The sequence below is a fragment of the Panthera tigris genome, chromosome D1 (assembly GCF_018350195.1).
Source record: "Panthera tigris isolate Pti1 chromosome D1, P.tigris_Pti1_mat1.1, whole genome shotgun sequence".
NCBI lineage: Eukaryota > Metazoa > Chordata > Mammalia > Carnivora > Felidae > Panthera > Panthera tigris.
Window position 1 is genome coordinate 19998667 of NC_056669.1, and position 64777 is coordinate 20063443.

The following is a 64777-nucleotide window of genomic DNA, read 5'->3' on the forward strand; positions in this document are numbered from 1 at the left end:
AGAATCACCCAGTACTAGAAATTGATTGCCTCTGTAGTAAAGAAAACAGGGAAGGGGTCAGGGGACTGCTGCTTCTTTAAACAACCCTTGTAGAACCATTTGACTCTAGAAACAATGAGCATGGGTAAATGAGGAAACTCAAATCTTTACTAACTTCGGAGAACTTGGGAATTGAAAAAGAAAAATACACGGGGAAAAGAGAACAAGCTTAAAGTACTCGTACTTTGTTTTTAGCTTATAAATGATCTCCATTTGAAATTCAGGATAAAAAGCCACCCTGCCACCCTGATTTCCATTGCTTTCTACAGTCTATTTCCCATTCAATGTCAAGCTCGGAGGAAGAATAAAGACTATTTGGCCATTCTTTAACTTCTGGCTAGAATATTGACAAGTGCACCGAGTTATACCATTATCTGTAGCCATGGAGGCAGGGAGAGAATGGAGGTTACAAATATTCAGATAATACCCAAGAATTTTACTAGTCAACATTTTTAAGCAACTCTTAGTTATTCCTGTCACAGAGACACATTCATAAGGCAGGTCTTTTTTAAACTAAAAAAGAGAACAGGTCTTAAAGGCTTTGGGGGGAAAAAAAGCTTGGATTTCCCTGGTATATAGCTTTTACTGGAAACAGGCAACTCAATCTCTTACCAGGGCTCCCATAGATTCGAATTATACCGTCCTTCTCTCCCTATATAGCATTTATGTCTTCCAGGAAGAATAGAAACCCTGGGGCGGGATGGGGGTGGGATAGGAAAGGGGGAGAGAAGGAACATTCTAAATGAAGGATCCTCAACGCAACTGGGTGGCCCTGTGTGGCCCTATTTCATCCAGGGCAACCATGATCCTTAGTCCACACACGACAAAGAAAGAAGTGATTTTAAAAATTCCTTAGAAATGGACAGAATAACTCCTCATAATGATAGTGATGGCACACACCTTTTAATTAACCATGTCACTACTGCAGTTTTTAAGTTTTTTTTAATGTTTATTTATTTTTGAGAGAGAGAGAGAGAGAGAGAGAGAGAGAGACAGACAGACAGACAGAGTATGAGCAGGGAAGGGGCAGAAAGAAAGAGAAGGAGAGACAGAGAATGGGAAGCAGCTCCAGGCTCTGAGCTGTCAGCACAGAGCCCGACGCGGGGCTCGAGCCCATAAACCGTGAGATCATCACCTGAGCCAAAGTCGGACGCTTGACCGACTGAGCCACCCAGGGGCCCCATTACTACTGCAGTCTTATACAGACCTACCTACAGTGTGACATCGAGAACCAACCTGGTATGTTCAGATCCGTACTGTAATTCATTGTCTTCCCCTAGCACTTTTCATCCAAGATCTCACAGTAGGTACTTTTTTTCATTTTTTAAATATTGATTTTTGAGAGGGAGAAAGAGTGCCAGCAGGGGAGGTGCAGAGAGCGAGGGAGACACAGGATCCGAAGCCGGCTCCAGGCTCTGAGCTGTCAGCACAGAGCTCAACACGGGGCTCGAACCCACGAATCATGAAATCATGACCTGAGCTGAAGTTGGACACTCAACCGACTGAGTCACTCAGGCACCCCTCAGAGTAGTCGTTTCATACGTCTTATATCACATCTTCTCGCCATTTGTAACTTATAAGACACTCTCGTGTTTCTGAGGTCATGTAAGGGAAGTAACGTAATTCTTGCAAAAGGAAGATTAGAATTTAAGTCTCCGAGCCAAGCCATCTAGCCAGTGGCCATGATGCCAGATCCAAATGCAGCTACACAATCTTGTAAAGAGGGTAAGAAGGCCCACAGAATTATAAATGAAATCGTGGAGGAAAGGTTAACTGGTATATACACAGAGAATTCTAAGAGGGAAGGAGTAAATAAAAAAGAATCTTTGGGAGGGGGAATTAAAACCAGAAAATACAAGCGAGAGAATCGGGACAGAAAACGGAAGCATCATACCCATTTTTTTTTTTTAACCTCACTCTAAATATTTATTGGACTGCTCTCTGAACTCTACATGTATTAATTCTGTAACCTGCCAGATTAATCGGCTATAAGACCCTGAACACGTCAATCTCTTTCTCAGTCACCTTATCCATAAGGATGAGGGCAAAATTTTTAGTTTCATCTTTCATCCTACTCGATGTGTCAACCTCTCCGAAAACATTCCAGCAAGTTGAGTAACAACTTTGGCTTGAATGTAAAGGGCTAAGGAGTTCAGTCCCTCCTCGGAAAGCCAAATTTAAATTTCAGATTGCCGTTAATCAAATATTTTCCATACATTGATCTAAGATCTTACTAGATAATTCCCAGCTAGGTTTTTAAATTTTTTTAATTAAAATTTTAATTTTTAAGTTTAAGTTTTTTAAGTTTAAGTTTTTTAAGTTTTTTAAGTTTTTTAAAAGTTTTTTAAAAATTTAATGTGCCTGGGTGGCACAGCTGGTTAAGCATCTGGCTTCGGCCCAGGTCATGTTGTTGAAGTTTGTGGGTTTGAGCCCTGCATCGGGCTCTGTGCTGACAGCTCAGAGCCTGGAGCCTGGTTGGGATTCTGTGTCACCCTCCCTCTCTGCCCCTCCCCTGCTCACGCTCTCTCTCTCTCTCAAAAATAAATAAACATTAAAAAATTAAATATAATTTTTACATCCAAAAATCACTATGGGAGATCCTTCTACATAAATACAATGACATCAACCCCCTGACACTTTAAAGTGGGATCACTGGGGCGCCTGGGTGGCTCAGTCGGTTAAGCGTCCGACTTCAGCTCAGGTCACGATCTCACGGTCTGGTCCGTGAGTTCAAGCCCCGCGCCGGGCTCTGGGCTGATGGCTCAGAGCCTGGAGCCTGCTTCCGATTCTGTGTCTCCCTCTCTCTCTGCCCCTCTCCTGTTCAGGCTCTGTCTTTGTCTCAAAAATAAATAAACGTTAAAAATTAAAAAAAAATAAAGTGGGATCATTAAAACTGGCTTCTAGTCTTAATTCTGCCACCGTCTACTTAACATTGACAATACATTCATTATAGCTGGATCCCAATTTCTTCACTTCTAAAATGAAGGGCTTAGATTTTGTCAGACGTCTCTAACACGGACACTTCTTTCCTGAATATACATTTGTCCTTAATTGCATGGATCATCACCTTATTTTTGCTTCCTTTCTCAAATGAGGTGTTGGGGACTTCTTCAATGAATAAAAGATCTTTTCCTTCTTTTTCCTGTTTCTTTTAATTCTTCTAATTGTTATGGATATATTTAGAGTACATGAACTGAAATCTTAGTGAGAGGACAATAACTTTAATAAGCTGGAATTTATAGTTCCTCGCCTACCAAAAAAAAAAAAAAAAAAAAAAGATAGGATACTAGGTCCTTAAGCGTTAGAAAGAACCAACCAGGTTCGACTTCCCACTAACGAAGAACCAAAACAGAGCCTTCCAGCTTCTGCTCTGACTTTTCTAGAGAAAGGTGCTTAGTGTCTTCTGGACTTAGCCTGTCCTGTTAACGGACAGCACGGTACCTGGCCCATAGGAGGTACGCGAATGCTGTTCCCAAATCTGTTTCCCTGGAAACCACCCACGGGTTCTGGTTCTGCCTTCTTCAGCATAGCCCCATAGATATAGCCCTTGATACGAAAAGCCCTGCAACCATCCAAACTACCATAGCTAATCCCCTCTCCTGCCCCCCTCCACGACTCTGCTCCTCCAAGCCCTAAAGCTCACACTCCTTTATTCGTGGTTTTCCACACCTTGACGATCCACGTGGCTGTATACCGGATGGATTTTTAGCTTGTCAACACCCTCTTTAAAATGTGACGCTAAGGACATAAATATTGCAGTCGCCTCATTAGGTCTGCACCGAGCCCAGCTCGAGACGACCAGAGAGTCACGGCTGCGACTAAACAGGTTTACGGCAGGATTCTCTTAGCACCAAGAGGCATTCTGCTTGCTCTGTGCCCTCACAGATCTTTATCTCTAGTCCTCAAACACTCGGAGCCCGTCTTCTACCTTCTGAAGTGGGGTCATGAATTCCAACTAATTCTTAGTGGAGCACGCTCAGCCAGTACTGGGCAGAATGGGCTGCTGTCCATTTCCTGGGTCACGTGAGCAGAAATAGCGTCAAGAGTCCATCTCTGAGAATCTACGAAGTCCGTCGCCAACAGCATTGAGAACAAACCTGGCACAAAGTATTTACTACACTTGGGATTCCCGGTAGGCCACCTCGGCTAGGTTAAGAGGTTTTTGCCCCTTCAGAACCAGCCCTGGGTCTTTAATCCACCCTAAGGAATGTGGTTTTGTCAGATCTTCACCACCAAGGGAAACGGCGTTGAGGCAAAAGCTAGGTAATTCAGACAAAATACCTCTTCAGCCTATGGAGGCTTCGATCGGTCTTGAAAGCCAGAACCAGTGCCATCGTGTTACATTAAACTGAAACTTAACTGGGTCTGTCCTCTACTATCCTCGCCCCTGTGTGTGGAAAAAGGAAAGAAAAACCAGGAGAACTGTGCTGTTGGATTGTTGGCCATCAATTTCAGGGAACGCTGCCTGATGAGAAAACCGCGCCTCAGTCAGTGCGGCAGGTGCTACAGAGGTGAGCTCTTCCCTTCCCACTTACTCTAGGCAGAAACAGCCACATAAGGTGGCCACGATAAGGCAGAACAAACTTCTTTCCGCATGCAATGCTCATGGATCAAAGACAAGGCCATTCCCTGGCTCCGGGATTCACTCTTCCTCTCTGATCAGGCAGAACGGTGCCCACACTAACAATGTTTCCTATCTACTTGCCTTTCCAAAAGTTCAGGAGACATGCCTCACCTGCTTCTGTCAGAGCCAAAATAGACCCTAGCATCTTCCTGTGAAGACAGGAGGAGAAAGATCTAAATGTCTGGGGCTTTGGGGTTTGTGTTAACCATCTGATTCAAAAATTTTTTTAATGTCTTTCCAAAATATAGTATTTCTGGGTGCCTGGGTGGCTCAGTCTTTTAAGCATTCGACTCTTGGATTCAGCTCAGGTCATGAGCTTCCTGTTCTGGAGATGGAGCCTCGCATTGGGCTCTGCACTGACAGCACAGAGCCTTGCTTGGGATTCTCTCCCCACTCTCTGCCCCTCCCTGGCTCATGCTCTCGCTTTCAAAATAAACTTAAAAAAAAAAAAAAAAGTATTTCTACTCACTTTAAAGATTCTCCCCAAATTCCTTTTGGTAGCTCTTCTTTCTAGTATTCAAAGAATCTGATATTCTCCGGAGCGCCTGGGTGGTTCAGTCAGTTAACGTCCGTCTTCGGCTCAGGTCATGATCTTGTGGTTCATGGGTTCAAGCCCAGCATCAGGCTCTGTGCCGACAGCTCAGAGCCTGGAGCCTGCTTTGGATTCTGTGTCTCCCTCTCCCCCTCTTGTGCTCAGTCTGTCTCTCTCTCTCAAAAATAAACATTAAAAGAAGAAGAAGAAGAATCTGAGATTCTCCCCCTTGTGGAATAGTATCTACTTTACCTTCCAAGTTACTGGGAACATTCTTATTCACAAATCACTTCCCCTCTCCCCACTTCCCCCCCCCCCATAACCAAGCCTTTTGTCTTTAATTGTAGACCACTTGCCAAAAAAACCCCGCCTTAAAAAGGTATTGTCATCATCTGAACAGGGAGAGAGGAAAAATCTGAGTGTAAATTTGTTTTTAATAGCGCACATCCACACATTCTAACTCAAGGAGAGAGGTGTTCACATAAAGTGATAGAGGCAAAATGCCAACCGGTATGTTGTTACCAGAAACCAATGTACTGAACAAAGACATGAACAAGGAATCAGAAGAGAGATTTTTTTGGTCCTGCTTTGGCTGTTAGCTAGTCCTGATTTCATGGGTAGATCCTTCCATCCTGCCAAGCCTCAATTTTCTTAACTCTGGAAGGGAAAACTAATCCTTGTCATGACTCACAAGATCTTGATTGATAAATAGCACTTTGGATTTCCCAAACACGTATACAACCCTTACGTTTTTAAAGCAATAGCTTTGCCTCCTAAATGATGCAGATTGGATAGGTCTCACCCTGACACTTATCTTTGCTTAAACTGAGGTTTCCTGGAACAAACCTGTTAGAGAGAGAGAGAGAGAGAGAGAGAGAGAGAGAGAGAGAGAGAAAAGAAAGGAGAGAAAAGAAAGGAGAGAAAAGAAAGGAGAGAAAAGAAAGGAGAGAAAAGAAAGGAGAGAAAAGAAAGGAGAGAAAAGAAAGGAGAGAAAAGAAAGGAGAGAAAAGAAAGGAGAGAAAAAGGAGAGAAAAGAAAGGAGAGAAAAGAAAGGAGAGAAAAGAAAGGAGAGAAAAGAAAGGAGAGAAAGGGAAAAGAAAAAGAATTCGTATGGCTACATTCACAGAATCATAGAACTTAGACCTACAAGGATATTTAGGATTGTCCTCTTATTAGCGAAACAAGGAAACACAAAGATTTAAATGTAACCCAAGCTCACACCGCCATGGTGTATAGAATTATTATTCATCCTTAGAACCCAAGGGTCAGGATTCCACGTAGCCACACGCCCTTTTCCAGCCTTTCTGGGCTCCCTACCTAACTACACAACCAGGGCCAAAGGAAGATCGCAAGCTGAGGTCACCTCTAGCGGGCCGCTGCATTTCTAAGTGTACTGGGGGCGTAGCATCGACATACCATTTGGTAGAATTTCAAACTCCAAATACCGAGTAATCTCTGTCCCTTCGGTGTTTCAGAGTCAGAGTCAAAAAAAATTCCATCTGCGGTGACCTTTTCCGTGCAGGTGAAACTCACGACTATACCAAACGAGTAAAAACAGGAAAATCGGGGTGGCTGTGAGGGGGTCGGCCACGGAAAGGTTTTTAGCCCCGTTCACTCCGGTCGAGCACAGGAAACCACCCAGAGCCGAGGGGAGGGGGCGTGCTCGGAGGAGGACGCGGTAAAAAAACGATTCCCGGAAACTCGTGTTCGTTCCCAGTTTTGCCCGGCGAGCCCTTTATTATCTAAAGAGACTGCAAGCCCGGGGAGAGAATAGGAGACCTCGGAGGGGAAAAGGAGAGGGGAGAGGGGCGACGCGCTGGGCCGGACTCCCGCCCCACCTCGATAGTCCACAAACAGGCGCCCGCCCCCCAGGAGATGCGTCTCCCCCTTGAGCTTTAATCTCGCTAAAACTCCGCATCCCTAAAATGCAAGGAGAATGGGCATTTCCACACGCAAGCCAAGGAACGCTCATTTTCAAAGTATCTGGAGCCCATGGGACGTGTAAGAGTTGCGGGGCAGGTGCGGCAAGGTCAGGAGGCAGACGTCGCCCGGGGGTGTTTTCTCCGCCCAAGTTTCTCGCCGCGGGTGGGCGCGCCGCTCTGGACGGGGGCGAGGCGGCGTCAAGAGCAGGGGTACCCGGGGGCCACAAACCAGGGGTGCGGGGGTTGCGAACCGCAAGCTCGGGAGGGAACCGCGACGGGAGAGGATGGGAAGCGCCGCCCGGAGGAGGGGGCGTCGCTTTCGCTTTTGAGTTAGAGACGGGGGACCCGAGTGCGAGGTCAGTGGCAAGCAGCGCGCGAGTCGGTCGGGCACCGGCGTCTTAAGCATCTGGTTGTGGCTCAACCTGGCTCCCCGCAGAGCGGAAGGCGCCCACCCGGTCCCTTACCTGCGGCCAATCGGTCTACCCAAGGAAGGGCAAAGGGTCCCGGTGGAGAGGTCGCGGAGCCTGGACAACGGAGCTGGGGGCAGGTGGCGGAGAGGTGAGGGCCGAGAGGGTCTTCGATCGCGGCGGAGTTAAGAGAACCGCCAGCCCGGGGTCCAGCTTGCGCCACTTAAGACGCGGGGCGCGGGAATGAGCTAACGCAGGTGCGCGCTCGCCCGGCAGGGTCTCGGCGGGCCGGCCGCAGGGGGAGGAGGGCGCGAGCACGGGGCCCCGCACCAGTTCGAGGGTTGACAGGTGTGTTTTGTTTGTCTCCGAGGCCCGCCCCCCGGCCCCGAGTCCGAGTGTCCCGGATCCCGGAGGGCCCCGCGCCCCGCCCCGCCGCGTCCTCCCCGCCTCCCCCGCCACGCGGCTCAGAGCACGTGCGGCCCCGAGCCGAGCTCCCCCTCGTCCCCGATGTCCACCTCGTCCTCGGGCTCGGTCAGCACGAAGGGGCCGGCGGGCAGGCCCAGCCGAGCCTCGGCGGATGCGGCCTCTGGGCCGCGAGGGCTGCCCTCGGGGCTCTCGAGCCCATCGGGCGCTTTGGGCTCATCCTGACTTTTCCTCAGCTGCTTTTTATGCTTCATCCGCCGGTTCTGGAACCACGTTTTCACCTGATTGCAGGGAGGAAAAAAAAATATACAACCGCGTCATCCCTTCAGACCCATAGTTACTAAGATCTCAGAGACTGCTGGGGGCTAGGAAAATGGACCGCGACCCATTCACGAATTACCCAGGAGCTGTGACCATCTCTTCCTTGGGTTAAGTCACACCTGAACTGCTCGCAAGTTACCGTCTTAGGCTGAATGAGAACCAGACATCCTAAGTCTCCTGGAAGTCATTATCCAAAACAATAGTAAAGGTCAAACGGGTGTGGTTAGTTAATACTGGTTAATACTAATATCTAATTAACGTTACTAATTAGAATGGCCAGTAGTAAGCGCTACGTGGGCGAATCTCCTTCGTGTTTACCTTACGGTCTCCTGATTATGACCTCTAAACACCCGGTCCAGCAAGACTCCTGGACGGGAGGGGGAGAATCAATCTTGCTGGTTCTCATCAGAAAGAAAAACCATTGGCGCCTGGCGGGGCTCCCGGGTACAGAGAATAGAAGAGAGAGAGAGGCAGTGGAGGAAGGAGTTTGAAGGTTGCAGGTGAACAGCATCTGGGAGATGGAAAAAAAAAAAAAAAAAAAACCAGTTCTTCCACTCAGGACAGGGCAGTAAGGAGGAGGGGAGTGGGAAGGCTGGATTCGCAGGCGGGAGAGAGATTAAAATAGTAAGGAAAGAATTTTCCTCCGTGCGCGCTTCTCTCGGGGCAAGAGCCGGCCTAGTCTCTGATTTTTACGTCCGACCAGGGTTACCGCCCGGCTCGGAGAGGAGTGGGGGCGGCACAGGAATGAGCGGTCCTCGGACACACAGTGGACATCAGGATCACCAAAGGTGTTTCTCTTCCAGGTCTAGCGCTCGAGAGAGAGATGAGATGAGGTCTCGGGAAGTCTGGCCCGAGGTTGGAGGTGTGGGTACCTTTACTAAGGATCTTTGGAGAAGCCTAGAATAACGGGGAGAGGGGCCACTCCCACTCCAGAACGCCGCGGCGGCGGGAGCTACCGGGAGAGGAAAGCGGGGCGGGGATCGGATCTGCCCCTCCCCGGCCCACCTGCGTCTCGGACAGGCTGAGGGCCGTGGCCAGCTCCACCCGCTCTGGCGTGGACAGGTAGCGCTGGATCTCGAATCTCTTCTCCAGGCCGGAAAGCTGCGAGTCCGAGAAAACCGTGCGAGCTTTGCGGCGGCGGCAGTGCTTCCCCGGCAGCTCGCTGTGCTGGGGGTGCGGGAACAGCGCCGGCACCGGCACCCCTGCAAGAGAGAAAAGCAACCGAGTGGGTCGAGCCCTGACACCCGGGAGCCGCCGCCGCCGCCGCGCTCCCCTGGTCCCCAGCGCTTCCCGCCGCCTCGGGCGTGCCTCCTCCGCTGGTCCCCTCGCCGCCCCAGACCTTCTCCAGCCCTTCTCCCAGGAACCTCAGGGCAGGGGAAAGAACACATCACAAGAATAGAGCTGGAAGGTCTTTACCGGGAAGGCTATCTAGACACGCAAACAATCAACGGTGAAGTAAAACGGGAAAGAAATTGTTTTTAATCGGGGGCCTTAAAAAATGTCTCTTGAAAGACTTCCATAACGTCTGCCAGCTCCCAGTCCTCTGTGGCGCCTCCCGAAGTTTTCTTGCGATCGCCCGCTGGTCCAGTAGCCGTTCTGACCACCCGCCGCCCTTCTCCACCCCTGACGACATTCAGCATTGCTCTTGGGCTACTAGTGGCCTCGCCTCCCCACCTCACTAAAAAAAACACCTTTCTCTTTCCCGGGCTGCCCCCATTCTCCCGCCTGCGGCCAAAGGAAACAGATGAAAACTCATCAGGAGAAGCTCAAGGGCCAGAAGGGAGGGGCAGTGCCCGCCTTGCACGTTCCGGAAGGAGGAGGCCCGCTGGGGACCCGGACCTGTAATCCGGCCCTCATTCTTTCTCTCGGACCCTAAGCAGAAGGACTGAAGTGCTTTCCCCACGCCCTCCACGTCTGGGGAGACTTATCTTGTCTTTCCTGACCTTCACAGGCATTACAGTGTCTGAGATGCCCCAAGTAAACCGCCACAGACATCCGTTTCTGCCAATCCCAGGGAAAAACCAAAAACAAAACAAGCAGTTCTGTCATCACGGGCTTTGGCCACTGCTGTTTGGGGGAAACCCAGAAGAGACTGTCATTGGCCAGGCAGTGAAGACAATACCAAAATGCAGGCTTCCACATAGCTTTTGTAATTGCCCTGCCGACCTCGTGCCTCAGAATCGGGGTTTTACCGCGTCACAAAAACTTCTAGCTCTCGCCGTAGAGCCCAGAGCCCACATTTCGCAAACTGCCTCATGTGTTTCCACGGCTCTCCCCCAGACCAGGGTTGTTTTTTCGGCCAGCGAACTGTTATGTTTTAACTGGAATGAAAATGCCACAGAAGAAAGCGTGAATGTGGCCTTTCGGAGAGCAGGAAAAAAAAAAAAAATCTGGGTATTTCCTCACCTCTCCCTGTCCCAACCACACTTTGCTGCCCCTCCCCCCAGTCCTTGTCATTCACGGAAAATCAAGATGCTTTGGCGTAGGGCTCCAGCTCAGCCAGCAACCAGGGCAGAGGAGGGCAGCCAAGCCCAAGATTGTGAGTTAGACTTCTGGAGTAAGGAGAGTTCAAGAGGAGCAGCGTCCCTCCTCCTGTGCCCCGGTTCATTATTCCCCTATTCCGGCCACGTCAAACCTTCAGTCCTCCGACTATCCCAAACCTTCTTTCACTTCTAAGCCCTTTCAGCATCCGTGAATGCTCAGTGCCTGAGAGGAGAGAGCTGGCCCGCCCGGAGCCTTTGGAACTAATGAGCTGGAAAGTTGAGCTGTGTTCCATGGGGTGGTCAGGAGTCTCCTTTAGCATGAGGAGAGGCAGAGAATCAGGATTGAGAGCTGGACCAAAGTGGCCAGGAAGACCACAAGGAAGGAGACTGAGCATGGTCTACCAAGACTATCATCAAAACCCTCCAGTCGCCTCTTGGATAGGAACGTTTCCTCCATTGCAAAGAATGCAGAGTGACCATGAGTGCTCCCCATGGGTTGGCATGCCTCAAGGGAGCTCAGCCATATCCCCAACCTTCCACTGTCACTTAGGGAAGGAAGCCGCCAAGCCAGGCCGAACCAGCTCTGGCCTTTCCTCAGCTCCATCACAGACTTAGGGCCCATAGTGGGAGACCTGCTCTTCCGCTCCCCAAACCTTGAGGCCCCTGTTACTTACCCGAGGTGGTGAGGAAATAAGGGTGGTGGTGGTCTCCCTTATGCAGAGGGTGATGAGGGTGAGGAGCCAGGAGGGTGGGTGTGGGCATGAGGGGGTAGCCATAGTCTAGGAGAGGCACCCGGGAGGCCAGAGAGCTGGCGAAGTGATCAGGGGCCATCTCCCTTAGTGGCTTGGGCTTGTGCAGCAGGATGTCCTCAATGAAGAAGGACGTGGGCCTCTGAGAAGACGCCGGGTGCAGAGGGGAGGTGAAGTTGAGATTCATCTTGAGCCAAGCGCCTGCCACAGGGCGAGGGCCGGAGACGAAGTGTAGGAAGCAGGCAGCGACTCAGCAAGCCTAGTCGAGAGCCGACAACCACCCTCCGAGGCTCAGAAACCCTCGAGGCTCTCTCCCCGGCCTGGGCTACCCCGGGCGCTGGAGAGGCGAGAAGACAAGCTCCTGGGTAGGTTGGGTCTATGTGTAGAATCGGCAGCTTCGAGGAGGGGAGGTGGGAGAGCCAATGGCAAAGCTGCCAGCCGCGGAGGGGAGGGTGCGGTGGGCTCGGGGCGGGGCGGGGAGCTGTCCGCGGTGCTGAATACAACCGGCCAGGCCCGGGGGGGAGCGGAGCGGACAGGGTTGTCGCTTCTCTACCAGGTTGGTTTCTCGATCTCAATTTGAGCTGCTTTGCTTTCAGCCATTTAAAAAGAAAGCTATAAATAAAAGGTCTCTGTCTTTCGACAGACTCCTCTTTAGAGAGCAAAAGGCATTTAAACGACCCCAAAGCAATAGGGATAAGGCACTTACTTTGGCAGTTGGGCCTAGGTTTTAAAACTTTAGAGAGATGATAGCAAAGGAGAAAGGGAGACGTGAGGAGAAAAAGTCTATATCCGCTACACCGAACTTAAACTGATGGCTGAGGCGTGGAAGGACTGTCGAGGTAAATAAGTAAAATGTTGATGATCATAACATTCTTTCCCTCAGTTATAGAGAGTGGTGTGACTTTTATCTACATTAGTCAAGTAATTTGGTCTGCGTAAGTATGTCCAGACCTACTTCTTAATGCCAGTCTCCATCTCTTCTCAGATTTCCATTACTTCCTCCTCATTCCACTCACACAGCTTCCTAGTTCTGCTATTCTACCCCTTTCCATGCTAGCCCCCCCCCCCAAATAATTGTCCTAGGTTTTTGTGTCCTGTTCTATTTCCCAGCCTTTCTTTTCATTTCCCTCACTCCCAATCCTTCTGGTTTTGGTTTTTTAAAATTTTTTTGTTTTGTTTTGTTTTGCTGTTTGTCTCTTTCTAATCTGTCCCATTTATTTCCCTGGAGTCAATTTGCTAAAATTAAGGTGATCATCTACAGCACAGCAGGGGTAATTTCAGCTCGCATCTCCGAAAATTGCTCTAATTATTGATGTTAAACTCGGGGAAATTAAAAGAAGCCACTTCTCTTCCATCTCCCCATTTTTAAGCTCTAATTTGTTGAAATATAGTCGTCCTCACAATTCCAATCACCACCGCTAATAGTAAAAGTGTTTTAATAGAGACTGAGTCCTCACAACCCATGCTATTAGATAATTAGAGGAGGTGTTAGAAAGCCAAGTGCTAATCCTTGGGCGCGCGGGTAGGATTTCCATCTGATCCAGCAGGTAGAACAAATTAATTACCAGAATCAATTAGGCCCCAAACTACGGTGCTCCACGAAGTGGGAGCGTCGTATTCCATACGGATGAACTGGTAAATGGTAAATAGATGAGGAGTGAGAAGAAGGGGGGAAGAGGGGGAGAAATAACTTTAAGATCTCGGCAAGTAGGCCATCCAAACAAAATCAGAATGTTTTGTCCTGGAGTCTGAACTGTGATTCATTTTCTTTCTTTCTTTCTTTCTTTCTTTCAACTGATTATACTGATAACTGAAAACTCAAGAGCAGGCATCCACAGAGAAGGAAAAGAGTGGACTTTCAGGAGTCCTTCCTCATCTGTAGCCCTGGTCTGTTTATCTTCCACAGGGCTAGAGGGAAACCGAAACCGAGGAGACTTGGGGAGTGGCGCTGGGGGTGACAGTCCACACTTTACCGATGCTCACTTCTCTCAGTGAGACCCTACACAGCAAGTGAAAGCCAAGCCATCCTGTCTCCTAAGACCCTAAAGGCTGAGTTGAGTGGCTACTGAAGGCGTGGCGGGTGTACAACCAGACACTGGCCTCAGTAAAGACCCTGAACGCACCCTGCACTCCATCCCTACATATTTGCACCCAGCCTTGCAGGGGGGCGGGGAGTGGTATTTCAGCCTCATTTCTGGGCTCGGAGACTAACTTGAGCCTGGGAAACAGAAATAAGGAGACTAGTGAATGTCCCTTTGGGAGCAGGAGCAGTTAAAAATGTGTTTAGGTGACAGTTACCTTTGAGTCAAGGCACTGCAACCGTTTGTCAGAATTTAGCCTTACTCAAGAACCAGGGTGCTCTGGGGGCGGGACGGGGGCGGGGGGGGGGGGATCGAGAAGGGGAGGGGAGGGATAGGCTGCCTGCTGGGTTCTTACCCTCCCCCTTGTTCCACGTCAGCAGGACTCAGCTCCCCGCTCTCCCCCAGAACTCTCCAGGCCCCCCTCCCCCCGCTCTCTGGCAGACATGCTCCCCTTTTTCTAGTTCTGCTCACGCTGGGACTCGCTTTCCTGAGCCAAGCGCTGAGCGCCACCGAGGGAGAGTTGAAGGCATTTCCCTGGGGAATCCAGTTATACTGCCTTTGCCTAGGCCCTAGCAGGAACCTACCACGACAAAAGAGGAAGGGAGGAAACTGGATAGCTATGGAAAGAAGTAGGACCTCGAAGACTGCGGGAGTTTTCCTACCTCCTTCGCCTCCGCCTCCCCTTTCTGTACCGAAAGGAAACAAAGCTCTGTAGCTGAGAGTGCCAGCAGCCCACACCAAAGCAGGCCCGGGGACGCTGTGGGGGAACTAGGATCGGAAGTGGAGGCGGAGACAGGGATTCCTCGGTCACCACCCTTTTCCATGAGGGCGAACCCCTCCTCCCAGGGTGCTCCAATAATCACAGCTGGGGCTTATCTTGAGAGCTCTAGGGGGTGAGCCTTGCCTGCAAATAGGCAGGCCGTACAGGGAAACCTTGTGCTGGAAACGTGCCTGTTGAGTCCTGGCCTCAGACTCCTTCTAGAGCTGTGGCCCACACCCTTGGGGGAAATTGAAAAGTCAAGAAAGCTGGGAAGTTTCTCTTTGGTGGTGGGGCTACTGAGCAGAAGCTGAGTTTCTAGTGTATTCTAGTGTAGAAATGCTAGGGTTACCAGAACCCATTCCCTACCTTCCCCCCAAGGCTCTGGCCTGGCCCATCCTACTTCTGCTTTGGGGTGAAGGAGGCCCCCAAGATGTCCAGCCTCCTTTTGACGTTCCATTCTGGTCTGTCCTACCAAAGGAGGAAGAGGCACTCCAGAGCTTATAGGCCTTCCCCTGCCACCTGGCCTGGCCCTTTTAGGGCCAATCTACCTAAAGGGTAAAAGTTATATATTTATTTATTTTTTAAAAACTTATTTATTGGGGCGCTTGGGTGGCTCAGTCAGTTAAGCGTAGGACTTCGGCTCAGGTCATGATCTCTCCGCTAGTGAGTTTGAGCCCCACATCGGGCTCTGTGCTGACAGCTCAGGTCCTGGAGCCTGCTTCAGTCTCTGTGTCTCCCTCTCTCTGCCCCTGTCCCACTCGCACTCTGTCTCTCAAAAAATAAATTCAACAATGTTAAATTTTTTAAAGCTTATTTATTTGTTTTGAGAGAAAGAGAGGGGGAAGGGCACAGAGAGAGGGAGAGAGAGCGAGAATCCCAAGCAGGCTCCGCGCTGTCAGCACAGAGCCAGACGCAGGACTCGATCCGACAAACCGTGAGATCATGACCTGAGGCGAAATCAAGAGCCACAGGCTTAACCAACTGGGCCACCCAGGTGCCCCAAAGTTATATTTTTAGGTAGTTTATAAACAATTCGCCCCTTAAAAGCAGAGATGTTTCATTGCCTGGATTATCTCTAAAGGATAGCCCAGCACTGTCCAATAATGTGAGCCACATAGGTAGTTTTAAATTTCCTACTAGTCACCTGTAAAAAGTAGGAAGAAACGGGTGAAACATTAATGTATTTCATTTAGCCCCAATATACCAAGAATACCATTCAACATCCAATCAATACAAATAGATTAATTTCTTCGTGTTTTTTAATACTAAATCTCCAAAATCCAGCGTGTATTTTATAGTTACTGCACATCTCAGTTTTTACTAGCCATATTTCAAGTGCTCAGTAACCACATGCACGTGGCTACTGGTTAAACTATTAGTTACCTATTGGGAAGCACACGGCTAGTTCATTGTCATAATCCCTTTTACCCCTTTCCAGTGTAGGTAGACATACACAGAAAAATGGGAAGCAGTGGCTGAAGCCACCCTAGCACTTTCGTAGGCCTGCCTTTTACGCATGCATTATATACGATTATTGTGAGTATTCACCGAACATCGACTATATGCCAGGCTACTCAGTACACACCTTCCCGAGCTTTCCCCAAGGTTTAGGAAATTAGATAAATGGACTCACATTTATGGATTCTCGTTTGACTAAAATCTGTCACCCAGATCCAGCAGGCTGGAGCTATATGATAGGCTGACATATAAACAGGATTGCACACTGCCCTGAGCAAAAAATAAATAAAGATCAAATGCATTTCCCCCCACCCAACCCACAAGAGCTGATAGAGCTCCCGCTTATGGTTTCAACTGAAGAATTACGAATTCCAAGAGAGAAAAGACATATTTTTCGGGGAGCAAATAATTAAACAATCCTTCTCTCTTTCATGTCTGCCTCATCTAAAACTGTCATCTGAGCTGGGACTTGGTTTCCCAAAAAGATAATTCTATTGATGATCAAAGGAAGAGACTGGTGCCATTAGCCACGTTACCTATATAGTGGCCTTCAAAATAAGGGGGGAAATGTATTTTAGAAGGATCCGAGTAACACGCTTTACTCATAACATTTTGTCTTATATTGCTTTTTGTCGGTTTCAGCTCACTTTCTGAGTACTTTATTTTAAGCACTATCAAAGTGGATGATATGTCTAGAGAAAGAACAGGAGTCACTGAATGCCTCCTGCAAATGCGTCTTCAAATAATGCCCTTACCCCCAGAAATTAGGATGTGAACTCCCATGAGAACACATTCAAGATATCCAAATCACAGTATTCCTCAGGTAAGGACCATCCAGTTTGCTCATTCAGGACAATGTCAGTCTATAGGGTCAAAACCTTTCATTTCTCAGGGCACGTGGGTGGCTCAGCCGGTTGAGCGTCCAACTTCGGCTCAGGTCATAAACTAATGGTCCACTCTCTTAGTGCAGAGCCTGCTTGGGATTCTCTCTCTCCCTCCCTCTCTCTCTCTCTCTCTCTCTCTCTCTCTCTCTCTCTCTCTGCCCCTCCCCCACTCATGCTTTTCTCTGTCTCAAAATAAATAAATAAACTTTAAAAAATACTCTCATTTCCCAAAAATAAATAAAAAATAAATAAAATTAAATTTTAAAAATGTTCATTTCTCTTTCAAAGTTTTCTGTGCTGCCTTTAACATCCTGATTTAAAACATGCTTCATAAAGCGATAGAAAGAAAGACCTGGAGTTTGAAATACTTAATCCTCTAAAAGATATATAGTGAAATGAGAATATCCCCACCATTTTCCTCATCAAGTCCCAAAAAAGTAACCAAATGTATTACCGGAGAAAAAGCAATAAGCTAATCAAAATGCCTTTTAAATATCCTTTTCTTCCATTCTAAACCATCCAAATTCTATTCGCAGATTTAAAATTTGGTACCTAGTGATACAATGTACTTCAAACAAGAACACCAAATTAGTATGCATAGCTTTGAAAATTATGGGGCATAAAATGCTACCATTATGAACTGCGAATTTCTGATGTTAGAGATTGTAAAACCTTTTCAAACTCTATTAGGAGGCATAGAGATGAGTTTGTAAACATTTCCCAAGAGGACTTTGTGCATGGAACTAAATACTTGGCATATTTTTGTTAAAATGATGGATCGGCTATATTTGTTTGGGAATACTGTTCTCAAAGACGAATTGATTTTTGCTCTTCCGACTTTCGTTGATAATGCAATCAAGTTAGTGGACCAAAAGAAATAGAAAGTACAAATGTTTGCACTACAAGAGGATAGCATTGAAGTGGTTTTAACAATGACCAAGATGGAGTTAATCTTAAAAGGAAACAGCAGAAAAACTATTGGAGAGGTTGTTTGTTTTTTTTTTTAATGTTTATTTATTTTGAGAGAGAGAGAAAGAGGAAGCCCATGCATGGGGGGAGGGACAGAGAGAGAGAGGAGGAGGGGAGAGAGAGAATCCCAAGCTGACGGTGCAGAACTGGTTGCGGGGCTTGATCTCAGAAACCATGAGATCGTGACCTGAACCAAAATAAAGAGCCTAACCGGCTGAGACACCCAGGTGTCCCTGAGAGGTTTTCTTGAATAAATAGAAAATAAGAAAAGTCATTCTATGTATAACCTAAAACCTGGGAGCCAAAGAAGAAAATGCTGATAAAATTAACTGTATTAACTTTTCACAAGTCTGCATGCCAAAAATTATCAAAAGCAAAGGAAAACGACAAACAACAAAACGGATAGAAAGTATTTGTGACTCATATCCCAGACACAGGGATAATTTGTTATATATAACAAGTTCCTACAGATCAATAAGGAAAAAGGCCAAGAGAACAATTTAAAAATCGTCAAAAGATACGAAGAAACAGTTCACAAAAAAAGAAAATATAAGTGGTTATTAAACATTTTATTTTTTTAATGTTTATTTTTGAGAGAGAGAGAGAGAGAGAGAGAGCACGAGTGGGGGAGAGGTAGAGAGAGAGGGAGACACAGAATCTGAAGCAGGCTCCAGGCTCTGAGCTGTCAGCACAGAGCCTGATGCAGGGCTCGAACTCACAAGCCACGAGATTGTGACCTGAGCTGAAGTCAGTCACCCAACTGACTGAGCCACCCACGCACCTATTAAACATTTTAAAGAGGCTAATCATAATGCTAAAAAGAAGCCTAATGAAAGATCAGCTACACTGAGACAGCATCATTAATATATGGAATTAAGAAATAAAAAAAATCTAATTGCCCACTCTGTTGGCAAAACTGTGGGGGAAATAATCAGTCTCACACTTTGATGCAATTCCTACATGCCCTTTTGTACCCTTTGAATGGGAATCATATGAATGTGGTGTTATTAAAAACTCAATCGTGTTGGGGCGCCTGGGTGGCTCAGTCGGTTAAGCATCCGACTTCAGCTCAGGTCACGATCTCACGATCCGTGAGTTCGAGCCCCGCGTCGGGCTCTGGGCTGATGGCTCAGAGGCTGGAGCCTGCTTCCGATTCTGTCTCTCCCTCTCTCTCTGCCCCTCCCCTGTTCATGCTCTGTCTCTCTCTGTCTCAAAAATAAATAAACGTTAAAAAAATTTAAAAAAAAAAACTCAATCGTGTTAAAATTAAAACCTAAAGGAAAAAGGAATTCTTTTACTTCAACCCCAAAATGTCCAAATCAGAATTCACTACATTACATTATGATTTTAGCCCTTTTCCCTAAGTTACTGAACCCAAATTAGTATAAAGTTGTGTTTCACAGACATTTGCCTATAAAGGACATTAAAGTTTTATTCCTTAGTAAAGGTCCTGCAATGCTTTTTCCTATATTTATGATTTTCAAAAAGTTGATCACACACCCCTCTCATCCAGAAATTAGGGATAATACCTACGTAATCACTTAAAGAAAGGTCTTTGAAGAATACTTTTTGACTATTTCAATGATGGTGATATGGATATTTCTCGTATTTACATTATATATCACGTGCTTTGTGCCGCTTTCTTACTTGAAGATCGCACCTCTTTTGTTTTTACATATAAAGACATTGGGTACCCCTTCGGTAGAGTCATGAACTCAAGATCACTTGGCTCTGTATGTCAGGATATGAACTCAGATTTCTCTGACCCCAGCGTCCATAGTCTTGTTCATTTCAACCACATGATCTTTGTAAAATAAACAAGTAAAGCAATCACAGATGCTGTTTATTTCTCATCTGGAGGAAAACCTAAAACGATAGCCCTTGATTTAAGACACCCATCTTCCCAGTCCTCCTTGGAGGATTTATAAATTCATACCATTACCTTCGACACCTAGAATCTCAAGTACGAGAAAGGATATTTCAAGGTTTTAACTTTGGAATATGAATACACACACACACACACACACACACACACACTTCGCATCATCACTTCAAGGTGAACATTGCCAATGGTAAACAGAAAAGGGCTTGGAGGTTACAATCTGGCTCTGTCATCGCTGCATGCTAGCTCTATGAACTTGGAATTTTATTTAACCCCTCTAAGCCCTACTTCATAGGATAGCTTGGGGGAGTAATTCAGAGAATGTATACACCCTCAACATAGCCAATGTTTTAGGTCAATGATACCTCAATTTTTAAAAGGTAATATATGTAAAGCATTTTGCTCGGTGCCTGGCATACAGCTAGATCTCAATAAGTAATCCTATGACCACTGCTCATGCTGTTGGTGATGGTGATATCAGGGATAGTGGAGACTGATGGTGGCCTGACCGATACAAGCAAGACCATAGGATCAATTCTGGAACCCCGGGACTACTGTTGACATGGGTGATTAACACATCCAACATCGTATCGTTATATAAAAGGAGCTTATATAATCCCAGAAAGAGTTTCTTGTCAACAACAAAAAGGAAGGTATTGGGAAGGAGACAGTGCCTAAATAGTACTCTCCTGCATACAAATGGGAACAAGTGGGGAATATCTATTTAGTTCTAGAAGACACCTTGAAGAAGATTTTAAGGAAAAAGGCAGCATCTGGGGCTCCTGGGGGGCTCAGTCCGTTGAACATCCAACTCTGGACTTTTGGCTCAGGTCATGATCCCAGGGTCATGGGACCGAGCCCTGCGTCAGGCTCCGTGCTGAGTGTGGAGCCTGCTTGGGACTCTCTCCTTCTCTCTCTCCCTCCCTCTGCCCCTCTCCCCATCTCGTGCTCTCTAAAACAAAAATTTAAAAAAAAGATTTATGAAAAAAATTGAAGATGGCATCATCTAACTTTCCCCCGCCAGAGTTCAAAAACATTAAACTAGAAAATACTGTAAGATCAACACCAAGTCTGGTGGTGTTCTCTACCAGAAGAGAACAATCTGGCAAAGAGCATTTATTGTCTACTGAGTATCCTACCTTTGCTAGGCTCTGTATGAGGTGGGTTGGAGAGATAGGGTAGTGAAGTACAGGAAACAAAGAAAAGTAGAAGGCTTACGTCTGCTTCAAATACACACACACACACTACATGTAACTCGAAACATGCAAAACAAACAAAACTAACCAAGAGCTTCTGTGTGTATTTTGCTTCATTAGGAAAACATCACTAAAATGATACAGGCTCAATTGTAATTAGAATAGAAAATAATAGTGAGAGACAGTAAGGCCAAAAACTCTGTGATTTGTTCAGTTTTCATCTGCAAACATTTGTTGAACATGTACCTTGAAAAAAGGTGGGTATGCATTTGGAGACTTTTTCTCATAGGTGTTTATTTTGCTTCCACTTTTAAGCCAAGGATTTAGTTGTATCTACTAGGTCTTTAATATTTTCCACTGCACAGTGGACTTTCCCAAAATTGACATGAAAATACTTCTATGATTGATTGCAGTATTATTTGACAGTTGCCGGGTAAAATAATTGAGTCCTGGTTACCCGATCCCTCCCTACTCAATGAAAGGCAGGCAGCTCCTTAAGAAGATGTGGTGACGCCATATCTTTTTTTTTTTTTTTAAATGCCATGTGGTTTGGTGGGGGGAAGAGATATGGACTGGTGAATTTGGGGAAGTCTCTTCAAACCGAACTAAAATAGAACCTCTGGGGTGCCTGGGTGGCTCAGTCGGTTAAGTGCCCGACTTCGGCTCAGGTCATAATCTCAGAGCTTGTGAGTTTGAGCCCCGCGTCGGGCTCTGTGTTGACAGCTCAGAGCTTGGAGCCTGCTTTGGTTTCTGTGTTACCCTCTCTCTCTGCCTCTCCCCCACTCATGCTCCGTCTCTGTCTCTCAAAAATAAATAAGCATTTAAAAAAATTTTTTTAATAGAACCTCTGCTTTGCACGCTGAGGTCTTAGCCTCACCTAACTCAATTAGTAAAAATTGCTTTCGTCTGTCTTTCTGGAAGGATCATCCTTCTCAGCTCCCATCTACATAGGTAATTTCCATCCAAATCTACACCTAGATCATTCCCTTCTCCATCAGAAAACCACTCCTCCTTGGTATTGAATCACCATAGTATTGGCAGACGTGCCCCTCACTTTTGAAATAGGCTAAATATTATATTGACGTGGTTTCTCTCTTTTCATTGCCATGTTCTGTCTTCCAACTAGATCATTTTTTATAGGCTGTCTATTCGAATAATTCCAAAGTCAAAAATTAGAAAAAGTTATTAATTGAAATATCTCCCCTTTCCCTCTCTTGGCCAATTCTCTCTTTGGAGCCCATTGCTATTACTGCTTTCTAAGTATCCTTCCAGACATATTTTAAGCATATACAGATTATATATGTACATACACACACATACGTATATATGAACAAACATATCTGTGAATAAATAAATGTATGGGTGAAATCTATATGTATATACGTTCCTCACACAGACACACCCCGTCTCCCTCTTTTTATACAAAGAGAGAAGGGTAGCCTCCTACATACTTTCTACACCTTGATTTTTTATTTAACTCTTTTTTGGTTGCACATTGTAACACGCACGGATATGCCACGGTTATTTAACCAGTTTCTTTCTATGAGATCCAGGATGATTTCTTAAGATATTTAGGATGTTTTCAACCTTGTGCTGTTACAAACAATGCTGCACTGAATACATGCAATAAATAACCATATACACATATTATTTTACACATGGGCATTCTTAGACGATGAAATTGCTGGATTGAGTGTGTAATTGTTTTTTCAATTTTATTTTTTTTTCAACTTTTTTTTTTTTTAATTTATTTTTGGGACAGAGAGAGACAGAGCATGAACGGGGGAGGGGCAGAGAGAGAGGGAGACACAGAATCGGAAACAGGCTCCAGGCTCCGAGCCATCAGCCCAGAGCCTGACGCGGGGCTCGAACTCACGGACCGCGAGATCGTGACCTGGCTGAAGTCGGACGCTTAACCGACTGCGCCACCCAGGCGCCCCTCAATTTTATTTATTTTTGAGAGAGAGAGAGAGAGAGAGAGAGAGAGAGAGAGAGAGAAAGCATGTGTGGGGGAGGGGCAGAGAGAGAGGGAAAGAGAGAAAATCCCAAACAGGCTCCACACTGTGAACACGGAGCCCGATGTGGGGCTCGAACCCACAAACCGTGAGACCATGACCTGAGCCAAAGTCAGACGCTTAACCGACTGGGCCATGGAGGCGCCCCTCGAGTTTGTAATTTTGACTGTCTTTGCCAAACTGTACTCCATAAATGGAGTACCAATTTATATTCTCATCCGTGGCACATGAAAGAAGCCCAGGTGATTCACATGCAAACGATGTCAGGTACAAAACCCTGGTTTTTAGGTCACTTAACCCTTGAGAGCTTCAGTTATCCTCCCCGCAAAGTGGGTACAATGCCACCTATCTCAGAGACCTATTGTAGGGACTATTTTGTGAGGAAAACTGGCAAAAGAGCTTTAAAAACCGTCCAGCAAGAGGAAAATGTTAATTACTATTAAGGGTAACAGCTTCTAGCGCTTAAACCATGATAGGCATTGTATTACATCCTTAAATATATTCTCTCTATACTGCAAAGTGAGTGTAATTGCCTTGGACTTCTATTTCAAGAAACTGAAGCTCAGAGACAGGACTTAGACTTAACAGGCCACACATCTGGTAAGGACAGAAGAGGGATTGAAACCCAGGTCTGCACGGGTTCAAAGACTGAGCTCTTTCCACTGGACTTCACTTTGACTCATAATTTGTTTCCATTCAATTATTTATTTATTTATTTATTTATTTATTTATTTTCATCCAGTGTAATTAACATACAGTGTTCTATCGATTTCAGGTAGACAATATAATGATTGGGCATTTGACTTATGATTTAAGTAAATACAGTATTACTGCTTTAATTTTTATAAAATGTCATTTAAATCTATCAAACATAATGAAAGAGTGAGGGTCTCATGCAAGACACAACCAGGGACCGTGAAGAATTGGTAGAATTTGGGGGGAAGGAGGTGAGGACACTGTTCCCATAGAGGAGAATAGCAAATACGAGTATTCAGAGGGAGAGGGTAGAACCAGTGTATTTTCGGGATCCTGAGACCATCACAACTGGAGTGGAGACCGGGAGCGGGATTTGGAAATGTGGTTTGGGCCTTATTAATGGGTACTTTGGAAGATAGTTCAGAAGACTTTATTCTTAATTTGGAGGGCGGTGGGGCGAGGGTAGTGGCCAATAAAGATTTTCCGAAAAGAGCTGTAACTGTGGGTGATAATGTGGTAGGACATTTTATGTCAAGTCTTTATGCATGAGGAGTTAGAGGAGAGGCGCTCAGAAGTGCGAAAAGTATCGATGTTTCCAGACAGGGGTCCATGCAGCCATTCAGTCAAAAAACAACCATCCGTTCATTCAACAGATATTTATTAGGCCCTTTCTCTGGATGTCAGACATGGTAAGAGTAGCTCAGAAGATGTAAATATAGGGGCACCTGGGGGGCTCAGTCGGTTAAGCCTCTGACTTCTGCTCAGGTCATGATCTCACGGGTTGGTGGGTTCAAGCCCCACATCAGGCTCCGTGCTGACAGTGTGGACAGCCTGCTTGGGATTCTCTGTCTCCCTCTCTGTCTCTGCCCCTCCCCTGCTGGCACATGTGCTCACTCTCGCTCTCGCAATAAATAAACAAACTTAAAAAAAAAAAAGAAAGAAAATATAACTATAAATACCACATGGTCTCTGCTATTCAGACTTTCAAACCTCATGATAATGGCACGATCTTAACTGCTAACAGCCTTCATCGCTCCTTCTAATCCTTTCTTCAGGAGCCAGAATGTTGATTCAAAAGTGCAAATCTGATTATATTAGTCCGTAGTCCACGCTTAAAATCCTTTGGTAGCATGTTTTGTTACCTTCCCCGCCAGCAACATGTGTTGCTGTAACCATCTCTCCAACCCTGGCTTTCACTCCTCGACAGGTCTCAGAACAAATCATTTCCTCCCAGGGGCGCCTGGGTGGCTCAGTCGGTTAAGCGTCAGACTTCGGTTCAGGTCATGATCTTGCGGTCCCTGAGTTTGAGCCCCGCGTCGGGCTCTGTGCTGACAGCTCGGAGCCTGTTTCAGATTCTGTGTCTCCCTCTCTCTCTGCCCCTCCCCTGTTCATGCTCTGTCTCTCCCTGTCTCAAAAATAAATAAATGTTAAAAAAAAAAATTCTTTTTAAAAATAAAAAAAAAAATTGCTTCCTCCCAGAAGTCTTCCCGGATGCCCCCAGGGTGTGAGGGGTGCCCTGCCCCGTGTGCTACCACGCACTTCTGATGTCATCATATTTTTCTCACTGTATCGCAACTGCCTCTTCAGTCGTTTGTCTCCTTCCCTGAACTGTAATGTGAATAACTAAATAAGCACATAGGTGAAAGAGCCACTCGGATGATCCAGCCGGAGAGATTCGACTTTACATGGGAGAGAAGCAAGTGTTTTCTGTTGTTCACAGAGTGGCACGAAGGCTAATCCTCCCTGGTCACCTCTCTGATTCAGTAGCAAATGGGGCCGAGATTGTAGGTGGCGGTGGAGTTGGAATGGCCGGTTAGCAGATTACAAGTCTCGAGGAGGGTGGTTGCTATGACAACCTGTAAGCTTATCAGATACCACAAGCCCATCGTGCACTGGAAAAAACCCAGATTCGAATGGGTATAAGATCTGCAGGTCCCAACTACCCGGCCCAAATAGTTTTTTGTGTTTTTGTGGGGTTTTTTTTAGAACCCTAGAATCCTAAGGCCAGTAGAACTTTAGAGATTTTTTTTTCCTTTTTGTACTCCTTGCTGTACAAATAAATTCCAGAGAAGGTCAGCGGTCTGTCCAGTCACACATAGCGAATTATTGGAAGAGCCGAGGTAGGAAAAAAAAAAGAGTCTTTCTACACCCCCTGAAGTGTTACCATTTCGTGATTCCCAAAGATGTTGGATCCTTTCACCGATACGTCAGTCACCGTGGGTTTGCACACTTTCTCAGTATGTTCAATTTTTCATTTTACTCCCTCAAAACTTCACGCATCTATCCACTCATCCGTTCACTCCTTCAACCAGTCGGTCTCGGGGAATGTTACTCCACATCTCATCCTCCTAAGCGGTACAGAAAATAGGAAGCTCTCTAAAGCTGCGTTCTTTGGCCCTCATTTGATTTTGCTATGCAATGGGAAAAACTGGATTTTTTGCCTGGTACCAAAGCATCCCCCTACAGGTTACTTGCTGTTTACAAACAGGCAAGTGTAACTGTATGTGATGTGATCAGGCTGTCACCACGTCGACCCAGGGATCAATCTGACCAGCCGTCACAGTGGGACAACCGGACATGCATCGCAGGTGCCCTGTGATGATGCTAAATGATAAATAAATTTATGATCATTAGATACACCATCACCTACAAAATATTCCTGCCAAATATTTTAACCTGAGCCCAATCAGGTTTAGACCCTACCTGAAGCTACAGAAAGTACAAAGGATAGAAAACAAGCTACACTATACCATGTGGAAGCATTCAGAAATATCCAGGAGGTCCAACATTGTATGGACTGTTCCCCATTTCCTTCGGCAAAGGCAATGCCCTGAGGAAAATAAGAATAAAGTGAGGACTGAAGACTTAAGACATACCGTGTGCGGTCCTTGACTGGATGCTGCTCTGAACATACCAACCATAAAAAATATATATATATACTTTTAGAGAAATAGAGACATTGGAATATAGACGAGGTATTCAAATATTAAGGAATTGTTAATTTTGTTAGAGGTGATTACGGCATTGTGGTTATATAGGAAAATATCTTTTTAAATTTTTTTAATGTTTATTTTGAGAGAGAGAGAGAGAGGGAGAGAGAGAGACAGAGTGCGAGCAGGCTCCAGCCTCTGAGCTGTCAGCACAGAGCCCGATGCAGGGCTTGAACCCACGAACCGTGAGATCATGCCCTGAGCCAAAGTGGGAGGCTTAACTGACTGAGCCACCCAGGCCGCCCCTCCTTCTAATTTTTTTAAAGGTGTATTTTTAAGTAATTTAGGTGAAACATATTGTCTGAATATATTTTAAGAAAACTTCAGGGGTGGGGTAGAGATGAAATGAATATGACAATACGTTAATAACTGCTACGTTTTCGGGGTGCCTGGGTGGCTCAGTCGGTTAAGCGCCCGACTTCAGCTCGGGTCACCATCTCACAGCTCGCCAAGAGTTCGAGCCCTGCGTTGGGCTTGCTGCTATCAGCGAGAAGCCCGCTTGGATCCTCTGGCCCCCTCTCTCTCTGCCCCTCCCCTGCTCAAGCTCTCTCTCTCTCCCTCAAAAATAAACAAACATTAAAAAAAATAACTTAAATTTTAGTGATCGATACATGGAAGTTCCTTATACTATTTTGTGTATTTGTCAGAAATTTTACATAATAAAAAGAAAAAGCAAAAATATTATTCAACCATTAAAAAAAGGTCGGACGTGGTGTTAAGTCAGGGTACGCTCAGTACCCAGCTTCCAGAAGGCAGCCCAGGAACAGACCAACAGCTTTCTAGGAGTCTGGAGAAGAAAGCGGTCTTGGCCTGGGGAGGGACTTGGTGAACGCAACAGAAAGGTGCATGGGCAGAAAGAACGGAGGGTCTGAGCAGAGCCTGGACAATTGTCAGTTTAAAGGCACACTCACCTCCACGCTTCTCCCACGTGGGCTGCAGGAGAGATGCTGGTGAGTCTGACACTCAAAGGTGCCCGAGCCTCATTGCCTAATTTGATATTAAAAGTCCACTCACAGTCGGTCCAGAGAGTAAACCCAGAGCCTGACCTCCCACGGTGCACGGTGCACCGCTTGAGCTCCCGGCCGCCGCCGCCGAATAATCAAAGCTAATTACAAACACAAAGGGACGCTCATTTGCAAAGAAATGACCCACAGCTACTTGTTGCACCGTCAGAGGTCAACTCAGTCCAACCCAATTAGTACTTTCCCCGAGAGATTCCCGACCTCCAAGCCCATCCCAACAGCAGGCTCTAGCTGGAGCCAGCGTAAAGCCACCCAGAAGCCTTTGAAAGCCAGAGGAGTATGTTTTTCTCTCAAGCTCAACGTTGACCTTTTTTTTTTTTTTTTTTTTTTAACCCGGCCCTTATCCCTTCAGAACAAATTCAGTGGGTCCGCATCAAACAAAACAACAGCAGAATGGATGATGTTGCCATTTATCTGCTCTGACTAATGCAGTTCCTGATTTCCCTTCCAAATTAAAAGCGTTTCGCTTAGTACATTTTCAGCAGACGTTACTCATCTGCTCGATTAATGAGTTTGCGGTGAAAGCGTACTTTGGTAGCAATTTGAAACAAAAGCACCTTAACGTGCCTGAGGCTTTGCTTTTTCCTCGTCTCTCTCTATCTTAGCCTCTCTTCCTCCCTCTCCCTCCCAAGGGCAAATGCATCACAGTAGTGAGGACTGGGAAGCTGGAATTGGCTGAGGGTTCTCTTCTGTGTCACTACACTACATTAGGAATAAAACCTTCCACTTAAACACTTAAATGAAAACATCGAGAAACTAATTTACTATTTGCAATCACATGATTTAAGCCGAAGCTGCCTTAATTTCCTTCCCATTTTGCTTCATATTCAATGTGAGCACACACTAGATTGGTCTCTGAAAAGGCTGTCTTCGAATCACAACACTTAAGACCTCTTTCATTTTCTTTTTGATTAAATAATTGAAATTCCTGTCAGGGCCTGCACTTTACTGACGCACAGATTTGGTGTGTGAGGATAAAGACCACTTTTTGTCTGCTGCCTGGGTCTTAAAAGCCAGCGGGCTTTCCTTCACTGAGGGGCTGGACCCACGCTATTCACCCATTTCGCAGAAACGTGCTGGGCCCATTATGTGATTGTTCGAGACAAATTATGGACAGCGTCTCCTCTCATTTAACCATCCCTATTCATCTGGAGGCTTCTGCTAGGCTGAAAAGAGCTAACTTCATCCCCTAGGAAATTAAAAAAAAAGAAAACCCACGTGCACAGCTACACACAGACGCAAAGCACGCAAATATCAAAAAGAAATAAGTCACGGAAAACTTCATTTGCTTCAACTAAAGAAACCTGAGGCTATTTACATCCCGTGAAGGGCTGTGGCAGGGGCCCAGCATGGCCACGGGCCTCTGGCATCCTTAAGACTGCGGTAAGTGGATCATAAAGACGAAGTCACCCCCTCTTTATTCCCATCATCTGACGAGCCGGTGATTGAACTGCACAGAAGCAGGTGTTTACACGGCTCTACCCTTTGAAACTTGTCTCTGTAACACATACACGGCCTTCGGATGTGTGTCTGTGTTTAAATACAAATCACGGGGCAGCTGGGTGGCTCAGTTGAGCGTCTGACTTTGGCTCAGGTCATGATCTCGGGGTTTGTGAATTCAAGCCCCATATCCTGCTCTCTGCTGTCAGCACAGAGCCCAATGCGGATCCTCTGTCCCCCTCTCTCTCTGCCCTTCCCCTGCTCGTGTGTTCTCTCTCTAAAATAAAAAGATATTATTTATCTTAATAAATGCTTAATAAATAAACACACATTCTCTCTTTTTTTAATTTTAATTTTTTTTTTTTTTTTGAGAGAGAGAGAGCAAGCAGGGGAGGGGCAGAGAGAGAGGGAGTCACAAAATCCAAAGCGGGCTCCAGGCTCTGAACTGTCAGCACACAGCCTATCGTGGGGCTTGAACTCATGAACCAGGCGATCGTGACCTGAGCTGAAGTCAGCTGCTTAACCAACTAAGCCACGCAGGTGCCCCCACACACATTCTCTTTTATAAGGCTGGTCATCAGATACACCTGGATGTTCAACACACCTAGCTGGGTGCCCTTGGGTATATTATCTGTGACCTCCAGGAGCCTCGTGCTCATCTGTAAAATGGGGACATAAATAAATGGTCCCTCCTTCCTCTCAGGATGGTGGGGATCTTTAAATAAGACAGTGCCTGGGAAGTGGTTAGTGTGTCTAAGCAATCCTGTTACGTGCTTATACGTCTTTATATGTAAATCTACATATGATCGTGTTCACATTCCCCCAAATAGTGTACTTTCAGAGAATGAACAGTCATACCCACATCTTACCCATTAAAAACCAACCAAACAAAAACCTACATCTGAGTACAGAAGGAGAGCCATAGGTCATACACACATGCGCGCGCGCACACACACACACACATACAGTTGACCCTTAAACAATGGGGGGGCTAGGGGCACCAACCCCCACCCCATGCAGTCACAAATCCACGTATAACTTTTGACTCCCCCAGAACTTAACTACTAACAGCCTACTGTTGACTCAAAGCCTTATCAATAACATAAACAGTTGACTAACACATATTTTGCACATCATATGTATTATATACTGTATTATAATAAAGTAAGCGAGAGGAAAAAAATTTAAGAAACTCATAAGGAAGAGAAAATACCTGGACAGTACTGCACTGTATTTACCGAAACAAATCTGCGTGTGGGTGAACCCGTGCACTTACAACCAGTGCTGTCGTGGGTAAGCTGTATAGCATATTTTTCTTTAAAAAAAAATGTTTATTTATTTTGGAGAGAGAGAGAGAGAGAGAGAGAACATGAGGGAGGTAGGAGCAGAGAGAGAAAGAGAGAGAGAATCTCAAGCAGACTTTGCACTCTCAGCACAGAGCTCAATGCAGGGCTCAAACTCACAAACCGTGAGATCGTGACCTGATTGGAAATCAAGTCAGACGCTTAATTAACTGAGCCATCCAGGCGCCCCTGTATAGTATAATTTTATTGCAGGAAAGGGCCTTAACGGGTATCTGGCCCAACCTCCACCCAAAGTGGGCCTCCCGCCTAAAACGTCGGGGACGGTTCAATGACTTCCCCAGAGGAAGCCTCAATTTACTTCTGGATAACCTCTAACTACTGATTCCTGCTCTGACCTCCGGAATCACATGGAAAACTCTGCTACAGAGAAGCTTTTCCAATATTAAAACACAAACAATAACAACAACAACAACAAAGACAAACATTTTAAAATCTCTACTGTTTGCTCTGAGTATTCTCTTACCCAGAACCTGCACAGCCCCTCATAACATAGGATTTTTAGACCCTCTTACAATTTTGGGGTTCTCAACTTTAAAGGGTACCTGCTTTGGAGGACGTGGGGGGCACCAGAAGCAAGGCAGTGGTCGATGAGGTGTTCCCTGAGGGTGCTGGGCTCTACGTGGACCTGGAAGAGGCAGGAGGCAGCACCGGGCTTCTGATGAACTTGGCAGCCAGTGAAAAGGCAGTTCATGCAGACTTTTTTTTTTTTTTTTTTTTTAATGATTTTGAAGATCTCTTTGATGATGATGGTATCCAGTGAGGTATGGTCCAGCGATGCGTGTGGTCATGACTCTGTCACATCTTGGTGTGGTGGATCTCCTCAAAGGACAATTTCAGGGCGCTTGGGTGGCTCAGTCAGTTGAACATCCAACTTTGGCTTAGGTCATGATCTCACAGTTCAAGGATTTGAGCCCTACATTGGGTTCTGTGCTGACAGCTCAGAGCCTGGAGCCTGCTTCGGATTCTGTGTTTCCCTCTCTCTCTGCCCCTCCCCTACTTGCGCTCTGTCTCTCTCTCTCTCTTTCCCTCTCTCTCAAAAAATAAACAAACATTAAAAAATTTTTTTTTAAATAAAGAACAATTTCAAATGGTTCTAAAGAACTCGTGGACATTACTTGAAATTAAGAGATGGTTAACCAAGAAAGAGAAGGATGGTTTTAACCCTCTGTGTGAGGCCCACTAGTCTCCGAATGTGACCAACTTTTGTCCTTCAATTAAAAAAAAAAAAAAAAATGATGGCATCATTTGCCGGATAAAAATAAGACAAACAAACAAATAAATAAAAATTAAAAAAAATAAAGGGCACCTGCCTCAACTACACATAAAAGTCCAAATGTGGTCTGATAATGTCGGATAGATATACATATTGAATTTCATTCATTGATTAACTAATTAATCCAACATTTATTGCCAGCAGAAACTAAGCTAGTCACATAGATGGATATACATATTAAATACCTTAATAAATGCTATATATGCAAGATTTCCTTTACAGGATGGTGACTATAGATAATATTGCACTGTACATTTGCAAGTTGCAAAGACAGAGTAAATCCTTTTTTAAATTTTAAGTTTTTAATTTTAATTCCAATATAGTTAACATACAGTGTTATATTAGTTTCAAGCATACAGCATAGTGATTCAACAATTCTATACGTTACTCAGCACTCATTAAGATACGTGTGCTCACGTATCTTATTAAAAGATTTATTTAAAGATATTAATTAAAGATATTTATTAAAATAAATAAATTTATTTTTTTTATTTTATTTTAAGAGAGAGAGAGGGCACACCCACTCCGGCAGAGGGGCAGAGAGAGAGAGAGAATCCTAAGCCCCCTGATGTGGGCCTCGATCTCATGAACCATGGGATCATGACTTGAGCCGAAATCAACAGTCAGATGCTTAACCCACTGAACCACCCAAGTGCCCTAATATGTACGCTCTTAATTCCCTTCATCTATTTTACCCATCCCCGCCCCCACCTCCCTTCTGGCAACCATCAGTTTGTTCTCCATAGTTAGAAGTCCACTGGGGCTCCTGGCTGGCCCAGTCAGTAAAGCATGGCACTCTTGATCTTGGGGCTGTGAGGTTAACCCCCACACTGGGTGTAGAGATTACTAAAAGAAATTAATAAATACTTTAAAAAAAAAAAAAGAGTCTGTTTCTTGGTTTGTCTCCTTCCCTAAGAGAGAAGGTCTTAAAAGTTCTCGTCACCAGAAAAAAAAAAATCTGTAATTACGTATGGTGATGGCTTATAACTAAATTCATTGTGGCGATCATTTTGCAGTATCTACAAAGAGCGAATCACGATGCCAAACACCTGAAACTAGAATGTTGCATGATCATTATATCTCAATATGAAATAATAAAATAAATATTCTCCAGAAAAATGACCTCTTAATGGTGCATGTTGAAGATTCTCCGTGACCAAGGACATTGCTCTCAATCCAACCACGCTTCCTGGGGTTCTCCCTTTGGCTTTCAGTTGTTACGGGCTCAGAGACCACACATTCATTGTTAGCCTTGGCCTAAAGAATAAAAGAGAAAGAGGGGCACCTCCCTCACAAAGTTACTTCATACTTCTCAAGGCCAAAGAGAGAGATCTTGGTAAGCCACCAGGAATAATGCAAACTCAGCCCTGCTTGGAGGCCAAAGGAGAGACATGATGTCACTCAAAGATCCCAGCCAGCCAGGATTCCCTTTCCCAAGAACAAAACCAACCACGCTCACGCAGAGTAGGGGAAGCTTGGTATTTATTTCCCAACCGTCAAGCGAGGACAAAGATCCTGGCCTTCTCGTTTCCACATGTAGGATTTCGGTGGCACCGGGGAGCTAACTGAACAAGCTTCCAGTTTCAGACTTTCGGGTCTGCGTCTCCCCCCCTCTCGTTGCTGTCTTTTCATGACGCTCTCTCTCTGGTATAATTTTCAGTGTTTGAATCGCTGCCATCTCGGAGCCTGCTGGACAGCTCAGCAACGAAGAGATATTAGCCGTGCAAACTCATTGCCCTGAACTCCCAGGTCACTGCTTGGGACAGAGTAGGAAGGGGGATTTTGAAGAGGTGGAGCCCAAACAATTAAGGAGAGAAAACAAACCAGGTTGCTGTCACAGAGACCTGGAGAATATGTTTCCAGCCTTTTCTATTCCGAACAGAGAGGACTCTCTGACTTGTTCCCAGCGTAGATCCCGGGATTGGTTCTAAAGCCATTCCAGCCTCACCAGATGGTCTCCTCCTGGGGTTCAGTTTCCCTAAGCGTGAAATGAACTTAGCCTCCCAGGGCTGCTGAGAAGCAGCGGTGAACTGAGACGCAGAAAGTTGCTTAGGATGTTTTGGAGGATTTCCAAACTTCCTATCGAGGGTGTAGACAAGGCAGACAAAGTAAGGTCAGGCGGAAAATGCCACTTTACTGGTTTCACCAAAGCGCCAAGCACTGTGAGCACAGATATCTGGTTCACACTACCCCATGGCACCCATATCGCCTGCCATCTCCCACCTGAGCCATGAACCCTGAGCCCTGTGAGAACCCAGACTACATCTAAATTTTGTTCTGATTTCCTCCCATCTGGGATAACTTAGGGATCTGTCCCTGGAAGCAGACAAAAGCAGTAGATCCAGAGTTCCCAGAGGCTGGTCTATGGACCATGTGACACGTAATGAGGTTTTTATTAAGATAAAACGAGTTCAATAAAGACACCATAATGAATCTTTCATACAGCTCAGTTTCTCTTGAAGAGTTGTCTTTTAAGATTCTTTTTCATGTTTACTTTTATTTTTGAGAGAGAGAGAGAGAGAGAGAGAGAGAGAGAAACAGAGTGTGAGTAGGGGAGGGGCAGAGAGAGAGGGAGACGCAGAATCCAAAGCAGGCTCCAGGCTCTGAGCCGTCAGCACGGAGCCCGACGCGGAGCTTCGAACTCACGAACCATGAGATCATGACTGAGCTGAAGTTGAACACTCGACCGATTGAGCCACCCAGGTGCCCCGAGCTGTCTTTTTTTTTTCTTAACGTTTATTTATCTATTTTGAGAGAGAGAGAGAGAGAGAACAAGAAAGCTCAAAAGCAGGAAAGGGGCAGAGAGAGAGGGAGAGAGAGAGAATCCCAAGCAGGCTCCGCCTGATGTCAGCACAGAGCCTGATGCAGGGCTTGAACTCACTCATGACCTGAGCAGAAATCAAGAGTCAGACACTTAACCAATTCTCTCTCTGTGTCTCTAAAAACAAAAACAAACAAACAAACAAAAACATTGAAGACAGAGCAACATTTGCTTCTAAATTGGGCATGTTCTAGAAACTAGAGCAAATCCTAATGTGATGAATTGAGAAAAATGAGGATTTTTTTTAAGTTAAACGTATTTTTAAATTTATTTTTCTTTCCTTTTTAAGATTTCATCATTTTGAAGTACTCTCTACACCCAATGTGGGGCTCGAACCCATGACCCCTGAGATCAAGAGTCACGTGCTCCAGTGACTGAGCCAGTGAGGCACCCCTAAATACGTTTTATTTTAAAGCATTGTTCTTTATGATGTCTTTGGTGTCTTGAAGCTTTTTATTCTGCTATTATATCATGATAACAGTAGACAGGAGTTGTTTCTTTTTTTCATTTTAGAGATAGCGCACAAGCGGGGGAGAGAAGCAGAGGGAGAAAGAGAATCGCAAGCAGGTTCCATGCTGTTAGCGCAGAGCCCAACGTGGGGCTCGATCGCACAACCCTCAGATCATGACCTGAGCCGAAATCAAGAATGAGATGCTCAATGACTGAGCCAACCAGGCGCCCCGGTAGTTGTTTCTTTTTGAAGTCAGGAATTCACAAAATTTCAAGTTTTGTCCAAAATTAAAAAAAAAAAACTGAGAATCCACATCATTGTTTCAAACTGACCTAAGACAACGTGGTTATGCAGTTACGGGGCTCTTTTTGATGGACGTTGATAACCTCCACTAACTAGTTGACATAGAAAAAAGATCTAGGTGGGGACTCAGTCTGGGTGGCTCAGTCGGTTGGTTGAGTGGCCGACTCTTGTTTTTGGCTTGGGTCATGGTCTCACAGTTTGTGAGTTTGAGCCCCACATCGGGCTCTGTGCTGACAGTGTGGAGCCTGCTTGGATTCCTCTCCCTCTCTCTCTGTCCCTCCCTGCACCCCCCCCCCCGCAAATAAATAAAATTTAAAAAAGGAGAAGAAAAAGCTTTATGTTTCCCTCCTACAATTTCACCATCAGGGTGTATATTACTAAGAGAGCCACAGACCAAATTCTGTCATGATAGGGAAAGATAGGATAAAATAGGCAGAGTGGGAAAGGTTAGGACCTTAGGTCCCTGGGTGGGGAAAAACACATATTTTATTTACTCTTTATTTTCTTAATGTTTGTTTATTTTTGAGGGAGAAAGAGAGAGCGCACCAGCAGGGGAGGGGCAGAGAGAGCTGGAGACACAGAATCCAAAGCAGGCTCCAGGCTCTGAGCTGTCAGCACAGAGCCCGCCGAGGGGCTTGAACCCACAGGCTTCAAAATCATGACCTGAGCTGAAGTCAGACACTTAACCGACGGAGTCACCCAGGCGCCTGGAAAAACACACATTTGAAAACAACGCTAGGAGCATCCGGCCACAGCAAACCCCCTGGGGCTTAAGGTTCCTCTTAAGACTGGAACAGACTCCACCTGCCCTCCCTCAGGTTCCCCTCAGGAGTCTGACGATCAAGCTACCTAATAAGTAAACCATAACACTTACGCTATACGAGGGACAGCATGGTCACAGTCTGACTCCTCACCCAGCAGAATCGAGGCAATCAGGAACGGACAACCCAGTACCCGGAATTATCAAGACAATAAAGGTAGGACTTGAGAAGGAGCAAGGGGGAAGGGGAGGGGGGTGGGTGGAGACCAAAACTCTGTAAAACAAAGTCCCTTGCCTATAGTCGGGGGTATTCACCTTTGAATGTCCCCTCTCTGTAAAGAGAGCTTTCATACTATTCTTACTTTCTGATCTAATTATTAATACAATTTCGGCTGCTGCTCATTTTGTGCTCGCCTCTTCATTCTTCGAAGCAGCGAGGCGACAAATCCCAGGTCTTGAGGCAAAAAATCCTGCAACACTGTCACACGCACAAACATTAGCAATTAGATATAGAAACAGCCACACAGGGGCGTCTGGGTGGCTCAGTCGGTTAAGCACCCGACTCTTGAATGCCATTCAGGGCATGATCTCACAGGTCGGTGGGTTCAAGCCTTACATCAGGCTCCGTGCTAAGAGTGCGGAGCCTGCTTCGGATTCTCTCTCTCTCTCTCTCTCTCTCTCTCTGCCCTCCCCCGCCTCCCCCAACATAAATAAAGTTAAAAAAAAAATTGTTTTTTGTAACAGCCATACAGCCAATTCCGTGAGCCCAGTGAAGTTGGAGCTCTCCGTCCTTTTCCAGAATTTCTTGCCACTATTGACATTCAGGGTTAGGTCATTCTTGGGGGAGGGGGCTGTCCTGGGCAGCATCTCTGGCCAATATCCATTAGACGCCAGTAGCAACCCTCACACACAACACACACGCACAACTGCGACAACAAAAACGTCTCCAGACATTGCAAATGCTTCCCTGCCTCATCCTCCTCACCCCTACCTCCCGTGGTGGGGGAGGGGCAAAATTGTCCCCAGCTGAGAATCCTCACTCGAAAACAAGGCATCTTGCAAGCAAGGTTCGCTCATGATAGATTCATATATTAATTCTTAATCAGAGCCAGGCGACCAGATCCTGTCCAAGCTTCCTAGAGTATAACCAGGGACCTTTCTAGGGCTAGGCAGTGTTCCAAAGGGTGTAGGCTACCGGGCACGCTTACAGCACGTTCCCTGTACGTCCCTGAGAGGAAAGTGCCAGATCGATATTTCTAACCAATCCACTTATCTTGAACACCACTCATTCCGCCAGTAAAAAACCTTTTCTGACACCAGTTGTTCATATTAGCAAACGCTGGGGTGAAGTTCATCGAGGTGGCCGTAGCAGTCACTTGAGAGGTACGGACTTTTGATTAGAGACTTTCAAATGCTAACTCTTCATACGGAAGCAATTTTAAATAAAGGCAATATAATAAGTCACTCTAACGGCTATTTAGATACCCCAAATCTTAGGGGACCTGGGTGGCTCAGTTGGTGGATCATCTGACTTTGGTTCAGGTCATGATCTCATGGTGCATGAGTTCGAGCCCCACGTTGGGCTCACGGCTGTCAGCCTGTCAGCACAGAGCCCACTTCAGATCCTCTGTCCTTCTCTCTCTGCATCTCCCCTGCTTGCACTCTCCCCAAAACTAAATATTTTTTTTAAAAATAAATGTCCCAAATCTTTTATCATTATCATTATCATTATCATTATCATTATTGGGATGTAATTGATTCACGAAATCCAAAAGGCTGAAAAACCATCACCCCATATCAAACTGCTTCTTTGTGAAAAGCTATTCAGGTGGAAACTAGTCCCTCCGAAGGGACTCTCACACTCAAACTGTTCCTGCATGTGATTTGTAGCCAAATTTTAATGAACACCAATGTCCCCAGCCACTTTTCCCAACTGACGGAAAAGACAGCTTCAAACAGAAGTCAGCCTAGGGTCCATCTTAGGGGTGAATTGCATGATTGCCAACCAGAGTTTGTTTCTCAGGGAGTTTGTGTGTATAAGAATGCACAAGTTGCAATTAATTCCCAGCGAAGTCACTCCTCAAGTTAATTAGAAATGCAAAGTGTGAGTCTAAATGTTATGAGATTATAAAATGGCTTAATAATGGGAACAATGAGATTGAAGCATATGCATTCTGGCCATGTAAATATTTCATAACAGTGCCAATCTGATTTCATCTGCCTAATCATGCCATTGATATGCAGCCACCAGCCTGCAAATAGAAAGGCTGAATTGCAACAGATCACCCTTCTAATGTCATAATTATTAATATTGGAGGAAAATGGAGCTGCTCTACTCCCATGCAGACTGCTGGGCCTTTGGAATTGAGATGGGGGCGGCACTGCAGTGGGAAGAGAAGGAAGGTGATAGGTACACCAGCCCCAACGTCCCTATCCCGCCTGTTGGCCAGAAGTATTTAGGTAAGTAGGCAGCTCAGCAGAGCAGAGTGATAGGAGCAAGCTGGAGAGCAGAGTTGCAGGATGTGAATCACCCAGCCCTTGGTCAAAATCACAATGAAACACACATGGAACTGGAGAAGAGGAAAGAGGAGAGAGTTTTGTGGCGATACGGATTCTGTGTTTGAGACGACAGCCGGGGGCCGGGTAGGGCTGCGGGGCTGGGCGGGGCAGTAGCCTCTGTCCTCTTTGGCTTCTTCTATTGGGTCAGTATCTTCCATATACTTTGTGCACGAATCTTTGATGTGCACAGAATCTGACTCCCCCCCCCCCCCCCCCCCCCCCCCCCGCCCCATCAACATTTGAGAGCTGCTTTCCCTCCATTTCCAGTTGAACTGCTTTGGGACACTTCTCCTATCATCAACTCTTGCCCCGGGTGTATCCAGCCTGTCCACTTTAACCATAAGGGGTAAAGGGTGTCTACTCTGGATACTCTGATTCCTCTGTGGCATTTAGTACAGTGGGGCGGGTATGGCGACTGGACGGACTCCATCAGCAGTGGCATGAACTTGTTTAGGCAGCATGGCCTAGGGAAAGAATGCTAGATAGTAACTAGCGAGAGAAATAGTGAGATGCAGGTTTGAATCCCAGCCCTGCACTTAACTTGGGTAAGTCACCTAACCTCTCCTCCCCAGTCTCAGTTTCCCCATTTGTAAAACGGGGGTCGTGGGGTACCCGAGTGGCTCAGTCGGCGAAGTGTCCAACTTTGGTTAGGCCATGATCTCACGGTTCGTGGGTTCGAGCCCCACGTCGGGCTCTGTACTGACAGCTCGGAGCCTGGAGCCTGCTTCCGATTCTGTGTCTCCCTCTCTCTCTGCCCCTCCCCTGCTTGCGCTCGGTCTCTCTTTCTCTCTCAAAAATAAATAAACATTAAAATTTTTTTAAATGAGGAGCCATGATGCCTGGCTCCCAGTTCTGTTGTGGAGGGTTGTTCAAGAAAAAGAATGTGACAACACTATGTGTGTAGTTACATAATGCCTTGTTTTAAAAAGGATCTGCAGCAGCCAGAACCTTTGTAATACGATGTCAAATGCTACGCAGAAGTTCAGAATGAACATTCTCAGCCTTAAGTTTCTCTGCTTCCTTCTGCTCCCAGCAGGTGTCTCAGGTCTAGGCACACAGGTCATTCCCTGGAAACAGGCACCAGACAAGCTTCCTTTTAGAAAGTGGTCCTTACCCCCCAGCACTTCTTGTCCGTCAGATTCTCAGACATTGGCAGAGGAGTCTACTAAATCTAGGCAGCACATTTTGGGGGTGTCTTTTACAAACTGAGCAAATTACTGAACTTCTCAAAACCTCAGTAGCTTCATCTGTGAAACGGAGAAAGTAATAGGTCTTGCCACACGGGCTTACCGTGAAGATCGAGAGAACGCCAACGGAAAGCGTTTAGTGTGCTGCCCAACTCACAGAAAGCACTCTGTGTAATCTATTACCATGCTTACTTTTTATTTATTATATAATAAATAATAATTATATTATATGATTATAAATACATAATACTAACAGTATTGCTAATTATTTATCACTGTTAATTGTAATGAGTAGAGATGTAACCGTGGGCTCTAAGAAACCCAGAAAGCTAGAGATGTTGCCACAAATATAACTCTTGATTACCTCCTTTCTGGCAGACTGCTTAAAGAACTGTAGATTATTGCCATACGTGCACAGCATGCAGGACCTGTGAAACGTGTGCTGTGGACATAGTTGTTGGGGCACCTGGGTGGCTTAAGTCAGTTACGTGTCTGACCCTTGATTTCAGCGCAGGTGATGGTCTCAAGGTTCGTGAGATTGAGCCCTGCATTGGGCTCCACGCTGGGCATGCAGTCTGTCTTAGATTCTCCCTCTCCCTCTGTTCTTCCCCTGCTCTTAATCTCTCTCTCTCTCAAAAAAGAAACAAAGGAAGGAAGGAAGGAAGGAAGGAAGGAAGGAAGGAAGGAAGGAAGGAAAAGAAAGAGAGGGAGGGAGGGAGAAAGAAAGCAAAAGAGAAAGAAAGAAAGAAAGAAAGAAAGAAAGAAAGAGAAGAAAGAAAAGAAAGAAAGAAAGAAAGAAAAGAAAGAAAGAAAAGAAAGAAAGAAAGAAAGAAAGAAAGAAAGAAAGAGAAAGAAAGAAAGAAAGAAAGAAAGATGGGTGAAGGAAGGAAGAAAGAAATGAAGAGAGAAAGTTGGCACTAAATATGTGCCAGGGGTGGGAGGGAGGGGAGGGTGGGTGATGGGCATTGAGGAGGGCACCTTTTGGGAGGAGCACTGGGTGTTGTATGGAAACCAATCTGACAATAAACTTCATATATTGAAAAAAGAAAAAAAAAATGCATGCCAGACACTGGCTAAGCACTTTACACATAACTCATTTAGTTCATACAATAGCTCTCATGAAGTGGTACTTAACATTCTCCCCATCTTACAGATGAAGAAACTGAGGCAAAGGAAGGCGTACAACTTGTCCGAGAGTCACGGAGACAATAAACTGCAGAGCTGGCATCAAAACCACGCCATTGGCTTCAGCATCCATGCATGCCTTTACAGTGTGGACGAACCGTTGTGCTGTTTCCTTACCATTAAAGGAATCCACAGGAAAGGAGAAATTCCGGGTCCCCTCCGCTCGCTCCTCCCGCCTTGGGAGCTAAGGGCCTACAGTGGTGGACCCGGAGGGTTTGCCTGCTACACACCCAGTGGTTTTTTATTGTTTTACCCTGAATGCCTTTAGGCAGAAATGCGTGCTCTTCCGGCTGAGACAGGCTGGGCCGCTCGCTATTGGATTGTACCTCTGTTATTTGTTGGTTTGACCTGCCTGGCCCACGTGGGCATTTGAGCACGCAGCCCTGTGCTCTAGGAAACAGAACGACTGGAATCTGACGTTTGGATTCATACCCAAGCAGTTTTACTCCAGCGAGAGACGTGTCGGGCTTTGCCAGTAGGGTTGACAGGAGAAGAAGCTGTATTAGAGGAAAACAATTTCTTCTTCTCAGTCCCCATTCAAGGCAGCACCCTGAGACGGGGACGTTGCCAGAAGCCACAGAGTGAGGGGCCCGCTCGACTTACTCGGGAGTTTGGGCTTTGGGTTTCAAACCGTTGCCTTCGCTGATCTTGATTCTTTGTGCATCCGGCTTCCCCATTAGACCAGGGCTCCCTAGAAAGACGCTGCTTTTCTTGCCTCGGCATCTCCTCTGCAGCCAGGTCAGCGCTCTGCATTCAGGGACCTGCCCATACCTGATGCTCATCAAGGCTCTCCCAGCAGACCACTAGGAGCTCCCGAAGATGGAGGCTTGGTTATGTCTCAGCGGCAGCGGCTGGAACCGGAGTCTTTGCTCCAACGGTGCACCTGACGACTGGGCTCGCCCAGGACAGCAGCGGGCCAGCCGAGGCGAGAAACAGCAGCAGAGTGGCCGTGAGCGCAGAAGCAGGAGCAGGAACGTCAAGGCCCAAATCTTGGTTTCCCTTCCAACCAGTTGCGTGACCCGGGCAGGTACGTAACCTCTTGGTGCCTCCGTTTTCCTCAATGTCAAGTGGAAACGAATGAGAACACCTAACTTACAGAGTTGTGATGATTACATCTGTTGATCCATACAACGCATTTACGATAGTGCCTGGTGCATAATAAGCGCTCAAGAAAGAGTCTTTTCATTCTTCGTCACTGAATATAAACCAGCCACCTAGGTATCTAGGTGGCTCCTGTGTGGCTGACCTCTGACCCCTTGGCCCCATCACCCTCTCTCTCAGTTGCCGCCTCCTAGGCTGGAGACAAAGGAAGCACAGAGCCCTGTCCCTCCCACCCTCCCTCCCTCTCTCCTCTGGGGGCTACGATCAACAAATGATCACAGCACAGGTTCGACCCAATTAGGACAAGACCCCCAAAGCAGATGCTGCTTATGTGCAGAAGAGACAGTAAAAGAATGGACTCCAGAAGGCTTGGGACCCACTCATAGAGGATGCTAATTGGTTTCTTGCTGGTAATTTTTCACCCCTAAGTGAACAAGAAAGAGGGCGTCTCAGAGGCTCATCTGCTTTGCAGGTGATCAGGCAAATGAATATCTGTGTCCGAGGAGAGTTAAAGATTGTCTTTTTTTCCCCTCTCTCCAAAGGGAACATAATCTCATTTGTCCCAAGCAAAGATTTAATTCCTGGCAGGTCTGCTGAGCTGGCAAGGGATAAAGGTCACCTCCAAAACTGCCTCCAGGCTCTGACTCTTGCAGACTCTTGGGAAGTCCTAGCGCCATAGGGCTTGGGTCGAGTTAATAAGTCATTTTATCATCAAGGAGTTTGCAGAGAAGAATGAGGATGACACAGTAGCTTCAGGGACTATGAAGAGCTTGGCTGTCAGGGGGAGGGATGGGGCTGAGCAAGAGACAAGTATCTATAAGAATCATTTCCCTCGAGGGGCGCCTGGTGGCTCAGGCGGTTAAGCGTCCTGCTCTTGATTTCAGCTCAGGTCATGATCTCATGGTGAGATCAAGCCCTGCATCGGGCTCCATTCTGTCAACAGGGAGCCTGCTTGGGATTCTCTCTACCTCTCTCTCTGCCCCCTGCTCGCTCACTCTCTCTCTCTCTCTCTCAAAAATACATAAATAGGGGCACCTGGGTGGTCGGTCGGTTGAGCGTCCGACTTTGGTTCAGGTCATGATCTCTGAGTTCGTGAGTTCAAGCCCCACATCAGGCTCGCTTTGTCAGCACAGAGCCGGCTTTGGATCCTTTGTCCCCTCTCTCTGCTCCTGCCCTGCTTGCATGCTCTCTCTCTCCCTCTCTCAAAAATAAATAAAACATTTTTGAAAATGTTTAAAAATAAATAAATAAACGTGAAACAAAACAGAATCACTTCCTTTTCGAACACTTTCTGTGCCTTGCATGTATGTCTATTATTGCAATGTCTTGATGAACTGGATGAACCCAATGACATGACTGTGACCTTGAGGGGAGTGGCTTAGTCTTAAACAAACACCAGTCACTCACTGTATGTCAGGCACTGTGCTATTTGCTTAACCAGCATTAACTCATCAACTCCTCAGGCAGGGGTTGCATACGGATGGAACTAGGAAGCCTGATAGAGTCCCGCATATCTGTTCTCCTGGAATCTCCAAACCCTAACACCGTATGGCCTTAAGGTATTCTATTGACCTAAACCCACGTTGCAAAGAAAACTGCTGGTGGTGCCGTGAGTGTATAATACTAAGTGCTCCATAAACATCTGCTCTCTCGAATTGACTAGCCAGGGGCACCCGGGTGGCTCAGTCAGTTGAGCGTCCGACTTCGGCTCAGGTCACGATCTCGCAGTTCGTGGGTTCAAGCCCTGCGTCGGGCTCAGTGTGGACAGCTCAGAGCCTGGAGCCTGCTTCGGATTCTGTGTCTCCCTCTCTCTCAGCTCCTGCCCCGCGCACGCGCGCGCGCGCGCGCACACACACACACACACACACACACACACACACACACACACTGTCTCTCTCTCTCTCTTTCTCTATCAAAAATAAACGATAAACATAAAAAATAAAAAGAATCGGCTAGTCATACACTCGGCCAAGATGACTAGCGTGAAGCTGTGCTCCTGAAACAGGCTGTTACCCACCTGGAGATAACTCTAAGGAGTGGGAGAAAACCATCCACACTAGCTGCCTCACCCGCTGCAAAGTGATCTCCGAGCTTTATCCTGGGACAGCTGAGTCTACTCCAACATCGTCCCTCCTGTCCGTCCACTCTTGTTACTGCCTCCGTTCCATTACTGGGTACCTCTCCCTCAGTTGGCAAATCGATGACACTTGTTACCTCCCACCTTTCTAAAATCCAAACCACTCTTACATCCTGTTAATCTTTCCAAAATACAATTTCAATCAAACTGAAAATCTGCATTACCCAGTGCCTTCCAAATCCGGTCACATCCTCAGCCTTCTGGGCCCTCCATACTGCCTTGCCCCATTCCTTGTTTCCCTCTGCCCGGCATGCTGACTACTCCCCCTGCTCAAACAGGCCGTTGCATATTCACGTCCTAGCTCAGAGCTGTCCAGCCTACCGTGCCTGGCTTTAGGCATATCTGCGGCTCAGAAGAACAGAACAGGAGGAGTCAAACACATCTGAGATTTAAATTCCTGTCCTGTCACTGATGTTTGCATGAACTTGACCAACGTATTCAGTCTCTCTGTCTTGGATGCCTCATCAGTAAAAGAAAAATAATTCCAACCACGTTGCAGGGTTGTTGAGAGATAAGAGTTAACTCACTTGGCCAGTTCGGCTAGTATTTGTTGACCAGGCATCACTGTGGGTCCCGGAGATACAGCAATGGACAAAATACGGAGCTTGCCTCCAACAGAAGGTGGAAAGGACACATGAATAAAAAAAACCCGAATGCATGTAAAGCGCTCAAGGCGTGCCTAGCACACAGCTGTCTCTCAATAAATAGTAACCGTTTTCCTTTTCTTTTCTTTTGTTAATATTTTTTTTTGAAGTTTATTTATCGTTTTGAAAGAGATAAAGAGTGAGCAGAGGAGGGGCAGAGAGGGAGAGGGAGAGAGAGAGTGCGGAGCTCGGACTCACAAACCGTGAGATCATGACCTGAGCTGAAACCGGGAGTCGGGCACTTAACCGACTGAGCCACCCAGGCGCCCTGGTACCGGCTTTTCTTTTCAAATATTTCAAAAGGCCTGATAACAGATGTACATTTTTCTACCCGACATAACGACATAACGCAGGATTTCAACTGTTAAACTCAGAGACTTCCCCGAAGGAAGGGCAGTATCTTATCTATCAGTCTACTGTGAATGTATTACAAGTACCCAGCACACAAAGAAGGTGCTAAATATTGGCTTGCTGAATAAACGTTGGCTAATTTGTGATGATCAGGAGCTTTAATCGGCAGTTTTGTGGGGGTTTTTTATACTAAACGTTTATTTATTTTTGAGGGAGAAAAAAGAGAGTGAGCACGAGCTGAGGAGGGGCCGAGAGAGGGGGGACAATGGATTCGAAGGGGCTCTGCGCTGTCAGTCTGACGCGGGGCTCAAACTCATGAACCAGGAGATCATGACCTGAGCCGAAGTTGGACCCTTAACCAACCGAGTCACCCAGGCGCCCCTTAATCGACGGTTTTGTTGACTTCCTAATTATAAATAGGAAAATGTATTACTCGGTAAGTCCACTTGGAGAGGCAAAATCTTTCAAGTGTGGGGCCACTGCCAAGAGGAAAGGTGTAGGCCTCACAAGCAGAGCCCCCTGAAAGCCTTTCTCAGCTACCTTCATTTACTGATATCCTCTCCTCCCTTCAAGACCCTTTCCTCCTTATCCATGACGCTTTTTCAGATTCCATCCACCATATGCTCCCCGTGATGAACCTCCAAAGCTCACTGCACCTCTCTTCAACACATAAGCCTCACAACAGGATCATCTGAGGGTTAGTTTTGTGCACCTCCATGGAGACCACAAACTCTTTGAAGACCTCTAACAGCTTCCACCCCAAAGCGACTAGAAAAATATCTTGCTTTTAAAAGATACACTGTCGGGGAGCCTGGGTAGCTCAGTCGGTTGGGCGTCCGACTTCGGCTCAGGTCATGATCTCGCAGTCCGTGAGTTCAAGCCCCGCATCGGGCTCTGTGCTGACAGCTCAGAGCCTTGAGCCTGCTTCGGATTCTGTGTCTCCCTCTCTCTCTGCCCCTCCGCTGCTTGCACTCTGTTTCTCTCTCTCAAAAATAAAAACATTAAAAAAAAAAAAAAAGATACACTGTCATTGTCACATGGTCCTGATTGGCCCAATCTCTTCTCTACCTCCAAAGCCGCTCCCCCTCCCCCTCCTCCAGCCCAGACCTTTCTCTTCTTGCAGAACCAGACTAGCCAGACTGCACAGAACAGTCTTAATGCTTCAACAAAGGGGGCAACCGCTCAGGCAAAGTACCTGCAAAATAATACGTGGTTCAGGATGTGGCTACTGAGTCAGACTAACAAGGTTCCAACGTTGACTCCAAAGGCATCTCTCACCGTGATCTTGGGCAATTTACTTTACTTCTCTGGGCCTCGGTGTCTCCACCTGTAAAATGGGAAGAAGAAACAGTAGCCTTTATTTTACTGGGTGGTTTGAAGGAGTAAAGGAGATCACACGAAAACTTCTTACCAGGCACGGTGCCTGGTATGTTGTAAGCACTCAAGAAATGTTAGCTGTAACTCAAGGCATCAAAAAAAAGCCACAAACCCCAAGTGTCATTCACCACCCAGCTTGCTGGTACCTAAACTACACGGTCAAGAGTGGGAGCTGAGAGCCAGGCTACTTTGGTTCCAAACCTGCCCCGCCACTTACCAGCAGCAAAGCTTTGGGTGAGTCCCTAAAGATGAGATTCTATTTCCTCATCTTCAAAACGGGGATGATGCTGATTACGTCATTTCCTCTTAAGGACATTGTGACGAGCAAGTAAGCGAATGCAACCGAAACTGTTTCGGATGGTTCTGCCATGCCATAAATGCTCGATAAATATTAGAATTAATGGTACAGGGGCGCCTGGGTGGTTCAGTCAGTTAAGCGTCGGACCCTTGGTTTCCACTCAGCTCATGATCTCAAGGTTCCTGAGTTCGAGCCCCGCGTCGGGCTCAGGGCTGCTGGTGCAGAGCCTGCTTGGGATTCTCTCTCTCTCCCTCTCTCTCTGCACCTCCTCCCCCCGCCCCGAATAAATAAATAAACTTAAAAAAAAAAAAAAAAGAATTAATGGTAGAGCCACCCGTTCCGTCCCATTGCGGAAGTCTGTCCATTTGTCCACACCAAGGCAGAGACAACTGATCTGTTCCGTTCTTCCATTTCACCCACCGTGAGGATGACTCTTGAATTCCACCCTGTGAGATACACGTGGCAGGGGACCGAGAGCAAAGGTGACTAAGGCCGAATTCCTGTCCTCCAGGAACACGTGATGTGACCACCACGGGTAATAATTCGGTAGCAACTTGGAGCTTGCCAAGCGCTCTCATCATCTACCCTTCCGTGCCCGTTCACAACTCTAGAAGGTAGGGATCGTGAGTCCATTTTGTCACTGAGGAAACCGGTTTGTTCAGGGTGAGTGACTCACAAAGGTCACACAGCTAGAGGGTGGCTGAGCCAGGATTGGAACACGTGCCCTCCCCGTGTTTGCAGCCCCCAGAGGATGGACTTTGACAGGTGGCAGGGGACGAAGGACTTGGGATTCCTGTGGAAGCTCAGAGGCAGCTCAGAGAGGGAAGCAAGGGGACAACAGGATGCTGTCCCCTACTTGTCTGCCAGCAATGGGAGCTAAGTGACTGTTTACATACAAATGGCCTCCAGGCAGATGCTGGAGGAGCAGGGGGGAGAGGCCTTCCCGGGGGACCCCCTCCTTTGATTAGCCGCGTCCCCTCCTTCCCTTCCCCCCATTCCAGTTTTGTCAAAGGGCAATTAAGCCCCTCTCTCCTGTCTGAGGAGGCTGCCTTTGTCATTCGGGTCTGCATCCTCCTCCTTGTTTAGCAGCTAATGAGGCCTCCCCTAATTAGAGTTTTACAGTCACCTACAATTAGGCCCCTTTAATGCTTTTGAATAGGATACTTTTAACCTATTTCACTTTGTAATTGGGGCATCCATCCAGGTGTACGCACATTGGAAGCAGGCACCTGTGAGGGTAGAGGATAAAGGGACTAGGTCAAAGGCACATGATGCATATGCACATGTTCACATACATATACATACATATATACTCATATGCATGGACACATATACACATACGCGCATATACACACATGCATGTACACACATACCTATATAAACATATGCATATACATACACACAGACACGTGCACATACACGTATATACACGTATGCATGTACACACATAAATAAATACATATGCAAATATATACACATAGACATGTATGCATATACACATATATACGTATGCATGTGCACACATATATATACAGATGTATGTGCACACATACATATATATGCATATAGATACACCTAGACACATATGCATATACATATATATGTACGCATGTGCACACATACAGAAGCACGTACACACACACATATATACACATATGCATGTACACACAGACACATGTGCATATACACATACATACATGTATGCATGTACATACATATACACGCAAGCATATATACATATAGACGCATATGCATATACATATATACACGTATGCATGTACACACATACATAAACATATGCATATACATACACACAGACACGTGCACATACATGTGTATACACATATGCATGTACACACATATATACATATATGCAAATATATACACATAGACATGTATGCATATACATATATATGCATGTGCACACACATATACACATATGCATGTACACACATATGTATGCATATAGATACACCTAGACACATATGCATATACATATATATGTATGCATGTGCACACATACATACATACACATGTGTGTACATACACAGACACATGTGCATATACACATATACATGTGTGCATGTACACATGCATATACATATAGATACATGTGCATATACACATATACACGTATGCGTGTGTACACATACATATATACACATACGCACACACATATATACATACACGACCATGTCACACACAGGACTGCAGGCTTGTCGGGTGTGTCCATGGGGATGTCTGAGCACAGAGATGCACGGCTTCCCTTGTGAGCATACCAGGGCTCTGGGGTTGCAAGGGAGAACATTTGGCTGTGTGTTTACTGTTCAGAGTGTACATGTGGAAGGAAGGTGTGGGGGGGGGGATGCAGAGAGTTCTAGCTGTGTGTGACTGTGTTAAGGGAAGGGAGTAGGAAAGCAGGAAATGGTTGGTGAGTGCCTACTATCTCTTTCCAAGAAAGGACTTTATTTTTAATAGATAATACATGTGCATGGATTCAAAAGGCACAAAAGATGAAAAGAGAGAGATCTCCCTCCCACCCTTGCCTCCAAAGAGCCAGTTCTCTTCCCAAAAGGCAATCTTCTACCAGAGACATGCTGCGCCTATACAGTATATATTTACAAATATCCTTTTTGTAACAGAGTAAGAGTTTAAAATATACATTGTTCTGAACCTTCCTCTTTCCATTTAAAAATAGATGTTGTCTGTTATTGTGATTCTGGGCAGTGTTCCCCATCTCTATAGAGGTTTTTTCTACAGATATATTTAATGACTATGTGTTATCTTTTTTCAAACCATTATCCTTTAACAGTATTCTTGTGAAATAAATGTTTCTTCCCATTTTTTAAAAGTTTATTTTTTTTGGGGGGGGGGAAGCAGGGGAGGGGCAGAGAGAGAAGGGGAGAGAGAATCCCAACCAGACTCTGCACTGCCCGCAGAGAGCCCAGTGTGGGGCTCAACCTCGCAAACCATGAGATCATGACCTGAGCCGAAACCCAGAGTCAGACGCTTAACTGAATGAACCACCTAGGTGCCCCTTAGCATTTTATTCTTTAATTTTTTCCAAATTTTTATTTAAATTCTAGTTAGTTAACATATAGTGTAATATTGGTTTTAGGAGTAGAATTCAGAGATTCGTCACTTACATATAACACCCAGTACTCATCACAACAAGTATCCTCCTTAATGCCCATCACCCATTTAGCCCACCCCTCACCCACCTCCCTCCATCAACCCTCAGTTTGTTCTCTACCAGTAAGAGTCTTGGATGCCCGGGGGCGCTTGGGTGGTTCAGTCGGTTAAGCGTCCGACTTCAGCTCAGGTCATGATCTCACGGTTCGTGGGTTTGAGCCCCGTGTCAGGCCCTGTGCTGACAGTTCAGAGCCTGGAGCCTGTTTCAGATTCTGTGTCTCCCTTTCTCTCTCTGCCCCTCCCTGGCTCACACTGTCTCTCAAAAATAAAGAAACATAAAAAAAATTTTTTTTCAAGAGTCTTGGGATGCCTGGGTGGCTCAGTCAGTTAAGCATACAACTTTGGCTAAGGTCATGATCTCACGGCTCATGGGTTCGAGTCCTGCATCGGGCTCTGTGTTGACAGCTCAGAGACTGTAGCCTGCTTCAGAGTCTGTGTCTCCCTCTCTCTCTACCCTTCCCCTGCTTGTGCTGTGCCTCTTTATCCCAAAAATGAATAAACATTAAAAATTGTTTTTTTTACAAAAAGAGTCTCTTATGGCTTGCCTCCCTCCCTTTTTCCCTTTCCATATGTGCATCTATTTTGTTTCCTAAATTCCACAAATCATATGGTGTTTGTCCTTCTCTGACTTATTTTACTTAGCATAATACAGTCTAGCCCCACCCATGTTATTGCAAATGGCGAGATTTCATTCTTTTTGATGGCTGAGTAATTTTCCGTTGTATATGTATGCCACATCTTCTTTATCCATTCATCAGTCGTGGGATACCTGGGCTCTTTCTGTCGTTTGGCCATTGTTGATAATGCTGCTATAAACGTTGGGGTGCATGTGCCCCTTCAAATCTGTATTTTTACATCCTTTGGGTAAATACCTAATAGCGCCATTGCTGGGTCGTAGGGCAGTTCTATTTTTAACTTCTTGAGGAATCTCCACACCGTGCTGCAGAGCGGCCGCCCCAGTTTGCATTCCCACCAGCAGTGCAAAAGAGATCCTCTTTCTCTACATCCTCTCCAACATCTGTTGTTGCCTGAGTCGTTCATGTTAGCCATTCGGACCGGTGTGAGGTGGTATCTCATTGTGGTTTTGATGTGTGTTTCCCTGAGGATGAGTGATGTGGAGCATCTTTTCATGTGTCGGTTGGCCATCTGGATTAGACATGGTTTTAGATGCTACTCTTAGCACATCATAGTAGGGGCTTGACCAGTGCCTGCTAAATGAATGGTATTAAACGGCCAACCAGAATAATGAAAAAGAAAAAGACATATAATACCAAGTGTTTGGGAGGATGGACAGCAATCTTCATATTCTGCCGGCCCCAATGACCTTTGCTCTCTACTGTCTTCCCATCATTATCTTAGGTTGCATGGCAAGAGGGCTTTTGTAGATGTAACTAAGGTTACTGACCAGTTGACCTTAAGATAGGGAGATGATCTGGGTGGGTCCCATTTAATCACATGAGTCCCTTTTTTTCTTTTTTGGAGAGAGAGAGAGTGGGGAAGGGACAGAGAGAGGGGGAGAGAGAGAGAATCCCAGGCAGGTTCCACACCAATCACAGAGCCGACTTGGGGCTCTATCTCGCAGACCGTGAGATCGTGACCCGAGCCGAAATCAAGAGTCAGATGCCCAACCTACTGAGCCACCCAGGAGCCTCAAATCATAGGCGCCCTTTAAAAGCAGAGAGCTTTTCTTCAGCTGGTGGCAGAAGGGGGCACCAGAGAGATTCAAAGCATGAGAAAGATGTGATGCACTGTTGTAACTCAGCTGGGCCTAAAAGTGGCCTCTAGAAACCGGGAAGCCGCCCTCAGCTGACAGCCAGTAAGCAAATGGGGAGCTCACTCCTATATGACTGCAAGGAACAATTCTCCCAACAACCTGAATGAGTTTGGAAGCAGATTCTTTCCCAGAGCTTCCAGAGAAGAGCCCAGACCCACTGATACCTTGATTTTGGCCTTGTAAGGCCTTAGGCAGAGAACCCAACTGAGCCTGCCTGGACTTTTTTATTACAGAACTGGGAGATAATAAATGGGTGCCGTTTGATGCCACTAAGTGCTTGCATTTAAATATGCATTAAATATGCAGCATTAAAATACTAATAGAGATGCTCAACCAGCACTGTGGAGAGCAATGAAGGCCTCCGGGTAAAAGCCTGTGCCAGCTGCCAACCGTGTGGGTGAAATCAGTTTAGAAGTACACCGGCCAGCCCCAGCCGAGCCTTCAGATGAGGCAACCTGGGTCAGCATCCTGACTGCAGTCTCACAAGGCATCCTGAGCCCAAATGACCCAACCAAGCTGCTCCTGAATTCTTGCCTCACAGAAATTATGAGAGAAAAGAAACGATTATCAGTGTTGTTAGCCACTAAGTTTCAGAGTAGTTTGATATGCTACAATAACTAAGAGAGGAAGTGCTCGGTAAATATCCAGGGCCTACGGGGCTACCCCGGGGGCGTTATAACCAAGCACGGGCATTCGGGCCCCCCTAGTCTCTAGCATCCCACAATGCAGATCCTGCAGGCAGCCTCACACTCCCCAGGGCAGATCCCCCGGGTCTCCTGTCCAACTCCTTTGCCCTCCCTTTGGAATTCCCACCTTGGATTCTCAGGGTCCACAGTTGCCTGAGTTGCTCTGGTGAGGATGCTTAAGAGCAAACGAAACTTCTTTGGGAGGAAGGTCAGAGAAAAATGGTTTTTTTTTCACACGCGAAGAGGGGCGCCTGGTTGGCTCAGTCAGTTAAGCATCCGACTCTTGATTTCAGCTCCAGTCATGATCCCACAGTTCATGAGATAGAGCCCTGCGTCGGGCTCTGCATTGAGAGCACAGAGCCTGTTTGGGATTCTCTTTCTCCCTCTCTCTCTTGCCCCTCCCCAGGTCACTCTCTCTGTCTCCCTCTCAAAATAAATAAATAAACTTAAAATTAAAAATAAAAGTTAAAACATTAAAAAAAATACAAAATTTAAAAAATAAAATACTAAAAAATAAAATAAAATAAAATAAAATAAAATAAAATAAAATAAAATAAAAACCATGTCTGGCACAGACTAGGCCCTCAGTAAATATTTGTTAGCTGATTTTCCAGATGGTGGAAATATAAAACTCAATAATAAGACATGAATTCAGCCCACAAGGAGATTAAAATGTATATAGCAAGTAAATAACCATAACATAGTTTTTTAAAAAGCTATACTGTGAGAGCCATGAAGAAGGTAGTTTAAAATGCTAGAAGAACTCACGGGAGAGGGAAAATGTTTTCCAGTTGGAGAGAGATAAATCAAGGGAAACTTCCTGTAGTAGGTGGCATTTGAGTGGGTTTTGTAAACGGAAATTAGGGATCAGTCGTGCAGAGGTGATAAAAAGAAATTAGAGTTCAGTCATGCAGAGGTGATGGGGAATGATAGTAATGGCTAATACCACAAGCAGATAGAAGAAAATAAGCAGGAACGTCTGGGTGGCCCAGTCAGTTGAGCGTCAGACTCTTGGTTTCAGCTCAGATCGTGATCTTATGGTGCGTGGGATCGAGCCCCACATCGGGCTCTGTGCTGACAGCACAGAGCCTGCTTGGGATTCTCTCCCTCCCTCTTTCTGCCCTTCCCCCCCTCCCCCCCCCCCCGTGTGCATGCACTCTGTCTCTGTCTCTCAAAATAAATAAGTAATTTTTTTTTAAAGAGGAAGAGCATAAACAAATTACTGAGTGTGTACAGAACCTCAGGCCTAGGAGAAACCATGGTGATAAAGATTCCCTAGCCCATGAACTGCAAACTAGCAGCTTTCTGGATGCATTTAGCACCCAGACGTACGTTACTTGGTCTCCTCGATGTTTTCTAAAAGTTGAAATGTGAGGGGTGCCTGGGCGGCTCAGTCGGTTGAGCAACCGACTTCAGCTCAGGTCATGATCTCACAGTTCATGAGTTCGAGCCCCGCGTCGGGCTCTGTGCTGACAGCTCGGAGCCTGGAGCCCGCTCCGGATTGTGTCTCCCTCTCTCTGCCCCTTCCCCGCTCGTGCTCCGTCTGTGTCTCTCAAAAATGAATGTTAAAAAAAATTTTTTTTAATTAAAAAAGTTTAAATGTGAAAGCATTTCAGCAGGGTGTGCACTTTCCAATTCTCCTTTAGTCAACCCAGCTTCCTGTTGTCTTAAACCACGCTTCAGCCTCTTCGTAGATTTCCATTATCCCACCCTAGCTTCTGAGGGATTTGTGTTTGAGACCAGGGAGTTCAATAATCTTTTCATCTTACATGTAAGGACATCAAATTCCGGGAAAGGCTAAGTGGCCCCCTCAAGTAGGCATGGATAGTGGTGGACTTCTCTGCACGATTTCCAGCTTCCTGATACCCTACCTAAGCTGCTTCTGCAGAGAGCCTGACCAACCAAGCAGCTCAGTGACACTTAACTGTGAAGCATCCCCTGGCAGGTAACTGCATTATGGCTGTCAGCGAAGGTATGTTTGTTTTTCCTCGGAGCAGGTTTTAAGGAAAAGAAAAGGCAAGGAGCCCAAGGTTTCTAGGTAGAGCTGAAGACACAGGCTACAGTGTGCTTCCTTTGTTATTTTGCTGAAAGCTGAGCTGAAGACCTAAATGGCAAAAAAAAAAAAAAAAAAAAAATGTCTTAACTATATTAAAAATGCAACCAGAATGTCTCTTCCCCCTTCGGGAATGCATTCGCTTCCTGGAGCAAAACCTAAGCCCGGGAGAAGCAGACTTTTCTTTAAAGCGGAACTGCAGTCGACTCTGAGGCGCCACCTGGTGGCCACTTACAGCGCAAGCAAAAGGAAAAGGGGTTGAATTCAGGGGTTTGATCAGGTAGGCCTGATCCTTGGTATAGAAAATTCCCTACGGAAGAACGTGGTATTCCAGGTTTCAAAAGGTTTTACTTGGGGGCCGAAGCAGCAGAGCGTTCAGTGGAGGTGGGTGGATTGAAATGGAGGCCTTTGAAATCACTTATGAGAATTTCTTCCCAGGGCACTGAAGAAATAGGCGATACAGGAGTGGAGAAGGCTACCGGCGAAAGGAATAGGGTGGGAAGAGATAGGGTTCAAACCTCCCTACAGGCTCTAGAGGACCCAGCTTGAGAATATTTCTCCAAATCTTCTGTGTTATGCGAGGAAGAAAGAAACAGTCCCCTATACATGGGGCTTTTCAAAATCTTTTTCCAAATAGTATCCACTTTTAAAAACATGTATGGGGCCGCCTGGGTGGCTCAGTTGGTTAAGCGTCCACCTTCAGCTCAGGTCATGATCTCACAGTTCGCGAGTTCGAGTCCCATGTCGGGCTCTGTGCTGACAGCTCGGAGCTTGGAGCCTGTTTCAGATTCTGTGTCTCCCTCTCTCTCTGACCCTCCCCCATTCATGCTCGCTCTCTCGCTCTCTCTCTCTCTCTGTCAAAAATAAATAAAAACATGTATGGACTTTAATAGAAATTAACAACATAACCACAGTAAAGGGTGTGAATGAAAAAAGAATCTACCTAAGAAACTTTGGACATTAATATAAACTGTATGCACTGAGACTAACAAGTACACAGTATTGTACCCCAGTTAATAAATCTGTTTTTCAAATAGGTTGTAGATTAGCAACTCTGAAGCTGCTTTACATGTATTCTAAGGTTGAGCAAATAAGTAAATATATTGTCAATAATAAGCACCAGAATTTTTACTGTCAGAGAAAGGAATCTGAATAAGAAAGGGAAAGGATAGAACGTACCCAGTGTTGGATAGAATCGGAGGGATCAGTATCCAGTTATGGTTTTAATAGATAGACAACCAGATGTGGAAATTAGTACAGATGGGTTTGTATGTCACACGTACATATATTTCCTAGCTCTGCCCACTGAGTGAAGAAATAATGACACTCCAGTGGCAATGAACCTATAGCGTGCAGACCTCTGTTTCTAAACACTATGCTCCCATAAAAAGGAACCAGGCATACTCAAATAGACAACTGATTACCTAGCTGGGGCAGAGAAAGTACAGGGTGAACTTGGAAAATCCTGTGGTACCAGCAGGTAAGGACGCACTCAAAAACATAAGAACCTTTTGAGATGATGCAAGCGAACTTGATAGGGATCCAAATTCTGGGACAATTTGGGCCAAAAATAAGAAATGACAATAATGAATTATAATCCACAGAACAAAACAAGTGTTCAAATAGATGACTGATTGAATAAATAAACAGATAGTAAGTGGAGAGAAAGGGAACGTTCTTTCTTATTGCATTCCAATTAATAAACATAGAAGTGACGGAGAAAATAGAAAATCATTGATTGCAAACACCACCACAATAATTGTTTCAAGAAAGTATCCTCAACGGATGCTAAAACTTGCGGATGAGGGCCGCCTGGGTGGCCCTGTCGGTTGAGCATTGGACTTCCGCTCAGGTCGTGATCTCACATTTCGTGAGTTCGAGCCCCGTGAGTTCTGGCTCGCTGCTGTCAGCACGGAACCTGCTTCAGATCCTCTGTCTTCCTCTCTCTGCCCCTCCCCCACTCCCACTCATGCACTCACTCTTTCTCAAACATAAAAATAAACATTTCAATAAATAAACAAACAAATAAATAAAAGTTGTGGATGAAAGTGTGACCAGAAACGGGATATTTACAGAGTCGCAAGGTCTCTCTCTACGAGATCCTTATTAGTTACAGGGAGAAATATAACAACTTCACAGGGAAAAAACCTGGCAGATACCTCCTTAGCCAAGTGATCAAAGTTGATGTCACCAGTAAAGAAGCATAGACACCTGGGAATGGAAGCTGGTGCAGCCACTCTGGAAAACAGTACGGAGGTTCCTCAAAAAACTAAAAACAGAACTACCCTACGACCCAGCAATTGCACTACTAGGTATTTATCCAAGGGATACAGGTGTGCTGTTTTGAAGGGACACATGCACCCCCGTGTTTATAGCAGCACTATCCACAATAGCCAAGTATGGAAAGAGCCCAAATGTCCATCGATGGATGAATGGATAAAGAAGATGTGGGATATATACACAATGGAGTATTACTCGGCAATCAAAAAGAATGAAATCTTGCCATTTGCAACTACGTGGATGGAACTGGAGGGTATTATGCTAAGTGAAATTAGTCAGAGAAAGACAAATATCATATGACTTCACTCATATGAGGACTTTAAGAGACAAAACAGATGAACATAAGGGAAGGGAAGCAAAAATAATATAAAAACAGGGAGGGGGGACAAACCATAAGAGACTCTTAAATATGGAGAACAAACTGAGGGTTGCTGGAGGGGGTGTGGGAAGGGGGGATGGGCTAAAGGGGTAAGGGGCACTAAGGAATCTACTCCTGAAATCACTGTTGCACTATATGCTAATTTGGATGTAAATTTAAAAAAGTAAAATTGAGTTTTATGTTGAAAAAATAAAAATAAAAATAAATAAAAAAATAAAAAAATAAGCCTGCAGTAAAAATAAATGCCTTACTCTCTTTGGAGGAAAACGCTAAATAAATAAAATGGGGTTCACTTTGAAAAAAAAAAAAGCATAGACACTATTTGCCTCCTGATACAATGTGCTAAGAAGGATACTGCATCCCTGCCGTGGTGTCCTAACCAAAATATATAACCAAATTTAAGCATGAGGAAACTCAGGGAACCTGGGTGGCTCAGTCAGTTGAGCCTGAGTGTTTGACTTCGATTCAGGTCATGATCTCGCAGTTCATGAGTTCAAGCCCCACATCAGGTTCTCTGCTGTCAGTGCACACAGCCCGTTTCGGATCCTCTGTCCCCCTTTCTGTCTGCCCCTCCCCCACTTGTGCTTTCTCAAAAATAAATAAACATTAAAAAAATAAAATAAACATGAGGCAACTCAGGCAAACCCCAAACTGAGGGACAGTCTACAATCCAAAGAGCCAGTGCTATTCAAAACTGTCAAGGACATGAAAGGTGGACACAAATCAAGGCACTGTCTCAGGGTGTTCTTGTTTTTTTTTTAAGTTTTCATTTTATTTTTGAGAGAGAGACAGAGCAAGGAGGGCAGGGGCAGAGAGAGAGGGAGACCCAGAATCCGAAGCAGGCTCCAGGCTCCGAGCTGTCAGCACAGAGCCCATCGCGGGGCTGGAACTCACAAACCGTGAGATCACGACCTGAGCCGAGGTCGAACACCCAACCCACTGAGCCACGCAGGCGCCCCTGGACACTGTCTCAGTTTTAAAAAGACCAAGAGGACATGACGAATAAATACAATGTGTAATCGTGGATTGGACCTTGGACCATAAACAGGACGTTAGTGGAACACTTTATGGTATATTGGCAATAGTGATTTCCTGGCTTTATTATCGTACGGTGGTTATACAATGTGTTAACGTTTGGGAAAGTTGGGTGAGGAGCACATAGGAATTCTTTGTACTATTTTCGTAATGTTTTGCAAATCTTACAAACTCTTTTCTCGTACGTCTCACATATCTGTATCTTAACTGATTGCTTTGTTCATGCAATGATTTTTCTTTCAATTAAAGGACTGTAGTCTAAGCCTCATACTGGGAACACAACAATAAATAGGCCTGACATAATCCTTACTTTCAGGGAACCAAAGGTCCCGTGGAGATATAACTAGTCAATTACAATGTACTATGCGAAGTGCTGCGATGTGTTAAGCAATTGCGGGCAGCATGACATCAGAGCACAAACTCTAGAGCTCTATCGTCTGGATTCAATTGCAGGCACTACCACTAGCTGTGTGACTTTGGGAAAAATCACCGAGACTCTCTGTGCTTCCATTTTCTCATCCGCACAATGACTGCATGTACATTCTAGGGTTGTTATGAAAATTCAATGAGTTAATTTTATCAAGCACTCAGAATGGTGCCTGGTGCACAGTAAGCAGTATAAAATAAATAAGAACACACGAAGAGGGGAGCATCTAACCCGAAGGTGTGGAGAAGGGGAGTATTTAAAAAATATTCCAGAGCAAGTGACGTGTAAGCTGAGACCCAAAAGGTGGAATGATCAGCCTTTGCAAAGGTCCGGAAACAAGATAAGGCAAAGAGATTCACAAACTGAAAGGAGATGTGGATGTCTGGAGGGGTGAGCCGTGATCGGTCAGGTGTGGGAAACGAGATTAAGGAACTAAGCAAGCAGGGGGAAGATCGGAAGATCACACAGGGCCTTTTAAACTGGATTAAGGAGTCTGGTCTTGGGGGTGCCCGGGGGCTCAGTTGGTTAAGTGTCTGACTTCAGCTCAGGTCACGATCTCATGGTCCACGACTTCGAACCCCACGTCGGGCTCTATGCTGACAGCTCAGAGCCTGGAGCCTGCTTCAGATTCTCTCTCTCTCTCAAAAACAAATACACATTAAAAAATTTAAAAAAATTTCTTAAAAACACGGGGGAAAGACCTGAATAGACATTTCTTCAAAGAAGACATACAAATGGCCAAGAAGCACATGAGAAGTTGCTCGACACCATTAGCCATCAGGAAGATGGAATTCCAAACCACAAGATATCATTTCATACTGACGAGGATGTTGAAACATTAGAACTCTCGTATACCACTGGTGTGTGGGTAAAATGGTGCAGCCATTTTGGAAAACAGTCTGGCCGCTCTTCCAAAAGCTAAACATAGGCTTACCATATCACTTACGAAGTCCACTCCTACTCAGATACCTAAGAGAAATGAAGACATCCGTCTACACAAAAACTTGTACACGCGTGTTCCTAGCAGCGTTCTTCGTAATAGCTCCAAAAAGTCAACAAATGTCCGTCAACTGCTAAATGGATGAACAAAATATGGTATATCCATACAATGGAATGTTCAGCCATAAAAAGGAATGAAACACGGGTATGTGCTAAAACATAGGCGAATTTTGACCACAGCGTGCTAAGTAAAAGAGGTCAGTCACAGCACACAGCAAACCACGTATTTTATAATCCTGTTTGTCTGAACTGTCCAGAACAGGCAAATCCAGAGAGCAGACTGGTGGCTGCATAGAGTTGTGCGGTAGGGAGTTTGGGGAGAAATATGGAGTGGGTGCTAATGGGTGTGGGCTTTGTTTTGGAGTGACAACAATGTTCTAAAATTGCTTGTGGTGATAGTTGCACTTATCTGTGAATATATTAAAAGTCATCAGCTTGGACACTTTAAAGGGGTGAATTGTATGTGAATTATGTCTCCACGAAGGTGTTAAAACAAATTCTCCTCGCACAGTGCTTTCACCCTCGTGAATGGTCACTTCACTCAGCCTTCAAATCTGTCCACTTCTCTCTGTCCAGCCTGCCATCATCCATTTGGGTCACCACAGAAGCCTTCTCACTGACCGTGCTGCCTCCATTCTGCTGGCTTGGAGGTCTTTCTGAAGGGCAAATTGGTCACCTCACCTCTAGCCTCAATCTTGTCATGGCTGCCCACAACCGTAAAGCTAAAGACCAAGCTCCCTTTTTTTAAGATATATATATTTTTTTTAATTTTTGAGAGACAGAGCACGAGCGGGGGAGGGGCAGAGAGCGAGAAGGAGACACAGAATGTGAAGCAGGCTCCAGGCTCTGAGCTGTCACCACAGGGCACGATGCAGGGTAGGCTCGAACTCACAAGCTGTGAGTGAGATCCTGAGCCGAGCCGGTGTTGGACACTCAACCGACTGAGCCACCCAGGCGCCCCAGATCTTTCCCCCATGTTTAAATTGGGTTATTTTTCTTTTTAGTGTTGAATTGTAAGCATTCTTTATGTATTCTTGATACAAATCTCTTACCATATACATGGTTTGCATTATTTGTCTCCCCTTCTTTTGGTTATCTTTCACTTTTTTTTAATGTTTATTTATTTTGAGAGAGAGATTGCGCATGTGAGCGGGGGGAAGGGCAGAGAGAGAGAGAGAGGGGAGAGAGAATCCCAAGCAGGCTCAGCGCTGACAGCACAGAGGTCAATCTCATGAACGGTGAGATCCTGACCTGAGCCGAAATCAAGAGTCGGATGCCCAACCAACTGCACACAGACTCCCCTCTTTCATTTTCTTGGTGATATCTTTTGTCATGAAAAGGTTTTAATGTTGATGATGTCGTGTTTACATTTTCTCTTACCGTTTTTGTTTTGTTTTCTCTTGCTGTTTTGTTACATCCAAGAAGCCACTGACCAAAGCCAAGGTCACAAAGATTTACGCCCATGTTTTGTGGTAAGAGTTTTATAGTTTTAGAATTGCATTTAGGGCTTTGATCAATTTTGAGTTACTTTTTGTATATGGTGTGTTGTAGGCGTCTAAATTCATTACTTTGCATGTGCAAATCTAGCTGTTCACCTTGATGAAATTTGGAAAGGAAATATATTGAAATTGCTCCCAAGAAGAGTGAGGAGGGGAATCTAGGAAAGCACCCGGGAAACACGCTTAGTTAAGGAACAGCAGAGAAATGCTATGAGGCCAAAGAGTTTAGGAAGGGGTGGATAGAATAGAAAAAATCCAGGGGCTCCTGGGTGGCTCAGTCGGTTGAATGTCTGACTTCAGCTCAGGTCGTGATCTCACAGTTCATGAGTTCAAGCCCTGCATGAGTTCAAGCTCTGTGCTGATAGCTTGGAGACTGGAGCCTGCCTCAGATTCCGTGTCTCCCTCTCTCTCTCTGCCCCTCCCCTGCTCATGTTCTGTGTCTTTCTCTCAAAAATAAATAAACATTTAAGAATTTAAAAAAAAAGACAAAGAAAAGGGTGAAGTTAGCAATGTCAAAATTCTCAAAGAGTTCAAGCAGAATAAGAGCTGGGTGTATCCACTGAATTTAGTGACTGTGTGGTCACTGGTAATAGGGAGAGAGCAGTGTCAGTGGATAGATGGGGGTTCTCATCAGAGTCAAGAGTGAAGCAGATGAAGAAGTAGAAATGGCAGTGTAGACAAGTCTCTGAAGTGGCTTGACTATTATGGATGTAATGAAAGCCTGAACCAGAGCAGCTAATACTTATCATGCATCCACCTGGAGCCTCAAGCTTTCATAAATATTCGGTCATTTAGTCTCTTTGACCGCCATATTACTTCCTGTGTCACACCCTCCTAGACTTCCTATGACTAGAGCACTTTCCTGTTTGATGCTAGTCAGAGTGGAAATTATACTTCATTCTCAGCGACCATCTTTCAAAGGCTCCCCAAATGTTTCTTCCCATAATTTATTCTAGAACTCTGCCGTAATCAATTTCAAGATGATTGGTTTATACCCCCCGGAATTTACCTCTCTCCTTCCGTATTTACCTGTGTCTTGTTTCCTGATGCCAATTTTTTTTTTCAGAATTCTTTAGCCAGGACTGACACTCTTGCCATGATTCGGGCGTATGGTTTCGGAAATACACAAGACTTTGACTAAATACCCCTGTGTCCTTCTTTCTTTGTTCCCCTCTCTGTAACCACCCCGCCAGCTCAAAGAACGTAAGTGTCACTTCACAGACATCGCTTGCAGAGACCTCCCAACGTCTCCCTCCTAACATGAAACACAGCTTGACCTCAAGCCCAAACCCAAGAAAAACCGGGCAAATTTTGCTACTCCGTTTTATCCGCTGCCCACGTCCCCATTTCCTTGAGGCTCGCTGCCTGGTTTCTAAATGGGGCCACCTCTGATTATGTTCAGGCCTGTGGGGCCAAGACTGCTTTTCTGAACTTGTTTTCGGCACAATAAGGCCTTCTCGTTTCAAACAACAACAAAAACCCTTCGTGCTTTCTTCACCTGCTCAAAGATGCAGCCCTACCTTCCGCATCTCCCTAAAAGCTTTCTGAAGCCCACTAAAAATATCCAATGTTGACAGACACAAGCTATCAATACAGAGACTCAAGATCCCAGGGTGAGAAGTGGCCAGAGGCAAAGTCTTGATAAACAGCTCAAATGGGCTCTTACTCCACAGGTGACGCCTAGTTTATGTGGGTAATTGTAAAGGGCATTTTACAGCAAATCAATTAAATGAAAATCTTTTAAACCCTTTTTAAATGGGGGGAAGGGAGGGGAGGGTGAAAAGAGCCAACCTTTGTAAGCTAACAGGTGATTTTAATTGGAACCAGCAGTGTTATACCATGTTTTTGACCCATTCGGTAAAGGCAGAAAAAGAAATCAATAAATTTCCATCAGCATTTGCCCTCCTGGAGTCTTATAAGTAGAATGGAGACACGAACCCCAGTTAATGGCTTCATCAAGCACCTCACTGATTCTCTAACAGAATTAAATAGGTTGCAGGCCACTCACTGTCGTGCTCCACCACAGAGATGCAAAATGCCCCAGTGTGCTGGGTGCCTCTAGGTGACACACACGGGGCAGGTCCTTCTCCTTACAAGCACAGGCCCCCCTGCCCTCCCGCAGGGCCGCTCATGACAGAACCTCCTGCAGCGGTCCCGGGTCAGAGATGTGAATCCACGCACTGATCCTGTATTAAAAGCAAAACACCTAAGCTCCACATTTCACTCCTGGAAATAGATCCACAGAGAATCCACAGGGCCTAAGTCAGGCAACTTGACCTCGGCCGCATATTAGCTATGTAGCCTTGGGTAAATTAACCCCTCTAATTGGCCGTTTTCTCATTTTTATAAGGAGGAGGACTGATACCAACCCACTACCTCATTGGGTTGCTGTGAGATGAAAGGTTGTTTTATGTCAATATCATACATAGCTATTTTTCTGTCGCCTCTTCCCCCGGTGATGGGAAATGTTCCAAGAGGGCGACGGGAGCTGTATCTTGACAGCTGTTTATCGCCTCTGCTACTTTCTGTTGGTCAGAGAACATCACCAGGACATCCCAAATTCTAGGGCTGAGGAACCAGACCCCGCCTCTTACTGGGAAAGGCCACAGATAATTTGTGCATCGTCAATCAGCTAAGTCTATCTTCAGACCACAATTATCCACAGGTCCTCCCATCAGGTAATGGAGTCCACGTCTCCACCCCGTGATTCCGGACTGGTCTCGCAACGCATCTTGAATGGTAGAAGACGTGGGGTCTTCTAGAAGGCCTTCCCCGGTAGAAGAGCGGGGAAGACCGTGTGGCAGTGTCCAGATACAGTCCTGCCCTTTGCCTTCTGGAACACGGCCTTTGCCCCGTGAAGAAGCCTGGCCTAGACTGCCCGGGGATGCAGGTCCGTGTGAAAAGAAGCCACGCCAGGCTCCCAGCTGGGCTCAGTTCCCAGTCAATCTGCCACCGGAATGCAGCCACATGGGTGGGCCTGGATGAAGAACCACCCGAACACATTAACAGAATTCTGAGAAATAACAAATTGTTGTCTTAAGCCTCTCCATTTGGGGGCAGTTTGTTACACAGCAATAGAAAACTGCTACATGGGCCCTCCGCGGTAGGAGTTGTGCAAATCTGTCCGAGTTGTCATTAATGTGACTATTCCAAAGTCCGGCGTCCATGCCTCTTGGCTCCAAGTCTGAGCCAGGAGTCTACGTCTGAATCACTCAGCTGTGGCAGGGAGGCGAGGCCACCTCCTAGCACGGACAGGGGACCCAGGGGGTCACCCAAGTTGGTATCTCCCGTCACACGCACACGTTGACCCAAGGAGTTTGCTCTGTCTGCTTTTAACCTTCAAATCCAAGCCCAGGGAGGATGGATGGTTTTCCTTCCTCGCTTCCCTCTAACAGCTGAAAAATGGGGAAATTTAAAAAAGAAAAATTGCCAGAACTTCAAGAGGAACCAAAGAGACCAAAATAAAGAGAAATAAGAGGTATCCAATAATCTAAGTTAACAGGGCTCCTGATGAGTGCTAACTACCCAGTGATGGCAGGCATGATGAATTCCATCGGTCCTTACCTCATATGCTGAGAATAATTTTGTCCCTATCACAGATGCAATAATATACCAATATCCCGACTATGCGGTACACATATATATTGAACACGGTCTGTCCTGGGAACTTTCCGTTCATAAATTCCACTAGGAGAAGTTTTTCTATGGGGAGAGAGTACTGCACAGGGTTTGATATTATGAATCAAAGA

The 64777-nt window shown here is 45.8% G+C and overlaps 1 protein-coding gene across 1 annotated transcript; it reads right to left on the bottom strand.

Annotated features, from left to right (window-relative positions):
• Positions 1 to 7988: 7988 nt before the first annotated feature.
• BSX (brain specific homeobox) lies at positions 7989 to 11693 on the bottom strand. The gene is made up of 3 exons (XM_042957592.1): positions 11426 to 11693; positions 9274 to 9470; positions 7989 to 8228 (listed from the first exon to the last, which is right to left on the bottom strand). The coding sequence occupies exons 1-3, from the start codon at positions 11685 to 11687 to the stop codon at positions 7989 to 7991; spliced, it is 699 nt and encodes a 232-aa protein (XP_042813526.1). The 5' UTR covers positions 11688 to 11693.
• Positions 11694 to 64777: the final 53084 nt, after the last annotated feature.

Bases quoted from the DNA above. Each gene is read 5' to 3' on its own strand.
- BSX (XM_042957592.1), bottom strand. From the start codon at position 11,687: ATGAATCTCAACTTCACCTCCCCTCTGCACCCGGCGTCTTCTCAGAGG. The intron at 9,471-11,425 runs GTAAGTAACAGG...TCTCTCTTGCAG, and splicing joins TTATTTCCTCACCACCTCGG to GGGTGCCGGTGCCGGCGCTG. The intron at 8,229-9,273 runs GTGGGCCGGGGA...CCCTGCAATCAG, and splicing joins TCAGCCTGTCCGAGACGCAG to GTGAAAACGTGGTTCCAGAA.